Below are 60,948 nucleotides of genomic sequence, written 5' to 3'. Positions count from 1 at the left end.
CCCATGGCCTTGCACATTCTTTTAAATATAAATCTTTTCAAAAACTAAGTTTCCCTCTCATCACTGACTGTCTTGCATCTGACAGATTCTGGCATGAAACCCGGCTTCCCAGTGGGCACTGGGCGCTGTCCTGTCAAAGGAGCCTTGGCAGGTGGTGGGCACACCACACCACACCAGGGTGGCCAAGTCACCGGAAGGCTGTGCTTCCTGGCTGAGGCCCAGCACCTCTCCATGCTGACCCCAGAGACCAACTCACCACCCAGCAGGACAGAGGAAGAAGCCAGGACCACAAGAGGGAGAGACACCACCTACTTGCTGCAGTAGCTCTTCATCGCCCTCTACTGGTGATGCCTCACATCACACACACCCCTGCAAAGGAGACCGGCTTTGAGTCCTGTCCATTGACCTAGAATTATGGGGGCTGGGAATGTGGCTTAGTGGTAGAGGGAGAGTGCTTGCCAAGTATACGGGAAGCCCTGGGTTTGATTCCTCAGTACCACATAGAAAGAGCCAGAAGTGGCACTGTGGCTCAAGTGGTAGAATGCTAGCTTTGGGCAAAAGAAGCTCAGGGACTGTGACCAGGCCCTGAGTTCAAGCCCCAGGACTGGCAAACAAAACGTTGTCTTAAATTTTATTTAGTTTATTATCTTTCAGTAATTGTACAAAGGAGTTGCCATTTAACAAAGCAGTTTATGAATACAAGGCATCTTGATCAATGCCACCCCTTTCAACATTCTTACCAGTCCTCTCCTACCTACCCATCCCCTCACTCTTCTTAATTTTGTAGTACATACAGTAATTCTTTTTTTTTTGCCAGTTCTTGGGCTTGAACTCAGGGCTTGGGCACTATCCCTGGGCTTCTTTTGCTCAAGGGTAGCACTCTACCACCTGAGCCACAGCTCCACTTCCAGCTTTTTCTGTTTATGTGGTACTGAGGAATTGAACCCAGAACTTTATGAATGCTAGGCATAAACCATTACACCACATTCCCAGCTCCAGACATTAATTCTTGACTACATCTCCCCCAAATCTCCTCTTCATTTGTCTTCCCTTTCCCCATTGATCCCTTTCAAATAACAGCTTGATTAGGATATTTCTAGCCATATGAATCCACACATTTGAATCCGGAAGTAAGCTCAATGGGGGGGGGGGGGTGGCAAAGGACACCTGTGTGTTGGCCAGTGTGGGTCAGAGCCGATGTCTGATTCTCCAGCTTTTGCAGCATCTGGACAAGGCTGCCTGGTGCTGCTGACCAGTCTGCAGCTCCGCCCACAACGCAATTCATCTAAAGTTTCAGCAGCTTATCCTGCCAATTCAACCGAACGTCCCTTTATTCCTGTCTCCCTAATGGTTCATGGGTAAACCAACCTATTTTCTCTCTGCTTAAAGCAACAGGTAGATGATTTAACCTGTAAGTAATTACGCGGAGCCAAATACAGGATGAAAGTGTGCCATTTTACATCCATTTAATGCTTACTTTTTTCCTTGTTTAAATTCTCTCCATTCTCCATTTGACAACCAGATCTACAATAGTTCCTCAAGATCCACAGCAGTTCCCCCCTCCATGTATATAATATACATTGTATCCCAGTTAGCAATGCAAGAAAACAGTATAAAAACCCCAGGAACATCAACTAATAGAGTTACAGTGACTAATTCCAGAGTCAGTTTATCTAACCTGCAAAGGTCACAGTGACTGGCTAGAAAAATGAATGACAATGATAAAACATTCTATGGACCAGCTCTCAAGATGGTTTTAATTTGCATTTTTCTAATGACTAAATGCATTTTTAATCACCATGGGGAGCTTCTTTAATGAAAAGTGTACATGAGGGGCTGGGAATATGGCCTAGTGGCAAGAGTGCCTGCCTCGTATATATGAGGCCCTGGGTTCGATTCCTCAGCACCACATATATAGAAAATGGCCAGAAGTGGCACTGTGGCTCAAGTGGCAGAGTGCTAGCCTTGAGCACAAAGAAGCCAGGGACAGTGCTCAGGCCCTGAGTCCAAGGCCCAGGACTGACCAAAAAAAAAAAGGAAAAAAAAGAAAAGTGTACATGAATCTTTTGTCTACTTAAAAAAGTTGAATTACAAACCTGGTGCCCAGGGCTCAGGTTTGTAATCCCAATTACCCAAGATGCTGAGATCCAAGGATCAGCGTTCAAAGCCAGCTGGAAATGCAGCTGTGGCTCAATGGGTAGAGTGTTAGCCTTAAGAATAAAAGCTCAAGGACAGGAGCTGGGAATGCAGCTTAGTGGTAGAGTGCTTCCCTAGCATGCATGAAGCCCTGGGTTTTATTCCTCAGCACCACATACACAGAGAAGGCTGGGAGTGGCACTGTGGCTCAAGTGGTAGAGTGCTAGCCTTGAGCAAAAGAAGTTCAGAGATAGTGTCCAGGTCCTGACTTCCAGACCCAAAACTGGAAACAAAAAAAAAAAAAAGAGTTCACCAGGAGCTGGGAATATGGCCTAATGGTAGAGTGCTTGCTTTGTATACATGAAGCCCTGGGTTCGATTCCTCAGTACCACATATATAGAAAAAGCGGGAAGTGGCGCTGTGGCTCAAGTGGTAGAGTACTAGCCTTGAGCAAAAAGGAGCCAGGGACAGTGCTCAGTTCAAGCCCCAGGACTGGCAAAACACAAAACAAAACCAAAAAAAAAATGAGGGGGGGAGGGAAAGGGGGAGAGCGAGGGGGGAATGAGGGACGAGGTAACAAACAGTACAAGAAATGTATCCAATGCCTAATGTATGAAACTGTAACCTCTCTGTGTAATTCAGTTTGATAATAAAAGAAAAACAGAAAACAAAAACAAAAAAAGAGTTCACCGGGTGCCAGGGGCTTATGCCTGTAATCCTAGCTACTTGGGAGGCTGAGAGCTGAGGATTGATGTTCAAAGCCAGCCCAGGCAGAAAAGTCAGTATGTGAGACTCTATAATCTCTAATTAACCACCAGAAAACCAGACGTGGTGCTGTGGCTCAAGTGCTAGAGCACTAGCTTTGAGCTGAAGAGCTAAGGTACAGGCCCTATGCCCAGACTTCAAGCCCCATGACCGACCAACCAACCAACCAACCAAAAAAAAAAAAAGAGCTCAGGAACAGTGCTCTTAGTTCAAACATTAGGATTGGCAGGTATGCACACACACACACACACACACACACACACACACACATACACACACAGATTCTAGGTGTGTACCTGTCTCTTGAACAGATATTTTCAGGGGCGGGACTGCACTGCACACTTCTCCAAGTCCTTATTGTGCTGATCAGTTTCTGTTAGCTTAGGAACTTAGAAGATGCTTGTAAAACACTCAATGCATGTTCTGTTCACAGGAACAAGGACCTAAACCTTGCCTGAATCACTCCTCCAAATGAGAAAAAATTGAAAACAAATCAACACTTGTCACCACGAGGTGGCAGCATCCACGATGATTGACTTCCACAGGGACAACTGTGTAGTTAGAACAGATTCAGGGCCTTGGGCATGTTAAGTGCTCTACCACTTAACAACATCCCAAACCTTGGGTGTTTTGAGCTAGGACCTAACTATGTAGCCCAGTTGGACCTTCAACTTGCAATTCTCCTGCCTGAACAGTGCTGAGGTTATAGGCATGTACTGCTACACACGTTTGTGGGGGTAGGTGTGTATGTAGGTCCTGCATTTTGAAGTCAGAGCCTGGGCATTATTCCTGAGCATTTTTGCTCAAGACTAGTGCTCTATCACTTGAGCCACCTGGATTGTTGGCAGTTAATCGGAGATAAGAGTCTCAGGAGCCAGAGTCAGTGGCTCATCATGCCTGTAATCCTAGCTACTCTGGGGGCTGCTGTCTGAGGATTACGGTTCAAAGCCAGCTGGGGAAGGAAAGTCTGTGAGACACTCATCTCCAAGTAACCACCAGAAACCGGGAAGTGGTGCTGTGGCTCAAGTGGTAGAGCACTAGACTTGAGCTGAAGAGGTGAGGGACAGTGCCTGTTAGGAAAAGGGAGGAGAACTGAAGAGGCAGGCCTGATCCTCAACAGGTGAGGACTGTTTTATTGAGGAACAGCAAGGGGCACGGGCCTTCCTGTGGGACTGGAGGCTGCGCTGGGGACTGAATTTTGGGGATGGGCTTATATAGGGCTTATCAAGGAAGTAGAAAAATAGAAAATGGGTCATAGTCTCTTAGGGGCCCACAGCAATGTGCTTGGCCAGGCCCACAGTGGAGTGCTTCAGCTGGGGTGAGGGGCTATTGTCCCCTGTGGACCAAGGGGGGGTGTCCTTGGCCCAGACCCAGATTGGAATCACCTGCCTGCAGATAGGCCTGTGGTCAAGCCTGTTTATGTGTGCCTGGTGTCTTGCTTGACCTGGGGGAATACGGCAGGAATCAGTTCTTCAGCACCCAGGCCCAGAGTTCAAACCCCACAATGGACAAAAGATTGTGTGTGTGTGTGTGTGTGTGTGTGTGTGTGTGTGTGTGTGTGTGTATTCAGGGACCTTCTGCCCAGGCTGGTTTCAAACTGTGATCCTCAGATCTCAGCCTCCTGAGTACCTAGGATTACAGACATGCACCACTAGAGCCCAGTTTACTACGTGCTTCTAACAGAGCTAAGGATGGGATCTTCTTTGTTCTTACAACTCAGTATTGTTCCTAGGGCCAGACCCACTGACCACCCTTTCCCCAGGGGAACCTTCCTGAAATTCTTCAGCCCAGAATCTTAATCTAAGTGTGAAATTCCACTTCCCCACTGTCAGCTGATAGACGCTGGCATTGCTCAAAGCACATGGGGCAGGGACTTAAACCATAGATTCTGGACTTGCCAGACTTGAACCACAAACTCGAGAACCTCCTTGAACCCTCCATCTCCCAGTGGCCTTGCCCCCCCTAACCATGACCCTACTTAAGCCCCTTCACCCTGCTGCCATTACACCATGCCTGGCATCCCTCTTCAACTTGAATTCCAACTGGTCTGTTGAGGTTGTTTTCTGCTCTTTATTCTAATACCCTTGTGACTCGGTTTCCCTGACAGATGGTGCCAAAAGTGACTTGGTTTCCTAACATAGGGTACACAAACCTGGGCTTATGGTAGTAATGATGATAACAACAACAATAATAAACCATAACTATTACTATTACAATAGATGTTAACAATGTCATTTTATTGTGTGCCTACCAATTCCCTGACACTGTTGGACGTATTTTAAATACAATACCAAGAATCCAATAAGGTAAGAAACATATAATGGCATCTATGTCCAAGTTATCTGCTCTGTTTCCTTGTTTATTTTTGTAACTGGCAGGCTATTCATTATAGCCATGGTTGCATATTCATTAAAGGTAGTGTAAGGCCCTCTCCCTGAGGGCTACATGCAGATGCCCCCACCTCATTAAGTCTCCACCCAGTTACCTGGGTAACCTGCAGACCTGGAGGCAGTTACCTCCCCTTTCCCTGAGGTCACATCCTAATCCACCTGGCCACACCCCTTACCCCTGCCCTAGATATAAGGCAGGGCTGGGCAGGGGTCACCTTCTCTCTTCTCTCTCTCTCTCTCTCTCTCTCTCTCTCTCTCTCTCTCTCTCTCTCTCTCTCTCTCCCTCTCTCTCTCTCTCTCTCTCTCTCTCTCTCTCTCTCTCTCTCTCTCTCTCTCTCTCTCTCTCTCTCTCTCTCTCTCTCTCTCTCTCTCTCTCTCTCTCTCTCTCTCTTCTCGGCCATGGATCATCTTGGCCACAGGCCAGCAGTTCGGTAATAAACTTTCTCTCCTGCCTGAATACCGCGTGGAGTTCTCCTTTACCGGCTACCTACTTTAAAAACCTAACAGGTAGTAAGTAGATCTTCATTGCTTTTCATTTAATGTACTTCCTAAGTTATTATATGAACTATGAAATACTTTTGTCCCAATTGAGAAAAAAAGCATGAATTTTTATTTTTCATGCATGCTAGGCAAGCACGCTACTACTAAGCCACATTCCCAGCCCTCCGCTTTTTTTTTAATATACTTTTTTGGTGTTCCTAGAATTTTAAGTCAGAGCCTCGTGTTTGCTCAAACCCATGCTCTACCACTTGAGCCACACCCCAGCCTCACTGTGTAGGATTGCTGAAGTCAATAAAGATTTGAGGTTAGCTGAGAACATCAGATCATATGAGTTTCTATATTTGCTAAATTCATTTAGAAACTATGCATAAGGGGAAAGAGGAAAAACTCTTGACCTCTTAAAAGAACTTCTTACACTGGTTGTCACAATGGAAACTCCCAAATATATAAAAGTCTCTTTTTGAATTTCTTCTAGCTTTCAACAAAGCAATTGATAGGATTATGAGACTGAAGAAGCCTAGAATGTCAGGATTCAAACCTATAATCAGCCCCAGAGACTAGATTATCATGATAAGTCAGAGATATTGCACCTGAAATTTCTAAACCTTTTCTGCTGCTTTCTGATTTCTGCACTCAGTGTTACAGGACTAATTGTGTGTGTGTGTGTGTGTGTGTGTGTGTGTGTGTGTGTACGTGCGCGCGCATGTGTGTGCTGGGGCTTTGAACTCAGGGCTTCATGTTTTTTGTTTGTTTTTTTGCCAGTCCTGGGGCGTAGACTCAGGGCCTGAGCACTGTCCCTGGTTTCTTTTTGCTCAAGTCTAGCACTCTACAACTTGAACCACAGCATCACTTCTGGCCTTTTCTCTGTATGTGGTACTGAGGAATGGAACCCAGGGCTTCATGCATGCTAGGCAAGTACTCTACCGCTAGCCACATCCCCAGCCTTAGGGCCTCGTGTACTTGAATGGCTTTTCTTCTTTTTTTGTTCAAGCCTGGTATCCTATCACTTGAGTAACAACTCCACTTTCTGTTTGTTTGTTTGTTCTGATTAATTGGAGATAAAAGTCTCACAGGCTTTTTGGCTTAAGTTGATCTTGAACCTCTATCCTCACAGCTCAGTCTCCTGAACTGCTAAGATTAGAGACCTGAGGCACCAGTGCCTGGCTAGCAGTGCCTCTTTTGAGATGCTAATGTAGCAATGTGTACAAATATGTAAGACAAAATTGTCTAGGTAATAGGATGAAACCAGTAGCAAGCATTCATTCACACATGCACACATACACACACACATTTCCATAAACGTGAACCACTGGTTTTGTGCTGGTTCTTGACCCCAGGGGCAGACATGTGGGTGACTGAGTTCCTTCCCACCCCGTTTGTCTGGTTGGGAGGGTGAGCCACTCACATTGCATAATATGCAGCAGAAGTAGCCCCAGGATGCGGAGAAGTGGCCCAGACGTCAGAAGACTTCCCCAGGAAGGCAGATAACACTCACAAGTGTTCCCTGAGCACCTACACCAAACACTGCTCCTCACGGAGGCACACGGAATGAATGAAGCCAGCCATACCTTCTCCTGGTAGACTGTGTCTAGCTCAGGGAATCTCCCCCCAAAAGAACAAAAGTCCGCCAAGGGAAGAATGGGAACCTCCCATCTTTGGAGGTGAACGATATAAAATGAGTGTAGTTTTCGACACCAAGACAGGAGAACTCACTGCGCAATCTCTGTGGAGAACATGTTGAAATGTCCTGACCTTGTGCACAGAGGAATGACTTCCCTCTACAACTGGGAACACGGCCCAGGATCCATTCGTAACCCTGGGGACTCACTATGGGAAAGTCATGGGGGAAGAGGGGGACACCTGCCTGTGCGCGCATGCGCGTGCACCCACATGTACCAGGCCACAGACGGCAGCCAATTCTGCTATGCATAGGGCCCCATCGCAAGATCCTGCACAATCCCTGTCCCCAAGAGCATATTTTAAATTTCTTCCTAGTCACAAAAGACAGCGGAGCTTTTTTTGCATTATACAATATACATAATATCATATATTATCCTTAAGTTGTTGCATAAAGAGGTCTCAGTTCAACACATGAGAATAATAGAGATTATAATAACATGGTAGCCGGGTATTGATGGCTCTTGTCTCTAATCCTAACTACTCAGGAGGCTGAGATTTGAGAATCACAGTTTAAAGCTAGCCTGGGCAGACAAATCCAAAAGACTCTTATCTCCAATTAACCACCCAAATACTGAAAGTGGAGCTGTGGCTCAAGTAGTAGAGCCACCAGCCTGGAGTGAAAAAGCTAAGGATCACTGGCCAGGCCCTGAATTTAAGCTTCACTATGAGCGATATGTTGATTGGTTGTTTTAGAGAGGATCTTGTTAGGCATTCCAGACTGGCCTCCAATCCTCAGTCCTGCCTCAGTTTCTCAGGTGCTGGCTTTACAGGTGGGCACTACCATGTTTGGCTCCTTTGGGGTTTTTATGACCAGTTAATTGCAAAGGCTTGAGTGAAGCCTGGACAACCATGCAGAAATGTGACTGGGTGGAAAGGGGTTGCTAATAAATGGGTGGGGAAACATCCCCCCACCCCGACCCCCATTGCTTGTTTGTTCTTGGCTTTTGCAGCATCCTTCCCTTGGGGGTACAGGGCAGAGCTCCTCTGTCTTGGAGAGGTTTCATGAGCTAGGTAGGTCACAGAACTACTTTGTCAACTAAAGGCTGGAAAGATAAGAATTTCGTGTGTGTGTGTGTGTGTGTGTGTGTGTGTGTGTGTGTGTACACATGCACTGGTCCTAGGGCTTGAAATGAGGGCCTGAGTGCTGCCTCTGAGCTTTCTTGCACTTTACTACTTGACCCACAACTCCATTTTGCACAATTGTGGTGTTTAATTGGAGATGAGTCTCATAGACTTTCTTGCCCTGGCTGGTTTTGGACATCACTATCTTCTGATCTCAGCCTTCTAAGGAGCTAGGATGACAGATGCGAGCCATCACTAACTGGCTTGCTTTGTGCTTTTACAATATACTTTAGAAAGTCACAAATTGACTATTTTAAATAGTGCCTTTCTGTTCCCATCTCCTTGCACTCTAGCACTGAAAACCCCAACCTTCCAACTGAAGTAGAAGTTAGATCTGACAGCCTAGGTGCTCGGGCAGATTAGAGCAGAAGGAAGAAGTGCCCTGGGCTATACATCTCAATCCTAAAACAAAGATCAAAGATTATCAGGCTGGCCCACACCCAGAGTCTGCAGGTAAGGTAGCTAAAGTCCTGCTTTTGAAGCCCTAGAGATACATCCCTGGTTCAACTGGGAGGGGCAAAGATGAATTTACCACAGTCTTGTGGCCAGGGGGTGGGGCCATCAAGAGTGGTGGGGGAATTTCATCTTTTGGTAACTCCACCTTATTAAACAAAGGAACAAAACCCTCCAAACCCTGCAACTTCCAATCTTTACCTGAATGGCCCACTTCACCCCTTAAGGAATATTCCTACTTGAGGAATACTTAACCCATTTACTATATTACTATTCTTGTTCTTTGGGGACACCGGGGCTGTGTTCCCATGTTGGGAACATCTGGAACACCCCAACCTCCAGTAGTCAGGAGGATGGAGCTCTCCGGGTGGGAATAGCGCCCTCATTACCCTAAGAAGAACAAATGTTGAGATCTTCTCTTCTCCCATCTGCCCTTCCACTTAGGATGCAGATGGAAGAAGAAAGACAGGGGATAGATGTTGGCCAAACACAGGGTCTACTGGCACCTTGATCCCTCGAGGACTAGTTTGCAACCTCCACAACTAACTAAAAACTAAGATTTCAGCGTCCTAAGATTACACTCTTCCAGGCTGCTCTTCAATTCAGTATGCTCTTAAATGCTGGAATTATTATTACTAAAGGCTTTCATTACCACTCCCAGCCTTAGTTTTGTGATTTTCTTTTTTTTTTAGTTTTGATTTTGCCAGACACAGGTAACTCATACCTACAATTCTAGCTCCTCAAGAGGCTGAGATCTGAGGATCACAGTTCAAAGCTAGCCCAGACAAGAAAGTCTATGAGACTCTTATCTCCAACTGGCCATGGTTAGGTTTATTAAGGTAGGTAGCTTATAAGGAATAACACCACCTGGTATTCAGGCAGGAGATAAAGTTTATTACTGAACTGCTGGCCCATGGCCAAGATGATGCATGGCCAGAGAGAAGGGGCAACTCCCACCAGGCCCTGCCTTATCTAGGGCAGGGGCAGGAGGTTTTGGCCAGGTGGATTAGGATGTGACCTCAGGGAAGGGGGAAGTAACAGCTTCTAGGTCTGCCCCTTACCCAGGTAACTGGGTGGAGACTTAATCAGGTGGGGGGGGCATCTGTGTGGAGCCCTCCCAGGTTGGACCTTACAGATACATACACACACACACACACACACACACACACACACACACACACACAGCTGGAAGCTAAGCTGTGACTCAAGTGGTAGTGTGCCAGCCTTGAGCTGATAAAACCCAGGCCCCGAGTTCAAGCCCCAGTACCAGTAAAAAAGAAAAACAAATTTCATTTCAACTTTCTGCTTTTATTGCTGTCCAGTAGTCACTCTACAGGAAGTTTTCTGAAATGCAAATCAACCTCCATTCCCTTTCCTGACTAAACCCTCCAAACAAACAAACAAACAAATCACCAGCTCACCAACTTCCTCAGCAGGTCTCTGGTGAGTTGGCATCGGGCCCCTCTCCATGCTGCCTCACACTGTTTACTTGGTTTCCTTAGTACCCAGGAAATAAATACTTCCATTCTCCTAATTTTCTGTTGCTGTGGCGGGGAAAGCTGGTCTTACATTTCTTTGGTTAATCATTATTTCCTCTGGAGGAGGGGAGAGTGGCTCTGAGGTTGAGCACGAAACTAGTAGGCTGGGGGGCGGGGCGTGCTCAGTACTGCAAAACTAAACCAAAGCCCACCCTGGCCCCCAGCCCTCTGGAGGAGGCTTCCAGTTTAGCTTTAATCCTATTGGGTGTAATTTAGTGGACAGATTCTCTATAGTTTGCTCCCTAGCAAGGCATGACACCCTGTCTTCTCTATGTACTTGGCACTCAGAATACTTAGATACCTCAAAACTGCAGTGCTGCCAGCAAGCGCCTCCAGAATACAAACCCCCTATCATCCATCCATCCATCCATCCATCCAATCTATATTATCTATTTGCAGGTGCTGGGGCTAGAACTCTTGGTCTGGACACTGTCCCTAAGCTTCTTTGCTCAAGGCAAAGAGCCACTTCCTGCTTTTTTGAGTAGTTTATTGGAGATGAGTCTCATGGACATTTCTTCTAGGGTTGGCTTCCAACTGCGATCCTCAGATCTCAGCCTCTTGAGTAGCTTGGATTATTGGCATGAGCCACCAGCTTGATTCAAATCCCCTATTTTAGGATCATAAATGTATAGAGTACACTTGATCCACTCAAAGTCTAAGGGCTAAGAACCCGGAGAGAGAGATGCTTCTTCTCATAAATACTGCAAGTAGCCCTGGCCAGGCCCAGACCCAACACGGAACCGACACGATGGATTCTGGTTTGTTTTTGTGCCCATCCTGGGGCTTGAACTCAGAGACTGGGCTCTTTAGGCATTTGTTTCCCCTAGAGTTTGTTTCCTACCACTAGAGCCACAGCTCCACTTCTGGGGGTTTTTTTGCGGTGGGGGGAGAGGGAGGGTTGGTGCTTAATTGGGAGATGGATTCTCAGGGAGCCGGGCTCCAGTGGCTCACGCCTGTCATCCTAGCTAGTCGGGAGGCTGAGAACTGAGGATCGCGGTTCCAAACCAGCCCAGGAGATTCTTACTACGGGCTCCAAGTGGTGAGGGCTAGCCTTGAGCAAGAGAGTTCGAGGACACTGCCCAGGCCCTAAACTCGAACCTCAGGATCCACCAACAAAAGTCTCACAGACTTTCCCGTCCCGGCTGGCTTCGAACCAGCGATCCTCAGATCTCAGGCACCAGAGTAGCTAGGATTCCAGGGGTGCGCCACCGTCCGGATTTCCAGGAAGGTGCTACCCAGGTAGCGGGGTGGGTCACCTCTAGACTTCACGGCATCCGCGAGACCCCCAGATGGGGTCCTGGAAAAAAACCCGCCCACCCCCGAGGGAAGGGGATGGGCCGGGGAGAAGTTAATCCAGACTTGCGCAACTGCCCGGGTGGGACCTCCCCGCGGGCATCCCCTCCCGCCGGGCGCCCCCAGGCCGCGCCCACCCGACCCCCAATATACCACACCCCCCCCGCAGAGCCCCCCAAAACGAAAGGAGCCCGCCCCGTCCGCGAGGAGCTCGCCGGCCTCCGCGGGCCGCTTTGTGACTTCACCCGTTTCGCAACAAGCCCCCGGGGCCGCCCGCGCCCCACCCACCCCGGCCCGGCCGCTTCGCCGCCCGCTGCCTCGCTGGGCTCCCGCGCTTCCCCTCCCTCCGGGGCTGGGCCCGCCCCGGGCCGCCGCCGAGCCTCCGAGCCGAGCTCCCGCCGTCCCAACCCCCAGCCCCGGCCCCCGCCGGCCCCGGCCGCCGCCTCCAGGCAGCCCTCCGCAGCTCGCCGGCGTCCCGCGCGGCGCGATGCTGTGCTTCCTGAAGGGAATGGCCTTCGTCCCCTTCCTCCTGGTGACCTGGTCGTCGGCCGCCTTCATTATCTCCTACGTGGTGGCCGTGCTGTCCGGGCACGTCAACCCCTTCCTCCCTTACATCAGGTGAGGAGGGGCGCGCGGGGCGCGCGATCGGGGGAGCCCGGGAGCCGGGATGGGGGCCCGGACCCAGCCAGCGGGGGAAGTCGAGGCAGGACCCAAAGTATGACTGATTGATGTCCTGACCCTCGCCGCTGTGGGCAGGCAGAGGGGCGTCCGGGCCCACAGAACCCTAAACCAGGGGCTACAGGAAAGGGGTGAGGGGGTAGGGCCAGGGAACAAACACCCCGTGCGGGACGGGAGTCTTGGGAAGGAGATGTTTCTGCCGGGGACACCGGAAACAAGGAGGGGTCCGGAGAGGTGGCCTCGTCCCTTAAGCTGTAGCTCCAGGTAGGTGGTAGCGAACGCTGGAGGTAGAATTCGCACCCAGACCCGGCCTCCCCGCCTCCTGGGCCTTTGGCTGAAGTTCCCCAGCGCAGAGCTGCCGCCGCCTCCGGAATCAGAGCTCGAGCTCCCAACTTGTGACATCTCTTTCGTTATCTTACTATTCCATATAATTAACAATTTCTTAGAGCTCCCCCCCCCCCCCCGTTCTGTCTCCAACCCAGGGACCGATTACAGCTCCATGCCCTAACAAGTGCGCTCCTTAAACCATTAGGGCGGCCGCTCCCCTCTTTTCCTCTCTTTTTTCCCTCTCTTCCCCTCCCCTTCCCTTTTCCTCTTCCCTTTCTCCTTCCCCTTCCCTTCCCCCCACCCCCTTCCCCTCCTGTTTTCCTTTCTCTCATCCTCTGAGACAGCCATGCTACGATGCATCTTGAGTTTGGCCTCAAATTCAAGATCTTGCTGCTGAGGTTACCACGTGCAGCTCCCCTCCCCAGTCGTCGTCCCCCCCCCCCCCCGCCCCAATTTGGCTTGGCCCACCAATCTCTAACTGATGGGAACTCCCCCCTCCTCAGGATCCGTGACTGAGAAGATGCTAAGGTCAGGGAAAGCCAAGATATGTTACCACGTTCTGGCAGAGTGTGCAAAACCACTTCCTCTCTTCCTACTCCATTGAAGAGCAGGATATTGGGTGGGCTGGTGGTTCACTCCAAACCCTAGCTACACTGGAGGCTAAGAGCAGAGAATCATGGTTCAAAGCCAGCCCTGGCAGGAAAGTCTGAGGCACTGATCTCCCATGAACAAGCAAAAAGTTAGAAGTGGAGTGGTGGCTCAAGTGGCCAAGTTAGCCTTGAGTGAAAAAGCTCAGGGACAACTGTTCACACCCTGACTTCAAGTGCCAGTACTAGTGTGCAAAATGTGAAATACACTGAAGTCAAGAGGAGGGTAAAGCTGCAAGGAAGACAGCAATGGACCGAGAACAGGACACAGTAGCAAATCTGTACTGACTCTGGTGGTTTTATCCATGTGGGAAGAAATGTTCTATACATAGATGGAGGAAGGGGCTGGGAATATGTCCTAGGGGCAAGAGTGCTTGCCTTGTATACATGAAGCCCTGGGTTTGATTCCTCAGCACCACATATATAGGAAACGGCTAGAAGTGGCGCTGTGGCTCAAGTGGCAGAGTGCTAGCCTTGAGCAAAAAGAAGCCAGGGACAGTGCTCAGGCCCTGAGTTCAAGCCCTAGGACTGGCAAAAAAATAAATAGAGGAAGACCTTCCCAGCTGGTCTCCTGTCCCCCCCAAAGTCCTGGCCTTGATTTTTCATGACACCTCTTATTCCCAAGGTCCACCATCTCCCATCTTCCCTCCTTTCTGAAACTGGATAGTTCCTCTATGATGGGGGTCAAAGGGTTGGTATTTCCTAAAGTCTTAGTTAGACGTGGAGAAAACAATGGTTGAGGCAGATAATGGGTGTGCTCTGCTTTGGTTAGCCTGAGGGAGGGGAAGTTTCAGTCTTTGTGATGTGTCCTGAGGTGGCTGATTAACCTTGTCCCATAGCAACTTGAAATGGGAGACAGGCTAAATGGGAAATGAGCTGAGCACATGAAGTACCCGGGAGAATGGGCTGAAAATTTAACAACTCTTCAGGAATAGCTGAACCAAACAAGAAAAAGTCACTAGGGAGGCCCCTTTATCGCCAGGAGCCATTAACCAACAACAAACTTGATCCCTGGTGTTTCTGATGCTTTTTTTGGCTTCTGGGATCAGTTTGCAATCCCAGATTATCATCTCTAAATCTCTGAAGTGAGGAAGGTGTACATAAGAAGCAGACATCTGGAAGCAATATGGAGGCCAGAGTTGTAGCTCAGTGGTTAAGGCATTTGTCTGACATGTGCAAGGCCTTGGGTTCAACTCCCACAACTGTGAAGAACAGAAGGATGTCATTGCCACATTCACCCAGCAGATCAGAAAATGTTCACCTTATCTGTTACTCACATTTTAACAGTCCCTTCACCCTCAACCCCATCCCTGTACTCCTTCCTATTCCTCTGGCCTCCTTAGCCTTCACCTCCCTCTGTGTCTTTCTCTCCTCCTCTCTCTCTGAGACAAGGTTTCTTTATAGAGACTGTGTTGGCCCTGAACTCATGATCCTATGCTTCCCCCGACATGACAAATAGTTACTATGGCACAGGTTCTTATGTCTGAGGCAGATTATGTATGCTGTGCATCCTTAGGGCTTTTGCAATGGCCATCCCCTCAAACAGAAGCTTCTTAAGATATCTCTAGATTTCATTTATTATTATTATTTTTTGCCAGTCCTGAGGCTGGAAATCTGGGCTCAAGTACTGTCCCTGAGCTCCTTTTTGCTCAAGGCTAGGGTTCTATTACACTGAGCCACAGTGTAATAGTTATTACAGTGGCTCAGTGTAATTACTGAGTTATTACACTGAGCCATGGTGCCACTCCTGCTTTTTTGTGTGATTAACTGGATATAAGTCTCATGGGCTTTCCTGCCTGGGCTGGCTTCGAACTGTGATCCTCAGCTCTCAGCTTCCTGAGTAACTAGGATTACAGGGATGAGCCACCCCTTTTCTCTTGTTCTTTGTTCAAATGTCACCTTGGTGAGAATTGTGCAGCTCATTTGATTTTTTAACTTCCTGGTTCCTCATATCGAGTCTCACTGTTCACCAGAGTACCTATCTCCTAGCAAATTTAAAGTGCAAGATTTCTGAAGATTGTCTGTGTTGAAAACATTCTTTTTGAACAATGTGCTTAGGTGAGACCCTGTCTTCTTAGTGTGGTTAGCCAGTGATGTGGAAGTCCTCAGAGTGAACCCCTTTTCAACCTTTCTGATAATCTGATGCTGTCAGCACACTTGTACACTGATAAGAATCAGAATCTATAACGGGGAGGGACTTTTTCCAAGAACGACATTAAATTTTCTTTTTTTATTTTTTTTGCAAGTCCTGGGCCTTGAATTCAGGGCCTGGGCACTGTCCCTGAGCTGCTTTTGCTCAAGGCTAGCACTTTACCACTTGAGCCACAGGGCCGCTTACAACTTTTTCTGTTTATGTGGTACTGAGGAATTGAACTCCAGACTTCATGTATGCTAGCAAGCATTCTGCCACTAAGCCACATTCCCAACCCAAGTTTTCTTATTAGATATGTTTTCCTTGTAGCTTTGGGCAAATGGCCCTCAGACTATGGAAAAAAGCTTCCTGAATAGAAATAAAAACTGGAATTTCAGCTCAATTCACTAGATGCTCTTTTTACTTACTGTATTAGCAGAAAACAAATTGTTTGATAACAGGACTTGTGAAATTTGGGGGGAAACAGGCTCTTTCCTGCATTACTACGGCAGAGATAAATTGGTTTCAATATCCATGTAAAGACTGGCAAAAATCTGTGAAAATGACAAGCCTTAAATTTTTTTTTCTGAACTTCAAAGGGCTGTGTAAGTGGGTTACAATAGAACATGACTATCTAAGTGTCCTGTTCAGAGACACCCCCTCTCATCTCGTGTGTTCATTTACTCCCCCTGCCCCAGCTCATTTCGCATCTCCCACTTCCTTGATCATGTACGTACATTGAGTAGTCTGGCTGTATTTATTCCATTTCCTTTTTCATTCGTCCGCCTCCTTCCCACTACTGAACCCTAACCCTTACAATCTCCTTTCAGCCGCTGGTATTCATTTTATTATTAAACAGTCTGTTAATTATTTAAAGGGTTTACTCTGGAGATTCACGCCGGCATATACTTCACATGAGTAAACTAAATTGTGTATATAAGCAGAAGCCTCTGTGTATGATGAAATAATAGGTTGTGTTCTGGGTCTTAAGAGTCATTTGTGAGGAAACATACATCCTTTGTCTTTCTGGACTTGTCTTTGTTTGCTCAGTGTGACATTTTCCAGATCCGGCCATTTCCCTGCAAATGACCTAATTTCATGTATCACATTTTTGGATCCAATCATCTGTTGTGGGGCATCTGGGCTATTTCCATAACTTAGCTATTGTAACTGTGCGGTGAGACACTCTCATGGTTTCCTGACATGAAGTCTTTCAGATAAATGCCCTAGTGTGGTAGCACTAGATCTGCCCTGGTGTGCTATCACTAGATCCTATGTTTAGTTTTTTGAAGAATCCCCATACTGATTTCCATAGTGGTTACACTAATTTACATTTCTACTAATAGTATATTAGGGTGCTGCCCCCTGTAACTTTGCCAACATTTGTTGATGTTTATATTCTTGATGATGACTGTTCTTAGAGTGAGGAAAAAAATCTCAATGTTTTGATTTTCATTTCCTGTATAGCTAGGGGTGTTGAGTATTTGTTCATGGATTTATTTGCCATATGTACCTCAGTACAGTGTACATTTAGCTCCTTTTAGTTATTAATTGGGTTCTTTGTTTTGCCAGTCCTGGGGCTTGAACTCTTGGCCTGAGAACTGTCCCTGGCTTCTTTTTGCTCAAGGCTAGCACTCTACCATTTGAGCCCCAGCACGACATCTGTTTTTTTCTGTGTATGTGGTGCTGAGGAATCGAACTCAGGGCTTCATGCATGCTAGGTAAGAACTTTACCACTAAGCCATATTCCCAGCTCCTCTGTAGTAAACTTTGAAGTCTGTAATTGTGAAGTCTGCATTAGCTATTCTGGGTGTTTGGTAATTTCATATGAAGTTTTGGATTGTTTTCTCTCTCTCTCTCTCTCTCTCTCTCTCTCTCTCTCTCTCTGAACAGCATTGGAATCTTGATAGGTATTGCATTGAATGTATAGATCATCTTCAGTAGTGTGGCTATTTTCACTATGTTAATTCTGCCAATCCTTGAACATGGGAGGCCCTTACATCTCATAGTATGTTTTTACCTCCTGGCATCAAACTTTTGAAGTTTTCTTATGGTAGTCCTTCACTTCCTGGGTTAAGTTTATTACTAAGAGTTGTAAAAATAAAATAATTTTATTTATTTTTTGTATTTATATGGTGCCAAGGAATTGAACCCGGGGCTTCACACATGTTAGGCAAGCACTCTACCTATAAGTCACATTCCTTGCCTATTACAAAGAATTCTTTTGAAGCTGCTGTGACTGGGATTGTTATCCTTATTTCCTTCTCCATCTGTTCATTGTTGGTCTATAGGAAAGCTACTATTTTTTATTTGCCAGTGCTTGGGCTTGGACTCAGTGTCTGAGCACTGTCCATGGCTTCCTTTTGCTCAAGGCTAGCACTCTGCCACTTGAGCCACAGCATCACTTCTGGCTTTTTCTGTTTATGTGGTGCTGAGGAACTGAATCCAGGGCTTTGTGCATGCTAGGCAAGCACTCTACCACTAAGCCATATTCCCAGCCCTCAAAGCTACTAATTATTGTGTACCAATTCTATACTTTGTGTCTATATAGGTACCTATGTCCAAAGGTGTCTATCAGTGCTAGGTGTTTTGGTAGTGGAGGTTCTAGGATCCTGTAGATATAATATATCATCTGCAGACAGGATATATATATATATTTTTTTGGCCAGTCCTGGGCCTTGGACTCAGGGCCTTGAGCACTGTCCCTGGCTTCTTCCCGCTCAAGGCTAGCACTCTGCCACTTGAGCCACAGCGCCGCTTCTGGCCGTTTTCTGTATATGTGGTGCTGGGGAATTGAACCTAGGGCCTCGTGTATCCGAGGCAGGCACTCTTGCCACTAGGCTATATCCCCAGCCCCTGCAGACAGGATATTTGACTTCTTCCTTCCCCATTCACACTCTTATGTCTTCTCTGGCCTGTTGCTCTGGCTAGGCTTTAGATTGACTAGGAGTAGGGAGAGTGGACACCCTTATCTTGTACCTGATTTTAGAGGACATGGTTGCAGTTTTTCACCAATTAGTATGATGTTGGTTGAAGGTTTGTCATATATAACCTTCACTATCTTGAGGTATGATCCTTGTATTCCTATTTTCTCCAGAGCCTTTACCATAAATGAATGTTGGATTTTTGTTAAAGGGTTTTTCCTGCATGTATTGAGATGATCATGTGATTCTTGTTCTTGATTCTGTTAATATGCTGTATTAGTTTATTGATTTCTACCTTTTGAACCAACCAGTCTTGCATCTCTGGGATGAAATCAACTTGGCCATGGTGTATGATTTTTTTTTTTTTTGGTGGGTCCTGGGGCTTGAACTCAGGGCCTGGGCACTGTCCCTGAGCTCTCTGCCTCTGGGCTCAAGGTTAGCACTCTTATCATTTGACCCACAGTGCCATTTCTGGCTTTTTCTGTTTATGTAGTACTGAGGAATTGAACCCAGGGCTTCATGCATGCTAGGCAAGCACTCTACCACTAAGCCACATTCCCAGTCCCTGATTTTTTTTTATTAGCTGTTGAATTTGGTTAATATGGATTTTATTAAGGAGTTTTATAGTTATGTTCAACAAATAGATTTGCCTGTAGTTCTCTTCTTTTGTTGTTAAATTCTTGTCCAGTTTGGGGATGAGTTTAGTTCTGGCTTTATAGAATGAATTTGGTGAGCCCTCTCTATTTCCTGGAAATGTTTGAAGAGCATTGGTGATTGGGTCATGGATTTTTCTTTGTTGGGTTATTTTTTTTTGTATTTTTTCTTTTTTTGTACTGGATTTCTAAGCCCGGATGTTGCTCTTGCTAGGCAAGTGCTTTGACAAGGGCTATATCCCAGCCCAATGTTGGGTTATTTTGGGATTGCCATTTCAATTTCATTACTTGTGACAGCTCTGTTACAATGGTATATTCTCTTACCTCACTTTTCGTATGTTGAGGTTTTCTAGGAATGCGTTCATCTTGCTACATTTTTCCAGTTTAAAGGTTTGCAAAGTATTTCTTCACAATGTTCTGAATTATGCTTGTGTTTGTTGTGATATTCCCTTTTTCATCCGTAACTTTATTTGGGTGATTTCTTTTCTCCTTTTGCTCAGGCTGGTTAAGGGCTTATTGATATTATCTTCTCAAAGAATTAGCATTTGTTTTGTTGATTCTTGTATTGTTTTTCAGTCTCTATTCCATAGGTTTATGTCCTAATATGATTTCTTTATGTCCATTTTGTTTTTTGGTTTGGCTTGTTCCTGTTTTTCAAAGATCTAGGTTCTAAGGTTTTCTAAGGTTCACCATCAGTGTATTTATATGAGATCTTTTAAAAAAAAGTTATATAGGCACTTATAACTTTCCCTTGAGAACTGCCTTTACTGTGTCCCCAAAATTCTGATATGCTGTGTTTTCATTTTTGTTGGGTTCTAAAACTTGGCATTCCCCTCCTAGCTCTTCAATGGCTCACTTACCATTTAACATCGTATTGTTTATTCTTCATGAGGACAAACATCCTTTGATGGGACCCTCCCTGGGTGGGAAACTTATCCTGTAAGTGTACATGCTGGTGTGGAGAATGGCATATCTACAAGGTTGTTTTTCACATTCATTCATTCATCCATCTTGTGTTTAGGGATGGAAACCAAGACCTCCAGCATGGGCAGTACAGCAAAATAAATTCCAAGTTGAGGCTGGTGACTCTTGTCTGTAATCCTAGGTTTTCAGGAGGCTGAGATCCAAGAATCAAGGTTCAGAGCTGGTATGGGCAAACAACTCTGAGAGACTCTTCTTTCCAATTAACCAGCAAACAAGCTGGGCATGGAGGTGTGGCTCTAGTGGTAGAGCATTAGCTATGAAGAAAAACACCAAACACGAGAGTGAGGCTCTGGATTCCAGCCCTATTTTTTTTTTTGGCCAGTCCTGGGCCTTGGACTCAGGGCCTGAGCACTGTCCCTGGCTTCTTTTTGCTCAAGGCTAGCACTCTGCCACTTGAGCCACAGCGCCACTTCTGGCCGTTTTCTGTATATGTGGTGCTGGGGAATCGAACCCAGGGCCTCATGTATACGAGGCAAGCTCTCTCGCCACTAGGCCATATCCCCAGCCCCAGACTCCAGCCCTATTACCTGCAAATAAGCAAACAAATTCACAGACCAATGAAACAAAAACCAACCACAGGTCCTTGGTTCAATTCTCAGCACCCAAGATAAACCAATAAATATAATGTACCTTTGTGTGGTAAAAGATGGAAGAGGTTGGTGAGATTAAATAAGATGTTTGTAAGACCTTTGCTGCGTAATTTTTGGTATGTACACTTCATTTTTTAAAATCCAAATGTATGGGTTTCATATCAGAAAAATAAAAAGCATGGGATTCAGACACTAAATTTAGCACTCAATTTAACAATTTAAACAATAAATTTGGGCTGGGAATATGGCCTAGTGGCAAGAGTGCTTGCCTCCTACACATGAATCTCTCTGTTCGATTCCCCAGCACCACATATATGGAAAACGGCCAGAAGGGGCGCTGTGGCTCAGGTGGCAGAGTGCTAGCCTTGAGCGGGAAGAAGCCAGGGACAGTGCTCAGGCCCTGAGTCCAAGGCCCAGGACTGGCCAAATAAAAAATAAAAAAAGTAAAATAAAATAAATAAACAATAAATTTTAAAATGAAGTTTAAACAATAAAATTTAACACTAAGGTAACATAATGTGATATTTCTGTGTGTATTGTGAAACCATAAATACATGAATATCAAAATCAAGAACAGTAAAAGTCAACTTCAGAGGGTTAGTTTGAACCTCTACAAGGCCATGCCTACATTCTCAAGCACAGTCATGCTCGCTGTCATTCTGGTATTTCCTCTGTAGTCGAAACTGGAGGCCAAAAATCCCACCTGCCGTGGGTTCCACATCGGGTTTGCCCACTCTCCCCACTTGGCCAAATAGATAAAGAATGGCAGACAGAACAGCTTTATCAGTAGGCACAAGCCTGTCATAGGAAAAGACTAAAGTAAGCACTTCAGGCCATCTTCCAGGATACAGTGAGCTTTAGGTTGAAATAGAGAAAGAATTTGGGAAGGAAGCCGGGCATCGGTGGCTGATGCCTATAGTCCAAGCAACTCAGGAGGCTGAGATCTGAGGATCTTGGTTCAAAGTCAGCCTGGGCAAGAAAGTCCCCAAGACTCTTATCTCCAATTAACCACCAGGAAACCGGAAGTGGCACTGTGGCTCAAGTGGTGGAGTTCCTTAAGCTGAAGACCTCAGGGAACAGCACCCAGGCCCAGAGTTCAAGTCCCATGACCGACAAAAAAAAAGTGGGCGGGTGGGCAGGAGGCAAATTTGTGTGCAACCACAATGATGATCAACATGTGGCCTGGTGGATCAATTAAATGGATCCAGAAAACTTAAGTGTGTCGCTGTGCTCATTTAAGAGAAGCAGTCTGGCCAGGGTAAGAAAAGCTTTGTTGCCGCCAGTTGGCCTGTTTCGCAAGAGGCTGTGCTGTTCCTTTCCTTGATGGAAGTTTCCTGCATCTCTCTCTCTCTCCCTCTCTCTCTCTCTCTCTGTAAAGATGTTATCAGATTATTCCTGTCCTTCCTGGAATCTTAGGGTTCTATAAGTGAATGATTCAGAGCAGAGAGAGGTACAACAAAATGGAGACACGGATACTCGTGTGTGTGTGCGCGCACATGCGTGTGTGTGCGTGTGTCAGTCCATAGGCTTGGGCACTGTCTTTGAGATTTTGCCTAAGGCTAGCACTTTACTATTTGAGCCACAGCTCCACTTCTGGGTTTTTGGTGTTTAATTGGGGTAAGAGGGTAAGAGTTGTACGGAATTTCCTGCGAGGCTGACTTTGAACTAGATGCTCAGATCTCAACCTCCTAAATACCTAGGATTACAGGCAAGAGCTACTGGTGCTTGGCTGGGATTCTTTTTAGAGTTAAAAAATAGAGAGTACCTCGCATTCTAGAAGTTATCACTGAGGGAAGCTGCCATAAATTAGCCCATTTTACTATTTCTAGTAAAATGTGATATTGCTGGGCACTAGTGGCTCATGCCTGTAATCCTAGATTAACAGTTGTTCAAGCTTGAGAAAGTCTTTCATTAGCAGGCATATTGTTTCATTTCTGTATGCACTGACATGATTATGCATCACCTGAATACCATAAATTAGTATGGAGGACTAATGACTTGGACAAATGACTAATGACAAATGACAAAGGACTTGGAATTTTCCACAGTTGGCTTACCTTGTGGAAATGTAAACAGAGGAGATGTGTACATAAGTGATTTCCCTGTCACAATCCACCAGGGAACAACTGTGTACACATAACAGTTCCAACAGCTTCTAAGATAGGAGAAAATGCCTGATTTCTCTCATCCCCATTAGAGTCTGAAGCACCTCCCTTAGGAGGAACCCCCAGAGGTGGTGGGTGGAACTAAGGCTCAGCCCTACTGGGAAACCAGATGGGTGTGGTAGGAGCTGGGTAGAGAGATTCCTGCCAGATTGAGATGCCACTAGTGGTGCCTTTTCTCCAGTTCCCTGAATCAAGCACTGAGATACAGCTATGGCAATCAGACAATGGTCATCCCTTGGTATCTGTGGAGGATCAAGTCCAGGAACCCCTGTGAAGACTAAAGTGCAAGAATGCTTGCATTCTCAAGTCTCTTACATAAAATGTAGCAGTGTATATAACCTAAGTATACCCTCCTGTGTACTTTAGATCACCTCCAATGACTTGATATACCTAGTAGAATATAAGGAGTTGTTGCATAGTATTGGTTAGGGAATAATGACAAGGGAAAAGAAGCTATGCATATTCAGGGTAGATACAATTAAAAATGTTTTAGGTTATTGGTTCCTTGAATCCATGGATTTAGAACTCGTGTATATGGACAGCCAATTGGTCTACCGCTGTCCTCCTAACCCTATCATTTAGATGCTTTAAAAAAAAATTTTTTTTTCCAGCCCTGGGGCTTGAACTCAGGGCCTTGGTACTGTCACTGAGCTTCTTTTGCTCCAGACTAGCACTTTACCATTTGAGCCACAGTGCCACTTGCGCCTTTTTCTGTTTATGTGAGACTGAGGAATCAAACCAGGGCATCATGCATGCTAGGCGAGCGCTCTACCACTAAGCCACATTCCCAGCCAGATGTTTTAGTTTCAGTTTTTTGGTTTTTTTTGGCCAGTCCTGGGCCTTGGACTCAGGGCCTGAGCACTGTCCCTGGCTTCTTCCCGCTCAAGGCTAGCACTCTGCCACTTGAGCCACAGCGCCGCTTCTGGCTGTTTTCTGTATATGTGGTGCTGGGGACTCGAACCTAGGGCCTCGTGTATCCGAGGCAGGCACTCTTGCCACTAGGCTATCTCCCCAGCCCTAGTTTCAGTTTTTAAATAAGGCAAAAAGAGGCTTCTCTGGTTACCCTGTTGGTGTTATGCTCACCTGGATTCCAAATTCAGGCAGAAGATAGAACTGCAATGTGATGTAATATATAAGGCTAGAGACTGAAAGACTTATGAAAACATTTTTATTGAGAGATAGGAGCCTTTTTCATTTCTATTAGACTATCCTGTCAAACATCATCATTATTATTAATTATTATTATTAGTGTAAGGCTTGAACTCAGGGCTTGGGGGCTGTCTTTGAGCCTCTTTGTGCTCAATTCTAGCCTCTAACATTTGAGCCACATCATCACCTCCAGTTTTGGGGTGGTTAATTGGAGATTAAAGTGACTTTTCTGTGCAGGCTGGCTTCGAACTTCCAGCCTCAAATTTTAATCTCCTGAGTAGTTAGGATTACAGGCGTGAACCACCAACACCTGGCAGCAATACTATTCTTTAAAGTTCTTGGACAAGTCCCAATTTCAAATTTCACTTGCTATTTGGAAAGTTTTCATTCAGTATTCTGTGTGTGTGTGCGCGCACACGTGCGTATATATGCACACGCACTAGGGCTTGAACTCCGAATCTTGTGCTCTTGCTTACCTTTTTGACTCAAGACTTGCGCTCTACCACCAGAGCCATATTTCTGCTTCCAGCTTTTTGCTGGTTAATTGGAGACATATCCCTCAGATTTGTCTGCCCAGGCTGGCTTTGAGTCTTTTTTTTGTTGCTGTTTGGTCATTGGGCTTGAACTCAGGACCTGGGTGCTGTCCCTGAGCTCTTTTTGCTTAAGGCTAGCACTCTACCACTTGAACCACTTCCAGCTCCACTTCCAGTTTTCAGGTGATTAACTGGAAATATGAATCTCTTGGACTTTCCTGCCTGGGCTGGCTTTGAATTTCAATCCTCAAGTCTTAGCTCCCTGAGTAGCTAGGATTACAAACTTGAGTTACTAGTGCTGGGACATGCAACATTCTTAAGCAAAATTTCAACTCTGATGATTAGGTACATGTTCCTCATTTAGTGGAAATAAATCACAAATGCCAACTGTTCTTACCTATCATACTTTAGGTGTAATTTGGGAAACTGTAACCAGATAGTATCTAACAAATATTATGTTGAGGATGTGGCTCTAGCTAGTATTGTTTTTTGTTTTGTTTTGTTTTGCCAGTTGTGGGGCTTGAACTCAAGGCCTGAGCACTGTCCCTGGTTTCTTTTTGCTCAAGACTAGCACTCTACCACGTACTTGAGCCACAGTGCCACTTCTGGCTTTTTCCATATATGTGGTACTGAGGAATCGAACCCAGGGCTTCATGTATACGAGGCAAGCACTTTACCACTAGGTCATATTCCCAGCCCCCCAACTAGTATTGTTGATAAATAAATTTTATAGTTACTTATGGAGCCGTGGCACAAAAAGATGAAAACCACAGTGGTTTAATTGATTGGTCATGAACTCATTGTACTGATCTTTCTCCAACTTTTTGTTGTGTTGACAACTGCCTAGGCTATGGAGCAAAGTGTAGGAATGTGACTCACATTCCTATACCTTCTACAATGAGATGGCCATTATAGATTCAGTAATCCTGAAGAGAAAATTCAGATTTACGCTGGTACATATTTGCCAAAAAATGATTTTATAGAGAGATTCTACTGAAAAGCATCAGTGCTTACCTTCCTGTACACAGCAAAGGCATACTGGTCCCTTCTCATCCCTGAGACCTTATTCCCCTGCTGTGTTGACCTAGCTGATATCAACCCTCAAGAGGCAACCTGCTCTTGTACTGAGTGACTTGTGATGATAGCCTGAATTTTGACCTGAGGTGTGTATTTTCACCATAGAATAAGAACTAATAAGTTTACAGGTATATCAGTGTTTGTTTCATATTTCTAAACATTTACGTAATGGCTTCCTTCTTTGCCTGCCATTCAAAAGTTACTGTAGAATGAGGGTTCACATTCTATTCTGGACAATTGGTACTTTCTTTTTTTTTCTTTTTGGCCAGTCCTGGGCCTTGGACTCAGGGCCTGAGCACTGTCCCTGGCTTCCTTTTGCTCAAGGCTAGCACTCTGCCACTTGAGCCACAGTGCCACTTCTGCCCGTTTTCTGTATATGTGGTGCTGGGGAATCGAACCCAGGGCCTCATGTATACGAGGCAAGCTCTCTTGCCACTAGGCCATATCCCCAGCCTCCAATTGGTACTTTCATTCATCTTTGCGGGTTTTTTTTTTTGGTGGTGGTGGTGGTTGTGGGGCTTGAACTCTGGCCTGGGTACTGTCCCTGAGCTCTTCAGCTCAAGGCTAGTGCTCTACCACTTGAGCCATAGCACCACTTCCTGTTTTCTGATGTTTCATTGGAGCTGAGTCACAGACTTCCCAGGCTGGCTTTGAATAGTGATCCTCAGAACTCAGCCCCCTAAGTAGCTAGGATTATAGGTGTGAACCACCAGCGCCCAGCATGTTACATTATTTAACATTATCTTTTGGAGCTCCAAATACCAAGTGTGGATGGTTTTGTTAAATTTGGGCTATTTTGACATAGATCCCACAGTTTCTGTTTTCCTTGAGCATCCCTTTAAACAAATGATGGGTTTCCTCAGATGTTTCTTCTAGCCAAACATTCTTCTTTCAGATTTTTCTTTTCTTCTGTAACCAAAGCAGCAGTCATTTGACCATTACCCTCACCTGCCAAGATAAGTGTGGTTCTTTAAGCTATTCTGCACAGCTCTCAGAGTGTAGTGAATCATTTGGGAAAGCAGGCAAGGTCAGACAAAGCTATGGCTCTGTGTGTGCAGCTTATGGAAGAAGGGTCAGGCTTACAGCAAAATAGGCAGTGCCTATGTGTTTCTAATCAAGCGATTCACTACTTGTGAACATAATGTCCATCCTTGAATTCCAGGCTCCCCTTTGCCATGTCTCCTACCTTGCTGTACCCCCCACCCCCTTCCGATCTGCCCTGTCACACTCTTGAAATGTAACATGTTCACAAATATGAGAAAGTTCTTGCATGCAACACACCCAGGCCTCTTGTGGGCTGCTTCACACTGAAGTGCATCTTTGCAATGTGATCAGTTTTCAACACTTATACATTTCAGTGCTATTTTTATATGTGGAAACACTCATAACCGGGCACACGCTGTTTCCTGTTGGGAGCTCTTCTGCTATTAGTTTTAAAGGGGAAAAGTTACTGGTGAGCAGCCTGAACCATGTAAGCATTTCAAACCTGATACTACTGAATAGAAAGCAAAACGAGTTTATTACCATTTTCTATGCAGTCTAATGGACTGATTAACTGTACCTTATTTTTTTCAAAGAAACCCTGTTTTTAAAGTAATTTACTATAATAACACTTAATATGCTGTTGTTTCAATTAAATACTAATGGAGATTAATAATTTTTTGTTTGCTTTTGGATGATCCTGGGGCTTGAACTCTTCTTGGCCTGGCGCCCTGTCTCAGAGCTCTTTCGTGCAAGGCTAGCAAACTACCACTTGAGCCACGGCTCCATTTCTGGCTTTGGGGGAAGTTAATTGAAGATAGGCATCTCACAGACCTTCCTGCCTGAGCTGGCTTTGAACCCTGATCCTTTGATTTCAGCTAATGGCTAGGATTGAAGGTGTGAGCCACCAGCACTTGGATTCAAATGCAATCTCATGGTAAACAAAAATAAAATTTAGGTTTTATAGATTCTATATGAAAAATACATAAAAACAAACTCAGACTACACTTGCAGAGATAAAAATGGCTACCCAGAAGAAAAAAAAAATACAAAACTTAACAATTACATGTCCCAAGGTGTGAAGTGAATATCTTTGTTAGTAAGTGAGACATTTCTTCTCTTTCTCAGTGATACAGGAACAACACCGCCAGAGAGTGGAATTTTTGGATTTATGATAAACTTCTCTGCCTTTCTTGGTAAGTGTGCAGTTATTATTAACAAACGAAGTTATGATTAACAATAATTATTATTAATCCAAAGGGAAATACAATATGTTATTTATAGTTTGTGTGTTTGTGAGAGCACAAGCTTCATAGCTAGATTTTGCCCTACTTTGAGAAACAAAAGTCTGTAGAAATCCAAAATAATGTAAAGCCTCATTGTAGAACTATCCATTTCATGTGGCGGTTACACACAGGATTTGCTGAAGGTGATTTTAAACCCCAAATTCTTTCAGTGGAATTTAAATATAATTGTGGTTTTAAACCTGTGATGTACAGCTAAGGTGCTTGTGTAAGTGAATGCAGAAGACATTATTTCGAGTCTGTTCTGAAAGCAGCGTACATGAGAATCACCTGTGTGCTGAGTAGAACACTGGTTCTGGCACCAGTTGCTGGTGACTCACACCTGGAATCCTAACTACTCAGGAGGCTGAGATCCCAAATGTAGAGGCATGGGCTTAAAAGAGTGCCAGCTGTGAATGAGAAAGTCAAGCAAGAACAGCCTGAGGCCTTGAATGAAAGCCCCAGTAAAAGCACAGAACAAAGAACCCCAAACCACACACATTCTAGGGGACTTGGGTACTCCCAAAAGTCTGAGAAGTCCTGATCTGTGAGAGATGAGAAAGGTGAAAGCAGGAACAGTTTGCCTCTAGCTCAGCTACGATTGCTCTTTGCAATTTCTCAAAGCAGCTGAGACCCAAGGATGAAGGAACACCATCCTGTTTTAAGCCAAAGAAGGTGCAGCCATTCATCACATCCCAGCTGCCTTAGGGCTGGTCGTAGGGCTGTCTTAGGGCTGCTAGGAAGCCCTCTACCACTGAGCTACATCCCCAGCCACAAACAGAAAATCAGAAAAAGTAACCATTCAAAACGTTTCCTGCGTGTTCCATTAAAAAAAAAAAATGAAATAGCTCCAATTCCTCAAAGGGCCTTTTTTTTTTTCTTCTTTAGGTGCAGCCACCATGTACACAAGATATAAAATAGTAGAGAAGCAAAATCAAACCAGCTATTTCAGCACTCCTGTTTTTAACTTGGTGTCCTTAGTTCTTGGATTGGTGGGATGTATCGGAATGGGCATTGTAGCCAATTTTCAGGTATGGCCTGACGCTTTGGGGGTGCTTTGGGGGGGTGGTGGTGGAATAATGTGTGTGAGAAGAGAAACAAGAATTCAAGAAAAGCTGGGAAATGGTTGATAGGTTTCCAAACATTGGATTTGTTTGATATTTAGAAACACATGATGAACATTTGCATGTCGCTCTGGCCTGATCCTTACCTATTGCTTGGTGAAGAGAGAGGTGTGCCTGGCCCTTAGTTATGGAGGGTAGTGGGTCTGTGGCAGCTTTTGTAGTGGTTTTTCTGGGGGTGTGTGCTTGCTCGCTCTGCCACTTGTAGAAACCACTTGATGTTCCAAGAACAGCACCAGATCTACTCCTTGCGCAGGTAAGAATGTGGAGATAGACATTCACTCGCTATTCAGCTAATTGCTTACAGATCTGAGGATCATAGTTCCAAGCCAGCCCAAGCTGAAACATCTGTGAGGCTCTTATCTCCAATTGACCACCAAAAAGCCTTTTGTGGAGTGATGTGGCTCAAGTGGTAGCATGCCAGCCTTGAACACAGAATCTAAGGGATAGTACTCACGCCCTGAGTTTGAGCCATAGTGATGGTACAAACAAATAAACAAACAACCCAGATGGTTAAATGATGGAAAGTTGTGGTTCTCGTGAAAGCTTTCATGAAGTGAATAAATGTTTATAAAATCCCGAAGTAGAATGTTTTTCACTTCTGTGGGAGTATTTTCCCTGTTAATGTTCTCATAAATAATCTTTGCAACTTTCATTGTTTGATATCCTGTGATTCATGTACCGTATGCCAGAAGCAAACCCATGTGAGCTTTTAACCTGAAGAAGAATTTCATCTGGGAGGCCAAGAAAGAGTGACAGGCTCCCCTGAGGCCTACCCAATCACACTAGGGAGACATTCACAGATCCCTCCTCCCTGAGTGGGTGGGTGGGATGATAACTCCTTGGTTCATACAGCCATGCTGTATTTCCAAGAAGTTTCCTTGAAGCTGGGCCCTGGTGGCTCACACCTGTAATTCTCACTACTCAGGAGGCTGAGACTAGAGGATCATGGTTTGAAGCCAGCCCAGACTGGAAACTCTGTGAGACTATTTTCTCCAATTAACTAGTCAGAAAAAGGTGCAGGTGGCACCGTGACTCAGGTGGTAGAGTGCTAGCCTTGAGCAAAATGAACCTTAGGACAGTACCCAGCCCCTGAGTTCAAGCTCCAGGAATGGCACACAAAAAGAAAAGAAAAGGTTTCCTTGAGGAAATGTAGACATATGTGTGTAGACATACATGAAAATGTACACAATTTTTTTTTACCAGTCCTGGGCCTTGAACTCAGGGCCTGAGCACTGTCCCTGGCTTCCTTCTGCTCAAGGCTAGCACTCTACCACTTGAGGCACAGCACCACATCTGGCTTTTTTCTATATATGTGATGCTGAGGAATCGAACCCAGGGCTTCATGTATACAAGGCAAGCACTCTTGCCACTAGGCCATGTTCCCAGCCCACAAAATTCTAAAGATATACCTAATTATTATTTGCCATTAGAATAATGTGGTGGCTTACACATACTGTATAATGCTAGCATTTAGAAGACTAGCGTAGGAGGATCAAGAGTTTGAAGCTAGCCTGGGCTATCTAGTGAGAAAGTTAATAAACTAACAAATTAAATGAAATTATAAAGATAAAGAATTGATTAATAATCAATTCAATTAAAATTAATAAATTCAAGTAACATGTTTTAAAATGTCCTTTTTGGAGAGAAGCTTCCCTCCCCCCCCCCCCCAGTCCTGGGGCTTGAACTGTAGGTCTGGGCACTGTCCCTGGGCTTCTTTTGCTCAAGGCTGGCACTCTACCACTTGAGCCACATAGTACCACTGTGGCCTTTTCTGTTTATGTGGGACTGAGGAATGGAACCCAGGGCTTCATGCATGCTAGGCAAGCTTTCTACCACGGAACCACATTCCCAGTCCCAAGGAGACAAACATTTCTAATGGTTGATCTTCTCGGTGTTCTAATATTCTCCGTGCTTTATTGTCTCTGAAATTAGAAAAGAATGCAAATAGGAAATCAAGTTCTCATCTCATTGTCTATGCAAAATCATGTCAAACATTCTGTCTGTGCCTCCTTTAATGGCATGATCCATGTTGTGTCTCCAGTGACAGAATCAAGGAAGAAACATCTCTTTTTTCTGTGTGTGTGCCAGTACTGGAGTTGGATAGTAGCTCCTGCTCTCTCTTCACTTTTTCACTCAAGGCTGGAGCCACAGCTCCACTTCTGGCCTTTTGCTAGTTAATTGGAGAGAAAAGGCTCTTGGGTTTGTCTGCCTGACCTGGCTTCTAGCCAAAACCCTCCTCAGTGCCACGTCAGCCCCTAAAGAACTGGCCGGGACTAAGGGAGAAAATTTCCTTGTAAATTAATGGGAGGAAACAACGTTTGCAAATTCAAGGCTTCTTTTATTTATTTAGCATTAAAACAATAGAGTGGAAAGTCCCAGAATTCTCAGATGATTCTGTAAAGTGACTCACTAGCAGTAGATGGCTTTGCTTTTTATTTCCCCTTGTCCTAACATGTAAGAGGGAAAAGAAATTTAGGCTTTGTTTGTTTGTTGTTTGTTTCTGCCAGTCCTGGGGCTTGAACTCAAGGCCTGTCCCTGAGCTTCTTTTTTTTTTTTTTGGCCAGTCCTGGGCCTTGAACTCAGGGCCTGAGCACTGTCCCTGGCTTCTTTTTGCTCAAGGCTAGCAACTCTGCCACTTGAACCACAGCACCACTTCTGGCTGTTTTCTGTATATGTGGTGCTGGGGAATCGAACCCAGGGCCTCATGTATACAAGGCAAACACTCTACTGCTAAGCCATATTCCCAGCCCCTGAATTTTTTTTTCTTGTGGTAAAATAGATATGACACATGTGTCCTCTTAACAATTTTCTGATGATTATCTTCTGAAGACTTTTTTTTTTTTTTTTTTTTGGTGGTAGGGCTTGAACTTGGGGCCTGGGTGCTATTTCTGAGCTTTTTTGACTTGGCTGTTACTCCACCACGTGGGCCACAGCCCCATATCTGGCTTTCTCTTAGTAGTTTATTGGAGATAAGAATCTCTTGGACTGGGGCTGGGGATATAGCCTAGTGGCAAGAGTGCCTGCCTCGGATACATGAGGCCCTAGGTTCAATTCCCCAGCACCACATATACAGAAAACGGCCAGAAGCGGCGCTGTGGCTCAAGTGGCAGAGTGCTAGCCTTGAGCGGGAAGAAGCCAGGGACAGTGCTCAGGCCCTGAGTCCAAGGCCCAGGACTGGCAAAAAAAAAAAAAAAAAAAAAAAAAGAATCTCTTGGACTTTTCTGCCCAGGCTGGCTTGAACTGTGATCCTCAGATCTCAGACTGCTGCGTGGTAGCATTACAGGCATGAGCCAGGGGCACCCAGGTGTAATCTAATCTAATCTTCACTGCAAACTGGCAAGATAATCTCTAGATGTGGAGATTGAATCTTGGCACCAAAGTCACACTGTCTGGAGGTGGAGTTTGTCAGATATGCCCAGACCCTAAAGCCTACCACCCTCAAATCTCCTCCCTTCCAGAGAAACATCCAAGTTAAGCAATGGTGGCACACACCTGTAATCCTAGCTACTTAGGAGGCTGAGATATGAGGATTGCAGTTCAAAGCTAGCCTGCGTAGGAAAGTTTTTGAGTCTTACCTTCAATTAACCATCAGAAAATCAGAAATGGAGCTGTGGCTCCAAGTGGTAGAGCGCTAGCCTTGAGCAAAGGAGCTCAGGGACAGTGCTCAGCCCTGAGTTAGAACCCCACAACTGGGAGGGAGAGAGAGAGAGAGAGAGAGAGAGAGAGAGAGAGAGAGAGAGAGAGAGAGAGATCGACCGACTGACCGACCTTTCCTTGTCGTAGGTAGCCAACTCCCCTGTGTCACATTGGGATTTGTTTCAGCAGTGAAAGAAAATCTTTTCTCCAGGTGGGAATGTGGCTTAGTGGTAGAGTGCTTGCCTAGCATGCATAAAGCCCTGGGTTCGATTCCTCAGTACCACATACACAGAAAAAGCCAGAAGTGGCGCTGTGGCTCAAATGGTAGAGTGTGAGCCTTGAGCAAAAGAAGCTCAGGGACAGTGCTCAGGCCCCAAGTTCAAGGCCCAGGACTGGTAAGAAAAAAATATAGCTTTTCTCTTCTCTTGATACTGTTCTGGAAGCAGCTACCCTTTGCAAGGACAGGTGTGTGTGGGATCACACAGGTGGCTGGAAACATGGCGGAATGAGTGAGGGCTGGTGGTTTGCTGCAGTTCTCTGCATGTGTGTCTACCTCACGCTGTCCTGTGATCTCCCAGGAGCTAGCTGTGCCGGTGGTCCACGATGGGGGCGCTCTACTGGCTTTTGTGTGCGGTGTGGTATACACCCTCCTGCAGTCCATCATCTCCTACAAAGCGTGTCCGCAGTGGAACAGCCTCCTGACGTGCCACATACGCATGGCCATCTCTGCTGTGTCCTGCGCAGCTGTTGTCCCCAGTATCCTTTGCACAGTACTCCTCAGAACCAACCCAGCAGGACATGTTCAGGTAGGGGGGTGGTGGTGAGAAAGACTCCATTCTTTACAGTGGCTTTACAGTGGATCTTTACAGTGGCTACAGAGGGACCAGGGAAAGGAGATTCTGATGGGAGAATGAGGACTGAACTCTAAATGCCACAGGGAGGGGCAAGTGGGCGTTTGTGGCCAAGCAGTGGAAGTCAGTCAGTAGATAAGAAAATACTAGGAAGCCAGGCACTGTAGCTCATGCCTATAATCCTACCGACTCAGGAGGCTGACATCTGAGGATCACGGTTTGAAGCCAGCCCAGGCAGGGAAGTCCATGAAACTTTGTTTTGTTTTTGTTGCCAGTCCTGGGGCTTGGACTCAGGGCCTGAGCACTGTCCCTGGTTTCTTTTTGCTCAAGGCTAGAACTCTACCACTTGAGCCACAGCGCCACCTCTGGCCGATTTCTATATATGTGGTGCTGAGTAATTGAACCCAGGGCTTCATGTATATGAGGCAAGCACTTTACCTCTAGGCCATATTCCCAGCCTGAAACTTTAATGTCTAGTAAACTTCCAGAAAAGCTGCAAGTGGCACTGTGTGGCTCAAGTGATAGAGAACCAGCCTTGAGCAAAGAAGCTCAGGGAAAGAGCCCAGGCCCCAGAGTTCAAGTGTGAGGATTAGCACACATAGACACACACACACACACACACACACACACACACACAATTAAGAATATATGGGGTGGGGTCTGACTTAAGGAACCTTAACAGGATTCTTGCTGAAGAATTTTTGGTCAGAGTGATGGAGTCTTTGAAGAGTCATCTGATCACACATGGAGCGTGACAGGTTCTGGCTAAGATGACTGAGCAGGGGATTTATATACCTAAGAGGTCTGATGAGTCAGGGAGAAAGTTCAAGAACCTGGCTAAAACTGTTTGTCCCAATGTCTTTCTCAGCAAGGTAGTTTCGTAAGCCCCCCCCACCCCCCACAAAAAGAATCATTCAAATGAAAGCATAGGGTGCTGACCAAGTTTGCATATTCTTCAGGAAAATGAGTTGGAGGAAAGTGCAAAGCATTAAGAAAATGACTCAACGTTTTGTGGTTAGATCAAAAGAGTATTTTTGGAAAAGGAATGGGGTGAAAGGTGAGGAAGGTGCAATACTAGGAACCCTTCAGCCTCTGTTTACTTTCTATCCCACAGATGAGTTTCACTAGTCATGTGAAAATATTTATTTTTCTTTCTAGTGCTTGGCGAAAGACACCAAATATCGAAACTGTGCTTAAAGCACTAGTTCTTGTGAAGTCCAATCTGGTTTACTCATCCAAAATAAATAAATAAATGAATAAATAAATAAAACTTCTACTTCCAGCTCTTGGGTGGTTTAATTGAAGATGAATCTCATTAGCTTTTCTGCCTGGGATGATTTGGAGCTTAGATCTTCAGATCGCAGCCTTCAGAGTAGCAGGGATTATTTGTGTGAGCCACTGGCACCTAGCACCTACCTGCCAGTAGGTGGTGTGTGTGTGTGTGTGTGTGTGTGTGTGTGTGTGTGTGTGTGTGTGTATCAGCCATAGGGCTTGAATTCAGGGTCTAGGCTCTGTCCCTGAGCTGCTTTGTGTCAAGGCTAGAGCTTGAGTCACAGCACCACCACTGGAGATGAGTCTCCTGGACTTCCCTGCCTGATCTGGCTCTGAACTTTGATCCTCAAATCTCAGCTTCCTGAGTAATTAGGATTACAGGCGTGAACCACCAGGGCATGGCTCCCAATCAGTTTTTTTAAATGACTTTTAGCTCTTCTACAGTTAATGAAAGTATCTGTGAGTATAGTGTTAAATTCTTCCTTTCTGATCTTTTTGTTTGTTTTCTTGACCCAGTGCATCTGCTAGAACTTTTGATGAATAGAATTGGTGTGAAACAAACATTTTTGCCTTATTCCCTATTTCAAGCAAGAAACACAAGATAAAACCAAGGGACCAAGAAACTAGTGAGATTAATAGAAAATATTAAGACAGTAGACTTACAACCAAGGTTGTATTGACATTAAATCTCAGTGAACTAGTCTTTTGGCATTTTGTGATGTTAGCTGTAAGTTGTTTTTTTTTTTTTCATACATGCTCCTTGACCAGTCGAGGAAGGTCCCTTTCATTTTTCTTATTTCTTCTTCTTCCTCTGTCCCTGGCTTCTTTTTTGCTCAAGGCTAGCACTCTACCACTTGAGCCACAGCGCCACTTCCGGCTTTTCCTGTTTATGTGGTGCTGAAAAATTGAACCCAGGGCTTCATGCATGCTAGGCAAGCACTCTACCACTAAGCCTCATTCCGAGCCCTCCCTTTATTTTCAATATGCTTTTTTTGGGGGAAAAAAGTATTTTTATTCAGTAGCAAGTATGCAAAAAGACCCATCTTTGGGTTCCGTGCCAGCCATTTTGCTCAGCTTATTTAAACAGCTTAAGTAAGAATTGCCAGAACCGCTCAAGACCAAGTGAAACATCGCTGCAGGGTGAACTTTTTGCTCTTCACTGACTGCGCGGCCCTCCTTTGCATTAGCTGCCATGGTACCTGAAGGGCTGAGAGGACCAGATAGGAGTCTTGGTGCTGCCAGTGTAGTCACGTGGGCTCTTTAACCACTGCCACCATAGTGTTAGTAATGAACTTGTCCTAGTACACAAGAACCTATTCTCTGCTGTAGTTTCCTTAACAATTTTCTCCTTTTACAAGTGATTGCCTGTGCTTCACTAATTTCTATAACCAAGTTGGAGTGGAATCCAAAAGAAAAGGTAATTGTTTAATTGTCCTAAATCTTTTTTTTTTTTGAGCCTGCCTTTGTGTTTGTGGCTGAGAGAATCCTGGAAAGGAAGGAACTCCATGCCTGAAGCCAATGTGCCAAGTGTGGTGTCATTTCAGCCACTCGCTAACCAATCATTGGGCAATGTAGAAGAAGTCGTTAGCTTTGAGAGTTGCAAGGAATTTAGTTATGATTGGGTTGACTTCTCTTGGTGATTTCCATGAATCTGGGACAGACTTCCTTCCGGAACAGATGGAGCCTTCACTGGCCAATGGCAAACCAGAGGATGGTGAGAATCTTAAAGAAGCAGAGAAGGGGAAAAATTCATTTGCCAACATCTGTTTACTTCACAATACATATTACTGGTATTCTAATTTTGGGTAAAGCAAAAGCGACTTCTTTATTACATTGATTCCTATAGCTAGAATCTCCTGTTTTCTAAAAAAAAAAGTCAATTTTGGGATCCAACCTGCTTAGTGTGTTTGATGATGTGGCACTCAGCATGAGGGGACTTCATTTTGACACTTTTTTGGGGGTTAATATTAGCGAGTAAAGTAATCTGAATGGTTCGTGGGATTCTTTTCAAGGTTCAGAACTGATTTCGTTCACACCTTAACCACGCATGCTCAGTAGGCCAGACAGTTAAGGTTGCGGAGTTTTACGGAGGTCAGTTTTGGAGTCTTTGTGGCAAGTGGATGGTTCATTTCTAGGTAGGAGGAGGGAATTAAATATGGCGTGGGATAACTGAGAGAATGGTGAGGGGTTCAGACTTGATGTAAGGGACTAGAGTCATCTTTTGAAGACGTGTGAACAGGAGAGCAAATGGAAGGGATGGCAGGGGTGTTGTTGGATGACTATGAGGCAGAGGGACACCTGGAATGGGTTGAAGACAAAGCTTGGCCCCTGAAGGGCAGGAAGGTGATGGGTCTACTTTAGATTCAAAGAAGATTAGAAATGATAGAGGGGGCTGGGAAAATGGCCTAGTGGCAAGAGTGCTTGCCTCCTATACATGAAGCCCTGGGTTCGATTCCCCAGCACCACATATATGGAAAACGGCCAGAAGGAGCGCTGTGGCTCAGGTGGTAGAGTGCTAGCCTTGAGCAGGAAGAAGCCAGGGAAAGTGCTCAGGCCCTGAGTCCAAGGCCCAGGACTGGCCAAAAAAAAAAAAAAAAAAAGAAATGATAGAGGGGAAAATACTTGGTGGGTGCTAGCACATGACTGACTTGAGAATGAAGGGGGAGGGTGGGTGGGTAATAAGGGACTTCCCTAGTTTTCTCTTGGATGAATCGAAGAATTCATTCCCATGTGCAGAAATAAGATGTGTAACAGGGATGGCTCATTTTGTAGGAAGGACTGGATACATTTTGTTTTGGAATCACTGAATCTGAAAAAAATCTCTACTAGGAGACATTTAGGAGTAGTGTTCAGTTAGAAATGTAGGTAGATCTCTAGTAGGACTGACAGTCATCATTGTAAATAGAGGAACCAGTTATTTCCTGGCCAACCATATGTAAACATGGAACCAATTGTGTGTAGCTGTTAGTTCATTCAGGTGTCCTACCAGAGAATGACAACAAGATGGCACCCAGTAGAGAAGTGAGATAGAAAGAGGATCACAAGAGACACTTTTCCAGGGACAAGGAGAAGAAAGTCTCCAAAAACAACAACAAAAAATAAGTTAGACCTGGTACTGGTGGCTCACGCCTATAGTCCTAGCTACTCAGAAAGCTGAGATCTGGAGGTTATGGTGGTTCAATTAACCACCAAAAAAGCCAGAAGTGGAACTATGCCTTTTTTTACTGAAAACTGCCTTTTGAAAAACATCTCTGACTCCTTTTGCTGTCCCAGTTCAAGGAACTCCTGCTTAAAGATTACCCAGCTACACCTGAGATAGTTAATAATTTCTCTTTCCCCTGAAAATAGCTCTTTCCCCCTGCCTTCTCTGAGATGATATCCTCTTCCATTCCACAGTAAGAAATCAGTGACTACGGGGTCTGCATGCTTACAATGTGTTGCTTGACCTTCTGTATTATTAACTTTTCTGAGTGCTGTATTTGGTAGTTGACAGACAGCTGTTTGTCCCAATGAGCTTTAGACTTCCTTGAGAAGCTAGCTATTCTACAATCGTCCATTTCCAGGTTTCCCCAGCCCAGCCTTACTGGTGACAAAGACTTGCTCAATGACTTGACCACACTGCTCAGTAATCTTTGCTCTGGTTGGTACATGTCTTTCTGAACCTTTTTTTTTTTTTTTTGGCCAGTCCTGGGCCTTGAACTCAGGGCCTGAGCACTGTCCCTGGCTTCCTTTTGCTCAAGGCTAGCACTCTGCCACTTGAGCCACAGCGCCACTTCTGGCTGTTTTCTGTAGATGTGGTGCTGGGGAATTGAACCCAGGGCCTCATGTATACGAGGCAAGCTCTCTTGCCACTAGGCCATATCCCCAGCCCGGTCCATGTCTTTTTTCTTTTCCTTTTTCTTCTTTTTATTTCTTCCTTCCTGCCTTCCTTCCTTTATCTCTCTTCTTTTCTTTCTATCTCTCCCTTTTCTTTTCTTTTGGTGCAAGTGCTGGGCCTCACACTTCCACTTGGCTTTTTTGTTCTGCCTTGAGCAGTTTGCAGTAAAATGTTGGGTAAGAAGCTAAGTGCTTGGAGATTAGGAATCAGGAGAAGATATAGCTCAGGAGCCAGCCAGGTGAATGTGAATCCCTGCTCCAGACTAGAGGAGAGGAGGAGGAGAAACCGTCATTAGAAGGGGACCCAGAGGTTTTTTTTTTTTTTTTCTAAAATGAAAGATTCTGGCACTTGATAGACTGTTGAGATAAAGAAGAGATTAACCTAGTGGCAAGAGTGCTTGCCTCCTACACATGAAGCTCTCGGTTCAATTCCCCAGCACCACATATATGGAAAACGGCCAGCAGGGGCGCTGTGGCTCAGGTGGCAGAGTGCTAGCCTTGAGCGGGAAGAAGCCAGGGACAGTGCTCAGGCCGAGTCCAAGGCCCAGGACTGGCCAAAAAAAAAAAAAAAAAGAAGAGATTAAATGATGATGAGGAAGACAGTGTCCACAGAGGAGTTCAAGAAAGTACTTCATGGGCTGGGGATATAGCCTAGTGGCAAGAGTGCCTGCCTCGGATACACGAGGCCCTAGGTTCGATTCCCCAGCACCACATATACAGAAAACTGCCAGAAGCGGCGCTGTGGCTCAAGTGGCAGAGTGCTAGCCTTGAGCGGGAAGAAGAAGCCAGGGACAGTGCTCAGGCCCTGAGTCCAAGGCCCAGGACTGGCCAAAAAAAAAAAAAAAAGAAAGTGCTTCATTCAAATATAACATTAAAGTGGTCAAATTAGCTAATAGATGAGAAGTACTTCACTCTTCAGCCACACGGTGGCAGCAATCCACCACAAATGAAATACAATGGAGCTGCTCAGGAGGATGCCACCAAGTTCATCCATGTCCTTAGGAAGTTACCTTCCAGTTTTCTATCTGAAAAGTATGAAAAGCAGCTGGGTGTGGTGGTGCGTGCTTGTAATCTCAACACGCAGGAGGCTGAGGCAGGACGATCTCAAGTTCAAGGCCAGCCTGATTCTATAAAGTGTTTTGGGTGTTCCAGTCACTCTAGGACCACTATGTCACTACGTATTACCTTCTGTTTCCAGTATCAATGCCTGCAGAAAAAACAACCCTTTGAATCAATTATCTGAATAGAATACTCGTTTAAGGCTATGACATCAATTTGTATGTTTGTATATATGTTAGGACTTTCACCTCACAAAAATGTGGACGGTGGCGTGTGTGGAGAAATCTCATGCCATTACCTCATCCCACAAAGCCAGGAGGCGAGATCTGACCTTGCCCTGCATTTCCCTGTACAGTGGAGAGTTGGGACTTCTGCTTCAAAGCCCTTTTTTGATCATCCACCATGTCGTTCTGAAAAAAATGACCCTCCAAACCGAGCATCCATTTTTATAAGCCATCCCCATGGTCTTAGGGATGACCTGGAATGAGGCATATTTCCTGCTGCTGGATCCCCAAAGAGAAAGCCCCTCTGTTCCTCACCCCTCCTGCAGGCTGGCCAGGTTGTCCCTAGAGTGACCTGGGTGGAGGTGGATGGTGGTAAGGAGAGACAGGAGTGGTATCTGTGAAGTTCAAGGTGACTCCTTGAAATATCTGGGAAAGATAACATACCAAAGCAGGGTCACCATAGAACTGACTTGCAATTTAACACCCTTGTGTAATCACCGTTCTTACCTCTGTAACCTATAGCACAGTAGAAAGGGAATAGGAAAAAAATGGAGGCATTATTTGAAAACATAGGTTGCAAAAGGAGTCCACAGATCTGATTTGCCGTGGTTGCTACTTAGCATGCGGGTAGGTGGCACATTTGTGACATGGGCCCCACATGTGTGGGGGCTAGGGACATGGTTTACGTATAGAGCACTTGCCTACCAAGTGTAAAGATCAGAACCATTAAAAAAAGAACAGTATCATGAGATCACATATACCTTCCAACACACATAGGCAGCCTCGCATGCACTTGGAGGACTGTCTGCTGTTGAGGCAGCTGGAATAGTATTTCTCCATTTTCAAAAATGGAGTGAGGAGAAGGGAGCCTTGTGCAGTGGCAGAGTGTTTGCCTAGCCTATACAAGGCCGGGAGTTCCATCCCTAGCAAAAGAAGTAAATAAATGAATAAATAAAATTTTAAAAGGAAGAAAATAGAATCTCCTTTCTAATATCCCCTCCCTCCATGCCCCTCTTCACCTTCTTCCCTCTTCCCATCTCTTCTTCCCACTTCTCCTCTCCCCCAGAGTAGCAGGGAAACACATACAACCCAGCAGGGTAGTCAGCTAGGCTTGTCTGTCTGCGCACGCACGCACATGCACACATACACGCATGCGCACACACAGACACATTCCTTTGGAGCATCCAATAGATTCTTGGTAAGCCTGGGATTCCTAGGGGTATGGGACCGGGTTGTGGTTTGTATGCCAAGTTCTTTCTTCTGTTGAATCCAAATTCACTTCCCAGTCTCCGCTATTCTGTGGTCCTTACGCTGCGCTTTGAAGTTCGGCAGACAATCTTAAAAGCTCGTGTGTGCATGTGTGCATGAGCCAGAAAGACATTTTGGGATAATTGCCCTCCTGGTGCCACCCAGAATGCTATGTACCCAATGTTTATCTACATGGCTTTGCTTATTGTATTTCCTCAAGCTTCTGGTTTATGCTTATGAGACACTTCTTTTTCTTCTGGTCTAACTGCCTCATTTATTATTTCAGGTTCTCTGTCAGAGTTTTTTTTTTTTTTTTTGCTTTTTTTTAAGGTTAAATTCTGTTTTCTTTATTGCCGCCATTAGGATTATGTATATCACGTGGTGAGTGCAATCTGTGAATGGACTGTGGCCTTTGGTTTTATTTTCTACTTCCTAACGTTCATCCAAGATTTCCAGGTAAGTATAGGTTGGTCTAATTGGTTTTTTTTGTTGTTGTTGTTTTGTTTTGTTTTTTTTTTGCCAGTCCTGGGCTTGGACTCAGGGCCTGAGCACTGTCCCTGGCTTCTTTTTTGCTCAAGGCTAGCACTCTGCCACTTGAGCCACAGCGCTACTTCTGGCCGTTTTCTATATATGTCATGCTAGGGAATCGAACCCAGGGCTTCATATATATGAGGCAATCACTCTTGCCACTAGGCCATCTTCCCAGCCCCAGGTTGGTCTAATTGGCATATAAATCGCTAACAATTAGAATGAGTAAGCATTCGTGGAAAACTTACTGCCTGGTATAGGCAGGGAGCACTTTCTTTTGACTCTTCATGTGTTTGAAGAAATATATGTATTCCTTAGCCCTCACAGAGGAAAGCATCCTCGCAGTTCAAACAACGGAACTCCCATACATCTTTTACCATTTGACGCTCAAAGGCAGGCATCCTAGTTCGTTTCAGGTACATTTCAAAAACCAGAAAGCACAGCTATTGTAAGAAGTTGGTTGGTGAGCTGGGTGGCTGGTGGCTCATACCTATAATTCTAGCTACTTAGGCTGAGATCTGAGGATTGTGGTTCAAAGCCAGCCGGAGACTCTTATCTCCAATGAACCACCAGAAAACCAGAAGTGGTGCTGTATCTCAAAGTGATAGAGCATTAGCCTTGAGGGAAAATGATGCAAGGATAGCATCTAGTCCCTGAGTTCAAGCTCCATAACCAACCAAACAAAAAAAAGTTGGTTGATAAAAAAAAATGACTTTTTCCCATTGTTACCAAGGCAGAAAACTTTAGAAGATCTGACCACAAGGAATGTCTGACATTTCCAAACAAGTGACTTATTAGCTAACACGATATAGGAAGCCTAGAAATTTCTTCAGGACCCAATTCAGCCTTAGTGAAAACTCTGGGATGAGACAAAGTTTCTGGAAATGTCAGTTGGCACTGAAGTTGTTTCACTTCCTTCCGTCTTTCTCTTTCTTCCTCCTCCTTAAGAGTGTCACTCTCAGGATATCCACAGAAATCAATGGTGATATTTGAAGAAAGGAGAATGTATCTAGAAGTTTCTAGAAGTGATCCAGAGGACCACAGGGTTTTGATGTCGCCCTGATCGGCATGCGTCTGTGGCACATCCGGAACTTGAATGTCATTAAGAATTCCTAATAGTTGTACTATTTACAAAGGTATGTTTCCCTAGAGAATGTAGAGCATTTGTAATATGGTAACCATGTTTTTATATTTTTCTAAGACACTTGTTTTTATACTAACAAATTCATAGACAAAAGCTACAGTGTTGCAGATTCTGTGTTTTATCTTTGTGTGTGAATGATCTGTGCAAGTACACTAAGTTGGGAATTATTTTTGTTTATTTGTTTTGGTTTTTTTTGCCAGTCCTGGGGCCTGAGCACTGTCCCTGGCTTCTTTTTTGCTCAAGGCTAGCACTCTACGACTTGAGCCACAGTGCCACTTCCGGCTTTTTCTATATATGTGGTGCTGGGGAATCGAACCCAGGGCTTCATGTATGGGAGGCAAGCACTCTACCATTAGGCCATATTCCCAGCCCCTAAGTTGGGAATTTAAGTATAGTACAGTTATGAAGAAAAAAGTAAAATCAGGAATATTGCTTTTAAATTCTCATTGTTAGAAGGTGCACTATATCTTTTTTTTTTCTTTTTAAAATCATGAGCGCATTTGTGAAATTGAATACGTCATGATCTTATACTCAGATCTTGAAGATGTAGTTGATAAATGAACACTAAGATATTCTGGTTTTTATAAAGAAAAAAAATCAAACAAAGCCCAATGTATCTATCAAGATATCTTTTACTAGATATCATTAACTCCAATCCAAGGGAATGGGGACGACCTCAGACTTGACATCCTGCCTCCTTGTCCTGCTCAGAGGGCTGCAGCAGCTCCCCCTGCTGGTCATGGCGGGTCGTAGTGGATGTCCCTCCCAGGAGCCTGGCTTGAGCAAGGCAGATTAGAAATTAGAAATTCCTCCCTTTGCGGTCACTGGTATCACTTGATCTATAGTCTGATTCCAAAGCTGAAACTCACACATCAGAGAATACAGGGAGAAAGGGGAGGGGGGCAGTCGAAACTCCCAGGTGCCAGTGCTGTGCTCCTTTGAATGCCTGTGGCTGGCCGTTCCTCCTCACTAGGGGACATGTGGGTCAGGCTCTCTGTGTTAGTCAGGACCGATGGGTTGCACTGTTTCACCCAAGTCACCAAATGACAAGTGAACAAGCAAGTCCTTTGTAAGCCCAACCGGTCCTTGGAATGTGAACAAGGCCAGGTACTCTGTCTTTCAAAGACTCCTGGGCTGCGAAGCCAGGTTTGACCACCTGGGAATAGCCAGGGAGCAAAGCAGTCCATTGGGGTAGTCTTGGAGGGCACCCTGGTGGTGGGGAGCATGGAATGGCACCTCAGTAAAACTTTGTTGAGCAAGGGAAGGTTGTGACTGGGCAGTACTGCACCATTCCTGTGTTCCCTGAAAGAGTAATTGAGTGGTTGGGAAGTTCATGGTCATTTCTGGGCCCACTGTCACTTGTCACGAAGTTGAGGTGGGGTTCCCATTGTCACACCGGAACTGAAAACTTAACTACTCAGAAAAGGAAGGGGACCTCGCCTACCTTCTCCCTGAGCCCTCTGGTAGAATGGTAGAATGGATCCTGGAGTCCACTTGTGTGTGTGTGACCAGCACGGAGGACTGTGCTGTCCACATCCCATGATGAGACTGGGAACTCATTGGGGACCCGAACACATGCCATTAGCTTAGTAATGGCTGCATTTAACACAGTGCTTCCTGGAACACCACAGGTGCTTCCTGGTTACCCACTGAGTGCATGCGCACTCAGCCGGACTGACTACAGATGTTTGGGGTGCTGTATAATGGGGGTTTCCTTACTCTTGTTGACTAGTTGTTTGAATGTAAACACATTTTCCATGCACCTAGTAATGTTGACTGTTTTGCTTTGTGTACTGTAAACAGTTCAATTGTTTGGGCTTCATGATTCTATGACAAGTCTCTTCTGGACAGTTACCACAGAAATTGTTAACATGGGCTAAACCAAATGGTTACACCAGTCTTGGGCAAACTGAGAAGGCCAAAACCTCACTCCAGACAAACATATCCTGCTGATTTCGTGCACCTTCTAAAGTTGGTCTTATCCACATTTTTGGTATTATTTTTCATTTCTGTGAACTTGCATTTCCTTGGACCCCGTGGCTGAAAGTGAAATAAAATGGAATATTTCTTTATTTTAGTAATTTGTGTCTCTGTGATTTTGCCTGGGTACTACTATATGAAAGTATTATCTGGAAGATGATTGCAGACCCTTGTGCACTTTATGAAGGGGTGGTTTACACCTATGGGGTTTTGTTTATTTTTTGTACTAGGGATGGAACCCAGGGCCTCCTGCATGCACTCTACCACTTGAGCCATACCTCAGTCCTTTGGCTTTCAATTACTTTTGAGATAAGGTCTCTTGCTTTTACCTGCGCTCATCCTGCATCTTCCTTCTGAGTAACAAGGACCATGCCCACTTACCACTGGCTCATCTTTGTAGAGATTCTCAGTCTGTCTCAGAATTGTAGATTAGTTAAGACTCTTAATAGTACCACTTTGTTGATAGTAGGTATCTGACTGACCCAGGAGGGGAGCTGGCCTTAGGATAGCAGGATCAAATATTACCACCAACAAGATATATCTTTCCTTTCCTCTCCCCTCCTCTCATCTCTGCTCTCTTCCCTGTTGGCATCATCCTCAGACCAGCTTTCTCCTGTGGGAGTACGATGGCTTCTAGAGACCTCACCACTCAAAAGACAATGATTCTCAGACTTTCTGGCAGAAGCCTAGACCTGAAACTTACTGTTCCATCTGATTGGTTGATTTCAGTCACCTGGGGGAGGGAGGGTATTCTCTGATTGGTCAGACCTGAGCCACATGTCCAGCCTTGGGGAAGGGTGGTGGTTCACACCCTAGAAAACAACTAGGCCAATAGTAAGTGAAAGTTGTTTTCCCTAAAATTTGTAGGAAGTGACCCTAACTTGCTGCAAAGTTAAATCAGATTATACTTAACCTTGAGCCATCAAGCTACTCCAGGTGCGTTTTTACCTTCTTAGTGACACTTGTGTTTCTTTCAGGCTCTTAGGCCATTAACCTCTGTGAATTCATGATCGCATGATCAGATGAGGGCACCAACAGAAGGTTCCGCAAGCCCGCAAATGATCATGCAGTCAGAGGGCTGGGCCACACATTCTAGTCTGGGACTCTTTGTCTTTCTTGATTCCCTCATCAAGGGTGCTTTTATTTATGGTTATTAATTAGCTAATTTATTTGTTACACATGCACACAGAGGATCCCCGAAATTGCATTTTCTAAACCCAATCAAGTCCATGGTGGTGGTGTGGGTATGGGTCTCCTCACATCCCTGCCATGTGGTGCCCCCATTTTTTTTTTTTAACTCAGTTGGAGGCATCCTGGTCTGGTGTTTGGGCCTGGAATGAGGCGGGGAGAGCGGATGGGAGCTAAGTGGGTCTCCCATTCTGTCTCACTCCTAGGTCCTGGCAAGCCCACGAGCCAGCCGTCTCCACACACACATATTCTTGGTCTGGCTCTGAATCCTCCGCATTCTCCATCCACAGTGTCATACCTCGGCATCGTGTCTGTTGCACAAGACAGCAACCACAGCACTATGCCTGGAGGCGAAGCTCCTGCCCCTCCTGGGTCACCCCCAGACATTCATTTTCTAAAACCTAGGGTGGCCGGATCCCCTATGAGGGAACACGCGACCTCCAAAGTCAATGCGTAGAAAATACCCAAGGAGATAATGTTCTTGCTTGAAGGAATCCAGGGCGCCCTGAAGTGCCTTGTGGCAAGCCTGTGGTAGGCAAACCATGCTCTGTGCTCCACCAACCCCAGAGCCAGTGCCGCCTCTGGAATTTTCTACTCTGTGAGGAGATGAAGAGAGTCTTCTGAGTTTCAATAAAGCCGAATGAATGGCTTTTCTGATGTTTGTCACCTGTAAGGGAAAATTCAAGAGTTGGTTCAGTATGAAAATGTAATAAACTCGTTTGTGGGAATATCATCACCACAAGACAAAAGTGGGGTTCGGCTGCTTTCATCCTAGCTCTTCCTCTGTGTATAGTTTGTTCTTGTCTAAATGAATAATATGTTTAGGATTTGAAAATCAAAGCAATGGCTACAATACAAAAGCTAGTGAGCTTTCTCTACCCACAGTGACTCCTTTCCTTACACAAAGCCATTTAGAACTTTTTTTTTCTTTTCAGTCTGTTGTGGATTTTGAACTCAGGGCATAGGTGCTATCCCTGAGCTTGTTTTGCTCAAGGCAAGCACTCTACGACTTGGAGCCACAGCTCCATGTCTGGTTTTCTGGTGGTTAATTGGAGATAAGAATTTTCACAGAGTTTCTTACCAGGGCTGGCTACGGACCTCAATCCTCAGATCTCAGCCTCCTGAGTAGCTAGCATTACAGGTGTGAGCCCTGGTGCCAGCTCCTTATCATGTTTTGTTTACTGTTCACCTACCAGAGGACACGGGTTGCCCTCACATTTCAGCTACTGTGTAAAATGCTGATTTTTCACTCTTTGGGACACACATTCAGTCATAGAATTGCTTGGTCAACAGTAATTCATGTGTAAGCATTTGAAGGAACCTCCATAATGTTTTCTTCAATGCCTTTCTACCTGCCTATGAACAAGCTTGCCAACCTTTGTTATTTACCATCTTGTTTTTTTGTTTGTTTGTTTGTTTGTTTTTGCCAGTCTTGGGGCTTGTACTCAGGGCCTAAGCACTTCCCTGGCTTCTTTGGCATCAAGGCTAGCACTCTACCACTTGAGCCACAGCACCACTTCTGGCTGTTTTCTATATATGTGGTGCTGAGGAATTGAACCCAGGGCTTCATGCATATGAGGCAAGCACTCTACCACTAGGCCATATTCCCAGTCCCATTATTTCCCATCTTTTGGGGTTCTCTCTTACTCCTCTTCCTGACCCCTTTCTTTTTGTGCCAGTACCCTGGCAGGAACACAGGGCCTCCCACTCTTACTTGGCTGTTCTGCTTGAAGGCTGGCACCTTCCCCCTTGAGGTACAGCTCCATGAGATGGTGTCTTACTGTAATTTTGATTTGCATTTCTCTAGAAATTTCTCTAAAAACATTGTATTTCTTTAAAAGATCTCTTGGGCACTTTTTTCTTAGGCCTTTTGGGCATTTGGGCCTCTTCTGTGGACAATTAGGTCTTCTCACATGGTTGCCTGGCTTTGGCTGGGGTGCTCACTACCGCATTCACGTTCCTCAGCCATCCAAGTTTGCCCTCTGACCTGTGGCCCATCATATCATCTCCCATGAGTCTGAAGTACAGGACTGGAGCTCTCTTCCTTAGCCCTGCCCATCAGCCCATGATTAGAATCAATCATGAGGAATTCCAGAAGACATCTCACCTTTGCTAGCACTCCTGTCAGGGGCATCCCAGAGGAGCAGGTTCCAGATGCCACCCCAGGCATCTGATTTAAGGTGAAGAGTGACAGTATTGAGACTTAGCCAGCCATCTGACAGCTGGGAACATAACCTTTCACACATGCACTAAGATGACTAGTGAACTGGGTTCAGTCTTTCATTTCCTTGTAATACTTGAAAAGCCACAGCTTGGGTTGAAAGCTCCCTCAAAAAGGTTCTAACGCTTGACCGCATTTGGAATCCTTAAGTAAGAACCACCTTGAAATGGAAACCAGGAAAAACCCAGGCCTCCGGGCCAAGAGAAGAAACACATAGGTATGTCCCCTGAGGCTTATTAAGTAATTACCTAGCTGTTGACAAGCTTCAGGAGTGGAGCGGGCTGATGGGTTGGCAAGAGGACTAGGGATTAGTCACTCGTGGGTCATAAGGCTTAGAAATGAAGTAGAACATTTTGGTATCCCCCAGAGCCTTGGCTCAGAACTGTCTGACCAAAGGAGGTGTTCTTCAGACTTCAATACCCAGCCCTGGAGAGGATGCATCATTTGACTGACTAAATGACCTGGCTGGCTGTGACCCAGTTATCCTGAAGACACTCAGAAGTCCCTGCTGCTCTGGAACAGTCCCAGCTGTGACCTAAAGGGAAGAAAATGGGGAATGAGAAACAAATGCCAGAATGAATTGGCCTGGCGGCACCCTGCTCTGTAGATAGTCCAAAGAGCAAATAAGACAGGTCTCCTAATACAATGAATTGTGCTGGAATGTGTTGGGGTCTGGCTATACCAAAGAGGCAGGCCCCTTCTCCTGCCCTGGGGTTGCTTGGCTGTTAGTCACTCTTACCTTCGCCCCGGGTCTGGAACCTCCCCCAGGAGAGGGAGCTAAGCCAGCCCTGCCCTCCGTCTGTAAGCACGTGTGCCACTATGGCACCAGCCTGAGCCCAGGGGCCCCGGTCCTGGGGGTACTGTGAACTCCGCCTCTGCGGGAAGTTCCATGACATCACCGTGATGGACAGTTCATCAGCCAATCGTTAATACCCAGTTAGTCCCGCCTCTTCCTGCCGCCATTACTGTTATATAAACCTCTCCCCTGAATAAAACTTCAGGAAGCTCCTGAAGCTTACTCTGAGATGTCAATGCTTACCTGGCCTCCTTGGTGAGTATGGGGGTGGGGGGGAGAGCATTCTTGTGGCCACACCCGGTCCGGAGCTTACCCATGCCCTTGCTCCATATTACTTCCTACTGGCCAGAGGCTATGTATGAGAGTGAAAGGGAAACACACGGAGGGGGCAAATAGGCCCGGGATCCACATGGAAGGGAGTATAGAGCTAGCCCAGCAGGAATGTACTCAGGTCTAGGCTTCAGGAAGGATGCTTCGTGGAAGGGATGTTTTCCATATGCCTCTGATGCAATTTCTTGAAATATTTATGTAAGTATGTATTTATTTATTGCCAGTCTTAGGGCTTGAACTCAGGGCCTGGGCACTATCCCTGAGCTAGAACTCTACCACTTGAGCCAGAGCACCACTTCTAGCTTTTTTCTGTTTATGTGGTACTGAGGAATTGAACCCGGGGCTTCATGCATGCTAGGCAAGCCTCTTGAACAATTCATATGCACTACAACTTGCTTTAACTGAAACACTTGATTTTTTAAAATATGTTTTTCTTCTTTTTCCTTCTTTTGGGGGAGGGAGGGGTGCTAGTCCTAGGTCCTGAACTTTGTGCCTATTTTGCTCAAGGCTAGCACTCTACCACTTGAGCCACAACTCTACTTGTGGCTTTTTGGTGATTACTTAGGAATAAGGGTCTCACAAGACTTTCCTTCCCCAGGGCTGGCTTAGAACAGCATGATCCTTGGATCTTAGCCTCCTGCATAGCCAGGATCACAGGCATGAGCCACCGGTGTCTGGATGAAACTTTGACTTCATCTCCTGGATTACCATAGCTCAGTCAGCAGTGCAGAAACTTGAGAATTACCTTACATTCCTTCATTCTGCTCTGTCCACCCACCAAGTCCTGTTACCTTCACCCATCATGTATTGAGCAAGCACAGAGGGCACTTTAGGGAAGGAAAGAGATGCTATTAGTAATTCTACCCAGGAACACATGTGAAACAAATGAACATGTGTGGTCAAACCCATTCCATGCACATAGTTTCTTCCCCTCGCCCTGCCCTGGTACTAAATTGAACCCAGGGCCTCAGCCCTGCTAGGCAAGCATCTACTACTTGAGTAACACTCCCAGCCCAAGCATATGGTCTTGAATCTTCCTCCTCTTCTCCATTCTCACCATTACTGCCTTTATATTTATTTCCTTAGATTAGTACCATAGCTTGCTACTGCCTTTTACTTTGGTCTTGGTCCTTCTTTATCCATCTTCCATATCACACAACCACATTTATCACAGTCTTACCTAGAATTTTTTTTTTTTTTTGCCAGTCCTGTGGCTTGGGACTCAGGGCCTGCGTACTGTCCCCGGCTTCTTTTTACTTTACCTCTTGAGCCACAGCACCACTTCTTGCTTTTTCTGTTTTTATGTGGTGCTGAGGAATTGAGCCCAGGGCTTACTAGGCAAGTGCTCTACTGCTAAGCCACATTCCCAGCCCTCTTACCTAGAATTCTTCAGTGACTGCTCCATAGCTTCACGACCAATTCCTTTGCATGGCTTATGGGGCTCTTTTCAGATTGGATTCCTTTCTAATCCTTCCAGTCTGTGAGCTTATTTTTTGATTAACTTGTTCCACGTTAGTGGAGGGATACTCTGGGCCAGGCATCTAAGGTCTGGGTTCAAGCCCTCAAGCTATTTTTTACAGCAAAGTGGAGAAGCAGCTGAGGAAATGCTGTAGTAAAGATTCCTATGGGGAGCTCTACATTCTGTGACTCAAGGTGGGGTCTGGGAACCACCCCCCCCCCCCAGACTACCTGAAAGCATAATAGGACTCTTAGGGCCCTTTAGACTTACTAAATCTGTTCCTGAACAGTTCACCAGCTGTCTAGGTGACTGAAGTCTGTGTGTGAGGACCTGGTCTGTGAGCCACACTAGTTGATGTGCATGGTTTGGCTCCCCTGTGGTCATGAGGCAGGGGAGGGGGCCTCATAAAGGTGAGGTAGGAAAAGGTACAGCCCATGGAGGGACTGGGAAGTGCTGGGGCAAAGAGATAACAGGAGAACATGAGAGATGTTGTCCTGGATTTGGGGACAAAGGATGCAGATGGTGGTCTTACCTACCTCAGAGATACCAATTCATTCAAGGAACGAACTTGGTCCAGGGCAATCGCTCTGTCTCTTTTTGATCCCATCCTGAAACAATGGGATGAAGAATAAGCCCCCTTGCCAGGGCTTGCTACTGACTCCTCGGTCTTGGCCTTTTCCGCTGCTGTTTGTCAGCAAGCAGAATAAAGGTGCTCAAGGGCAAGAGGAGGGGAGATGGAGAGGTATTGTCTAGCGAAAAGCTTCTGTTTGATATGATGAAAAAGTTCTGAAAATGAGCCAGGTAAAGCTAGCCCAGGGAGGAAAGTCTGTGAGACCCTACACCTCTAATTCACCATCAAAAAGCTGGAAGGAGAGCCGTGGTGCAAGTGGTAGAGGGCGAACTTAGAATGGTAGCAAATAAAAGCTCAGGGACAGTGCCCAGACCCTAAGTTCAAGCCTCAGGACCAGCACACACATGTACAAATAATTGTGAAAATCAATAGTAATGATGGCTGTACAACATTTTGAATGCCACCGACTTGTGCCTTTAATGGTTAAAGTGGTACCTTTTGTTAATATACTTTTTTTTTGCCAGTCCTGGGGCTTGAACTCAGGGCCTGAGCACTGTCCCTGGCTTCTTTTTGCTCAAGGCTAGTCCTCTACCACTTAAGCCACAGCACCACTTCCGGCTTTTTCTATATTTGTGGTGCTGAGGAATCGAACCCAGGGCTTCATGTATATGAGGCGAGCACTTTACCCTAGGCCATATTCCCAGCCCTTAATATACATTTTACAGTCCTTGTTTCCCCTAAAATGTTGAGATCTTTTTTTTTTCAAATTTTTATTATCAAACTGATGTACAGAGAGGTTACAGTTTCATACGTTAGGCATTGGATACATTTCTTGTACTGTTTGTTACCTTGTCCCTCATACCCCCTCCCTCCCCCAAATGTTGAGATCTTTAAAGTCAAGGAAGAACTGATTTTTATTTTCAGGTTGCAGCTTTCCCACTTCCTTGCCCCCAAACCAGTCAGGTAGTTTTCTTAGCCTCACTGTTCTCATCTGTACAATGGGTCAGGTGATGCCACTTGTCTCAAAGACCAATTCTGAGGATTTATTGAGGCAGTGCTGGGAAAGCATCTGGGAGCTTGGTGGGTGAGCCCTGTACTCAGTAAAGTCCTAACAAGGAGATGAAGAACACAAGCTCTTCACCCTCTGTCTAGCTGCCTTTCCCTTTTGTTTGTGGCCTCTGCTGTCCTTCCCACTTTCAAATAATCTCCACAAGACCCACTACCAAAGCTGTCCTGAAAACATTTGCTAATAGCTTTCATTATGCCAGTGGCTTTGAAACATTCATGATTCTCTTCTTTAGACACACTTGGTCATTTCTCAAAAGGTACCTCCTTGAATTCAGAGCCATTTGGGCTTTTCTCTCTTTGTTCTCTTTCTTCCTCCATGCAAGTTAAGGGCTTCGGTGACAAGTTCCTTGGATCTTTATATTTATCTCTCAAAAAAAGAGCAATCTTGGGGCTGGGAATGTGATAGAGTGTTTGCCTAGCACACATGAAGTCCTGGGTTCAATTCCTCAGTACCACCTACAGAGAAAGAGCCAGAAGTGGTGCTGTGGCTTAAGTGGTAGAGTGCTAGCCTTGAGCAAAAGAAGCTCAGGGACAGTGCCCAGGCCCTGAGTTCAAGCCCAGGACTGGCAAAAAAAAAAAAAAAAGCCATCTTGCTGTGTGCCAGTCGCTCATGCTTATAATCCTAACTACTCAAGAAAGTCCGTAAAACCAGTTTTACCTCCAATTGCCCAGCAAAAGGCTGGAAGTAGAGCTGTGGTTCAAATGGTAGAACACTAGATAAATAACAAAGCTAACAGAGAGAGCCCTAGCCATGAGTTCAAGCCACATAGACATACATAGACACACACGCACACACATACACACACACACACACACACACACACACACAAATACCAGCAGCAGTCTTAGGTAAGAGACAGACATGAGTTTATATCTTTCCTTGGGCAAGTTTCTCCAACTCAGCCTTATTCACTGGTAAGTCTTGGGATGATGATAACAGTGCTCCAGTACATCCTTGCTGTAAGATTCTGTTCATTTTATAGTGTTTTATAGACCTGTAAGGGCAAGGTAAAAGCTTGACCTCAAAGAGGACTCCAGGCATGGGTGGACTTAGGCCATGGGATGCAAGGGGCTGAGTTGGAAATACCACCAAACAGCCTGGTGCAGCAGAGCTTGGGTTTACCAAGAGTCAAAGTGATGGTTCCCAGGACTTTCCAGGAGGCCTGGGCAGGCAAGAGAGAGGTGATCAATAGAATCTGACAACAGAAGCTGACCAGCAGATTTCCTGAGGTGACATTAATGTGTGAACGAGGTCCCAGTCCATGCACAAGGGAGGGGGTCATTCACAGTTCTAGGATGGGCTACGGAATGAATGACCCGAGAGGAAAACACAAGGAATTGCATTCCCCAACAGCTGGAATTCAGTCACTCTGGGCAAGAAACATGATTGGGAACCTGTTAGAGTTTGCACCATTTATTATAGTCGTGTTCAAAACATGACCGTGGGGTATTCCACTGCGCTCTCATTACAAGATAAGGTCTCAGAGCGCTGTCCCTGTCCCTGTTCGTCAGCAATCATGGCTCACATGTTGAAATCCGAAACTCCTTGGGTGAAAAATCCCTCGGCAGGCCGAACCAGATGTTGCTTGCGAGGCTTCCCCAAGCCCAGAAAGATGAGTTCATCCTTGAAGGAAATGATTTTGAACTTGCATCCAACTCAGTGGCTTTGATCCAACAGGCCATGGCAATTAAAAAACAAGACTATCAGCAGAGCTGTGGGTGGTAGTCCTGTCTCTGAACGAGGAACAGGCCACTGGCAGAAGAACGCATTCCGGAACGCCTTCAGAGGCGCAGGGCCTCGCTCTGTGTGATGATGTGAAAGCCCTGCACTTAAGCACATGCCGTCATAAACAAAATTCTCACCCGCCAAAGACCCAACAAAAATATTGCCCGCTCTAACATGCTCCTCCTGAGTGTTTGCAGCTGGAACCTTCTCCTTTCTTCACACATAGCACCTAGCTTGCCATCTGATCATTTGCCAAGTATGGATTTCTTTCACAGTCATGGGGTCAATTCCTAAAGGTCCTACGTGAAGTATATTTTCTACTCTTTTTTTTTTTGGCCAGTCCTGGGCCTTGGACTCGGCCTGAGCACTGTCCCTGGCTTCTTTTTGCTCTAGGTGAGCACTCTGCCACTTGAGCCACAGCGCCACTTCTGGCTGTTTTCTATATATGTGGTACTGGGGAATCGAACCCAGGGCTTCATGTGTATGAGGGAAGCACTCTTGCCACTAGGCCATATCCCCAGCCCCTATTTTCTACTTCTTGATATCTCTGAAGGGCTAGCCCTCTGAGAGGCCTAGAGTTCAAAGAAAGCATCATTCATTCCTAGGGCAATCCCTGGCATGTAGCTGACATTCAGCAAAGAAATGGGTGTTTACTAAAGACAATTGTTTGTTGATAGCTAAGTTGGATTGGCTTACAAATAATAAGGAAAGGCCCAGATACCTGTAATTCTATCTATGCAGGAGGCTGAGATGGGGAAGATGGCTGAGATGGTCTGAGGTCTGCCTATGCAGAAAGGTTTGTGAGGTCCTTTTCAACCAATAGCTAGGCACCGTGGCACATGTCTGCTACCCTAGGAAGACTAGAAGAATGAGTTGATAATCCAAGTATGTGCCCAGGCAGGAAGAAATCAATGCTAGAGGCATGGTTCAGTAGTACAGTGCCGGGCTGGGGATATGGCCTAGTGGCAAGAGTGCCTGCCTCGGATACACGAGGCCCTAGGTTCGATTCCCCAGCACCACATATACAGAAAACGGCCAGAAGCGGCACTGTGGCTCAAGTGGCAGAGTGCTAGCCTTGAGCGGGAAGAAGCCAGGGACAGTGCTCAGGCCCTGAGTCCAAGGCCCAGGACTGGCAAAAAAAAAAAGTAGTACAGTGCCTGCCTAGAAAGCACTAGGCCCTGAGTTCAATCTCCAGTACTGCCAAAGATAAGGAAGGAAGGAAAGAAGGGAGGGAGGGAGGGAGAGAGGGAGGGACCATGATTTTCTCGCTTTGTTTGCCAAGTACCTCATTCCCCATTTTCTAGAAGTTTCTCTTCCCTGGACACCATCATCAGTCTTCCCAGAGAAACTGCCCTATAATTTCATGACTCACTGGAGTTGACCTGACTTCAAATTCCTTTAGCGTGTTCTTTCCTGGGATATTTTGTCTAGGAACAAGAGAGAATGTTTAGTGTCTATGTAGGGTGAAAGTTCTCTAGGTGATGGTAAGTTTAGGAGCTGTTGGCCTTACAGTTTTCATCACATGAGCTCTGGTTAGCACCAAGAATGGAGCTAATGGAGAGTAGTGAGTGGAGCCCCAGAGGCCAGAAGAATAAGAGAGAACTCTGATAGTGTTCAAATCCATGGTTCCAGTTGTTCTCAGGCCCCAGGCACATTCCCGTCTTTGGGTTATCCTTTATAACCTCTCCTCTTCCTTTGGCTTAAATGAATTTAAGTTAGGTCTCTGTCAATTGTAAGCTGCTGTAAGTACTAACAAACACTGCAGTGCCTGCTTCATGGAGACAATAGAAGAGTGTGTGTTTGTGGAACAGGAAATGGAATGCCATTGCCTTCAGCCAAGGATACTGGGAGTGGGCATTGGTGGCTTGTGCCTGTGATCCTAGCTACTCAGGAGGCCGAGATCTGAGGCTTGCATTTCAAGGCCAGCCTTGGTAGGAAAATCTGTGAGAGGCTTATCTTCAATGAACACACACACACTATGAATAGGATGGCAATATAAGAAGTTCTACAAACTTCCTGTTAGGTAGGAAGTACCTCTTTGATATCCCTCCCAGAGTGAGTAGAATATTGGCTATAGAATAGACATGCAATGTTTCTGGATGTTAGTTTCTGATAGGTAGTTATTTTTCATTTTCAGCAGCAGTTTCAGTTTCAGCAGTTATTTTTCATTTTATTTTGCCAGTCCTAGGGCTTGAACGCAGGGCCTGGGCACTATCCCTGAGCTTCTTTTGGCTTTTTTAGGCTAGCATCTACCACTTGAACCACAGCACCACTTCTGGCATTTTTCTGTGTAGGTGGTACTGAAGAGTCGAACCCAGGGCTACATGCATGCTAAGCAAGCACTCTACCACTAAGCCACAGTCCCAGTCCTATCCCAGCCCCAATTTTCAGCATCTTTTCTGTGAATGCATCTGTTGTGAAGCTCAGATGCTTGGGGCTGTGAGGCCCTCTATGCATGATGAAGAATGATCACAAATACTTTCTACGAGTGCATAAAGTGTGATGGGTTCTGAACAGCACCTTGGCTGGAACAGAAGCATTGTGCTTCACGAGCAAGGATTATGGGAAAGAAACTTTGACCAGCTCCCTGGTGGAGAAGACAGTCTAGCAACTGAATGGTGTGCATATTTCCTGATCCTGAAATCCAGGCACTTGGCTCAGTGCGTATGAAAGAGCTTAAGGGAACAGTGAGGCAGCTTATTTGACATCGGGTGACTAGCTTATGTCTCTGGTTGCCATATTTATAGAATATCAAATCCTTTTCAAGACAGACTAGTTTACTTAGTACCACCCAAGTGGTTGGTTGGTTCTATCCTTGGAACATTTACTCATGTTTGCCAGATACTACATTTACCAGATATTCCATCCCTGCTTGCTTTATTGTCTTTCACATGGATTCTACCCATCCCTACCTACCTAGCCTACATCCTTTACAGAATCCCTGTTCTAACTGACCATGGTCAGCATTCTAGAAATGGTAAACACACACATCACATCACCAACCAGCATCACCCCACACTCCTAACTGATGATAATTGTTGCTAATTCTCCTCTTCCTTCTCCTCTTCTTCCTCCTTCTCTTCCTCCTCCTCTTCCAAAGAGTTGGCTACTTGCCTTTCCCAGTATCCTTGGCTGAAGGCAATGGCATTCCATTTCCTGTTCCACAAACACACATACTTTATAGATTCAGAAATACTAAGGGTCACTTCTGGGTGTGGGGGAGGAGGGTCATGCCCATGAAGAAGTTGCCTGCCAAGGAGTCTTTTCTTTTTTTGCCAGTCCTGGGGCTTGAACCCAGGGCTTGAGCACTATCCCTGAGCTTCTTTTGCTCAAGTCTAGCACTCTACCACTTGAGCCACAGCACCACTTCTGGCTTTTTCTGTGTATGTGGTGCTGAGGACAAGCCCCAGGACTGGCAAAAAAACCAAACCAAAACAAAACAAAAGTTCTGTTACATGTGATTAGGAAGTTTCTCTTTGAGAGGCAGGCCACGTTAAATCCTCTGAGGAGCTCAGCAGGAAAGAACTCTGTATTTAATATTTACTTAATGCTCATGTATGCAGCCTTCCCTTCAGTGTTCATTTACCCAGCATTCCCTAACTCTCTAGTTTTACAAGACAATGGCCATAATAAATTCTGCATTTGGTTAAAAAATACTGGCTAAATGTTTTCTAAGGACAACTTCTTAACATTTGACTGTGAATTACCTCTCAGGGAAATCAAAGGTGGAACCACCATCTTTTTGAGATTTGTCAAAAAAAGTTTACAAGGTTCAACAGTTTATGGAGCACAGTTCCCTGAAATGGACAATAGGGGGCGCTAGGGGACTGCTGTAATGGCTACCCCTCCGCAGACTTGGCCAGAAAGGACAAATTCAAGTTAGAGCCAACCACAGACTTGGGCAATTCTTTTTCCAGCTGAATGGAAAGCTACTGAGAAGAAACGGCTTTTCTATCTCTTTTGGAGAAAAAAGAAGTGGGGTGATAGGTAGAATCAGGTTAGAGAATATATTTTACCTTATACCTTCAGAGATAGAAAATCACATAAAGCAATCCTTTGCCACGTGCAGCAGTGGTAGTTCATGCTGTAATCCCAGCACCCAGGAGGTTGAAGCATTAGGATTTTGAGTTCAAAGCCAGTCTGGGATACCTAGAAAGACCCATCTCAACAACAGTAATCTTTTAACTGTTCGCCGATGTTTGGTATTTATTGACAGCAGGAAAGCCTGTAATTTCTTTAAAATTAAAAAAAAAATAATGTGGACTGGGACTGTGGCTTAGTGGCAGAGTGCTTGCCTAGCATGCATGAAGCCCTGGGTCTGATTTCTCAGTACCGTTTAAACAGAAAAGAAAAAGCCAGAAGTGGCACTGTGGCTCAAGTGGTAGAGAGCTGGTCTTGAGCACAAAGAAGCCAGGGACAGTGCTCAGGCCCTGAATTCAAGCCCCAGGACTGGCAAAAAAAAAAAAAAAAAAAAAAAAAAAAAAGAAAGTGTTACTATAAAGGTGATGTACAGCAGGTTACAGTTACATGAGTCAGGTAAAGAGTACATTTCTTTTTGGACAATGTCACCCCTTCCCTCTCTCTTTCCCAGTTTTCCCCTCCCATTCCCACCCAAAAGTTGTGTAGTTCATTTTCAACATAGTGTCTAGTGAGTACCATTGCTTCATGTGCTCACCCGTTGTCCTTCCATTTTTGTGAAAATTTCTCTCATTTTAAAGAAAAAAAATACACAGGTAAGGAAAAGACTAAGCTTCTTTTAGGATATAAGCTCTTTTTCTTTTTAGGGGGGTCAGTTGTGGGGTTTGAACTTGGGGTCTGAGTGCTGTCTCTGAGTTCTTTTTGCTCAAGGATAAGCACTCTACTACTTTGAGCCACAGCACCACTTCTGGTGGTTAATTAGAGATCAATCTCTAATTAGGTTAATTAGAGATCAATCTCTCCCGCCCAGGCTGATTTTGAACCACAATCCTCAGATCTCAGACTCCTGAGTAGCTAGGATTACAAGCATGAGCCACCAATACCTAGCTTCTAACTTCTCTTTAATTTAAAAGCTTTCTCTAGACCTTGGCTCTGCTTTTTCAAACTTTGGCTCTTTTTAATGGTGTAAGAGGTTTGGGGACAAAATGTACAAATTTTCCCTCTTTGTCATATCAAGTAAAGCAGGCCACCCTCCCTATCCAAGTCAAATATAAGCAACTTATGGGATGATGTGTTGCAAGGTTCCAAGGTGATTTTGACATTAGAAAATGTTGGGGGCGGTCATTACTATTATTTTCCTACATCCCTTACCTTGTTATGACCCAGTGCCTCACTCCCCAACACCACCCCTATTATGCAGAACCTCCACGTAGGAGAGAAAACTTGTTACATAGACTTTTAAAATCCTTTAAAAAATTTTTTGAAGTCAGGGCCTTGTACTTTCCTTAGGTTTTACTCTCAGAGACTGGGGTTCTATCATTTGGGCTATGCCTCTAGTTCCAGCTTTTTGCTTATTCATTGGAGTCTCATAGACTTTCCTGCCTGGGCTGGCTTCGAACTATAATCTTCAGATCTCAAACTTCTGAGTAGCTAGGATTGTAGGCATGAGCCACTGGCACCTGATTTGACTTTTGCAATATTTTTTTTTTCCTCAAAAGAAAGTGTAAAGAAGATTTGGGAGACCTATCTGTGGACTCCCCCAGATAAAGAGGTCCCTTTCTGCCCTCAGAAACTCTGTACTTTGTGGGCTCAGAAGCTTTGGGTTTCAACAATCACCTAATTCCTTTCTTTCATCAAAAGGGGACTTATGGGGTCTCAAGTAAGGCGGAGGTTTCAGCCCAACCTAGTGTCTGAGCTTCCAGCCACTTGATCCCTGTCCCCTGATTATAGACCTGGTCCCAACCCCTAAATGTCAGGTGCTCCTCTCTGTAGACAGCAAGAGGCACGCATGACCCCTACATCCCACCGGGTGTACCACTTCATAGAGTGTTCTGGCACTCTCTTTCTCTTTCCAGTGAGACAATGCACAGGGTAGAGTGGCAGCAACAAGTGACGCCCTGGGTCTTGTGTGACTTCGACCCCTCGCCTCTGAAGGCAGTAGTGGGAAGAGCTTGGACACACACACAGCCGTTGCAACTCCTGGAAAGTTCTTAGTGCCACAGAATTCCAGGAAGTGCTGAGTCATGGAGTCAAGAAGTAGGAAAAGCTTCATCAGAAAATGATGAAGTGAATATTTGTTGAACACCTCCCATTGGATCCGATCTATTTTACTTCAACCTCCCAGTCATTCTCAGTAGTGGATCAATGTGGATGAGGAAACTGGGCCCAAGTCACTGAACTAGAAAGCTAGGATTTGAACTTAAGACTGTGCTTAGTGAATACATTACTGTGAAGAATCATTATGCTCCCCCGTGTGTGTGTGTGTGTGTGTGTGTGTGTGTGTGTGTGTGCTGGTACTGGGGTTTGAACTCAGGGCTAGGGTGCTCTCCATTAGCTTTGTCACTCAAGGTTAAAGCTCTATTATTTGAGCCATACTTTCACTTATAGCCTTTGGGTGGTTAATTGTAGATAAGAGTCTCACAGACGTGTTTGCCTGGCTTTGAACCTTGATCCTCAGATCTCAGCCTCCTGCGTAGCTAGGATTATACAACTCAGTGTTGGGCCTGTAT

The 60,948-nt window shown here is 45.4% G+C and overlaps 1 protein-coding gene across 3 annotated transcripts; it reads left to right on the top strand.

Annotated features, from left to right (window-relative positions):
- The first annotated feature begins 12,292 nt into the window (after positions 1–12,292).
- On the top strand, positions 12,293–45,006 carry Dram1 (DNA damage regulated autophagy modulator 1). Of its 3 annotated transcripts, XR_007212563.1 has the most exons (8): positions 12,293–12,496; positions 27,846–27,913; positions 28,889–29,031; positions 33,339–33,516; positions 36,242–36,300; positions 41,654–41,746; positions 42,767–42,954; positions 44,766–45,006. XR_007212563.1 is itself a non-coding variant. In XM_048357251.1 (7 exons), exons 1-7 carry the CDS (start codon positions 12,366–12,368, stop codon positions 42,809–42,811), a joined length of 717 nt encoding a protein of 238 aa, XP_048213208.1. In that variant the 5' UTR covers positions 12,293–12,365; the 3' UTR covers positions 42,812–43,167. The 3 variants fall into 3 exon arrangements, 2 of the variants coding, with proteins under 2 accessions (XP_048213208.1, XP_048213220.1); XM_048357251.1 differs by lacking the exon at positions 44,766–45,006 and having other exon boundaries at positions 42,767–43,167; XM_048357263.1 differs by lacking the exons at positions 42,767–42,954; positions 44,766–45,006 and adding an exon at positions 42,003–42,246 and having other exon boundaries at positions 41,654–41,756.
- The last annotated feature ends 15,942 nt before the right edge of the window (positions 45,007–60,948 follow it).

The sequence above is a fragment of the Perognathus longimembris genome, chromosome 1, assembly GCF_023159225.1.
Source record: "Perognathus longimembris pacificus isolate PPM17 chromosome 1, ASM2315922v1, whole genome shotgun sequence".
NCBI lineage: Eukaryota > Metazoa > Chordata > Mammalia > Rodentia > Heteromyidae > Perognathus > Perognathus longimembris.
The sequence above is the reverse complement of the archived record's forward strand: the minus strand, read 5'-3'. Positions and strand labels throughout refer to the sequence as shown.

What these genes read in the sequence shown, in the direction of transcription:
- Dram1 (XM_048357251.1), top strand. Translation starts at nt 12,366, where the DNA reads ATGCTGTGCTTCCTGAAGGGAATGGCCTTCGTCCCCTTCCTCCTGGTG. An exon ending in AAACTTCTCTGCCTTTCTTG is followed by an intron (nt 27,914 to 28,888) that starts GTAAGTGTGCAG and finishes TTTCTTCTTTAG; the next exon opens with GTGCAGCCACCATGTACACA. An exon ending in CGTTCATCCAAGATTTCCAG is followed by an intron (nt 41,747 to 42,766) that starts GTAAGTATAGGT and finishes CTCCTCCTTAAG; the next exon opens with AGTGTCACTCTCAGGATATC.